Raw genomic sequence first — 72,089 nt, forward strand, 5'->3', positions numbered from 1 at the left:
CATTTTGAGTTTTGCTGTGCAATGCACAAGGCAACTCATGGGTCATAATTTCCTATTTCTTGTTAGCTACAGGAATCACTTAGCATGAGCGCCTACAGACTCTGACATTTGCCTTACACGCTGGTATGATTTCCTTTTTGTTTAATTTTCCTTCAGATTTGATTGATTGTAAATATTCCGATTCTTCACCCTCACACAACAACCCACCACTATTTTTAGTTGATTTAACTGTGTCAATATCTGACTTCAAATTACCAGCAGTCCTCTTTCAGTAGTAAATAATCCTTAGCCATTCACTGCATGCTTTTCTTTTTACCTGGCCTTTGGGATGGTTCTGAGCTATATTTAATTGATATTTCTCTTCTTTCATGTGCTTTGGTAATAGTCCCAAAGTTTCCTATCACATAAGAATATACACTATTAGGAAGTATTTGCCAAGTTTTAATATTACCAATATTGAACCTCTTAATTGAAACTCTTAAAATTATTAAATAATTAAGAAAACTTTACTAACTTTATTATTTTTACATAAATAAATTTCCTCTGGAAACATATATAATCAATTTGTCAAAATTAATAACCAAAAGGATAATCCTATAATTAACCTTAATTCTATAATTAAACTTAATCCTTATATTTCAATGACAGTAAAATAGGAAATACGTTGTTATCTTCACTGTAGGGAAACTTATCCTTTTTTAAATCAAATATTTTAAGATAATTTTTACTACAATTTCAACAATTCAATCCCTAAATTAATGAGAATATAAAATTCTAAGGTTGAAAGAGAATTTCTAAAGATGTTACTATAGAAAATATTAATTTAGGAGGAAAAATCATGGTTTCAGTGAGTTAAAAAGATTTGTTCAATGTCATGAATCTAGTTAAGGGCCAGAGATGAAACACGAAATAGTTTATCAAGATTTCAGTTTGGGTATGTTTCTTAAATTATTACCTTAGTCTCCCCTAAAATATTTAAAAATACTGTGTCTTGTTATTAAAATCAACATCAGTGGTTTCAGTCAACCAGTAGATTTATTTATTTATTTATTTAAAAAATCTTATTTAAATCTCATAAAATACTTTCAGTAATGTGCAGGATTCTTAAGTAAACAGCCTAATGTATTTTCACAAACTGAACACACAGATCAAAACAACAGGATCTAGTTAGTATCAGAAGTCCCCTCATGCTTCCTCCAGTCATAATTCCTTCCCACCAACCCCACCAAGAGTAATCCTTATCCTGACTTCTAACTTTATACATTAGTTTTTCCTGTTCTTGTACTTCACATAAATGAAAGTATATGGTTGTGTACCCCTTTATGTTGGCCCCTTTCTGTTTGTAAGATCCATTCGTATGTCCTAATTGCTATATAGTAGTTCATAGTATAAATATATCAAAATTTACTTGCTCATTCAGTTTGTTACACTAATTTTGGGTAGATTATATTTTGGAGATATTATGAATAGTACTACACTAAACAATAATGTGCAGGATTCTTCATAAATATGTATAGGCATTTCTGTTGAGTATCTTTATGGGCTGAATTATTCCCCCCTTCTTCAAAATTCATGTGTTGAAGTTCTAACCTCAGAATGTAACTACTTAGAGATAGGGTCTTTAGAGAGGTGATTAGTTTAAAATTAGGCTATATGGGTGAGTCCTAATCCAATATAACTTGTGTCTTTATAAGAAGAGGCAATTTGGACATAGACACAGACAGAAGGAAAACAAAGTGAAGGCATGGAGAAGACAACCATCTAAAAGCCAAGCTAAGAATCCCAGACAGATTCTTCCTAATGGATCTCAGAAGAAATCAGCTCTACCAAAATGTCAACCTTGGACTTCTAGCCTCTATACTGAGAGAAAAAAATAAAATTTTCTGTCATTTAAGCCTAGTCTGTGATACTTTGTTCAGGGAGCCCTAAAAAAGGAATGGCTCAGCAAAGTGTGTGTATATGTATAACTTGAGCACCAAAGATTTCTAAATTACAGATTTATACTTCTTCTAGCCATGTATAAGCATTCCAGGTGCTCCCAAAACTTCTCTAACACTTTGCATTTTCTTTCATTTGTCTATTCTGGTTGGTATGAAGTAGTATCTCATTGTTGCATTTTGCATTCTCATGATTACTAATGTTGAGCACACTGACACATGTTTATCAGCCATTTGGATGTCATCTTTAATAGGAAGCCTCTCTTCATTACTGTGTACTTATCTCCGTACCTTAAATTTAAGGAACATTGACTCTAGCTTCTTTGCATGTCTAAACTGTAATCTTTTTTTTAAATTTATTTTTGGCTACATTGGGTCTTCTTTGCTGCGTGCGGGCTTTCTTTATTTGCAGCGAGCGGGGGTTACTCTTCATTGTGGTGCACAGGCTTCTCATTGCGGTTGCTACTCTTCAGTAGTTGTGGTGCGTAGTCTCAGTAGATGTGGCTTGCGGACTCTAGACTGCAGGCTCAGTAGTTGTGGCACACGGGCTTAGCCACTCCACAGTATGTGGGATCTTCCCGGACCAGGGATCAAACCCGTGTCTTCTGCATTGGCAGGCAGATTCTCAACCACTGTGCCACCAGGGAAGTGTCTGTAATCTCTTTATATCCATCCTGTTGTCAGCTGTACAGCCTACTCTTTGTCAAAGTCTCCCATGTAGGAAAGTCAAGAAAGTCTTAGTTAATTATGTTTGATTATGTTTTATCTTTAATATCAGCTCTTCACTGTTATATTTTCTCCGTAAACCAGAGTTACTATTAAAAATGCTTGTATTTTTTACTGATTCTACCATTCTTTATACTGTACATATGTATTTCACTGTCATTAAACTATTCATAATTCCTTGCATAAAATGTGTTTCTCCCTAGTGTAGCAGTCCATTAAGCCTTTCTTTGAATGATGGTCACTGATCTTCTCTTTCCAGTTACAGAAGATTTGCAGGATATTTTTTTAAATCCTGCTGTATTCAAACTTTTAAAGAATCTAATAATTATGATCTGAGCTAAGTAAAATAAATAGCTTCAAGGTTAGAGATAGCTGTGGTGTGAAACAAACGTTTTTCTTCAAGAGCTATTGGTTTAAATCTTTGTAAATAAGCAAATTTGAAGATTTTGATATGAATATAATGAGTTAAAAATAATGTGAAAAAGCAAAGATTCATCACTCATCATCTATTCAATAATTTATAATTAGTAGTAGTTCTAATTTACCGAGACCAATTTTTTTTTTCATCTCATCGCAAACATTTAAGAAGGGTACTCTTAAGGGCATCCTTTCAAAATCAGACAGCACACTGTAGACACAAAACACCTGGATAAAGCAAGAGGGGTCTAATTTCAAAGCAGTACATGTATTTTTAAAATTACATTTATGTACTCATAACATATAATTTATCATTATTATCCCAGTATTCAAAAACGTACCAGATGGTATCAAAGTACTGCTTGCCCTTTTCTGAACTCTGAAATGCATCCTAGGAGACTATCTAAATAGTTTATAAAATTTTACTTCCTTTTTCCATTTTGCTGTTTCTGCTAAGGAGTGTTTTGATTAACTTTATGATAAAAATTTGCTGCCTTTTATAAAATACCTAACTAACTTTTTTTTAAATGTTATCCTAATTGGAGGAATGTTTAGAAAGGCAGGAAATATATATATTTATTTTTAATGCACAGATGCTACTTCAAAAACAGAAACTTAAATTTGCTTATGGATATTTTAAAACACAAACAAATAATATTCCATGTATATGTAGCTTCAATTTTCTTGGCATCCTATCATGTCCTCTTAACTATTTCATTGTGTTGGTGACCATGTAACAAAGTTATTTTGATGAGCAAATTTAATGAAAACAAAACGTATGTCATGAGATTTGCAAATGTCCTTTGCAATATTTCTGTCAATATCTAATATTTTATGTAGATGTATAGGAAAAGGAGTTTTATCCGAGACTCCTTCACCCACACAATCTACCCCCTAATTCCTAGCTCTTTCTCATGGATGAGGAAAACCAAAAACTTATTGTCCAAATTCCAGGATCCTGAATAGAAATGCTGGGCTTTGAGGAATCAAAATAGTTTATGGTGGTCTCTCTTATGCTTCTTCCTTCTCTGCTGAAACAGCAGGTAACTTGTCATATGAAGTTCTGTAAAGTCCCTATAAGAACACCTTGAAGTAAATTGACGTTTTCTTTTGCAATTAAACATAATTCTTTAAGAATAGCTCTTGTTTTTCTATTAGGCTTTTGATAGGAACTGGTTGTTAACCATGAAGTAACAAGGATACTTTATTTTCTCTTTATTAACTGGATCATTTCCACAAAGTCATATATTTCAGTGAAAATAGCATTGCCCAGTTTTAAGGGGAAGTCGTATATTTTATATCAGACCTGAGTGGCTATGAAAACTCAAGTAAATTGCATGAGCAAGTTTCTCATATTTCCACAGCACCTATTTTTGACTCGTTTCCATTCCTCCCTGAATTGATTCTTATATCCTCATGAGAAGTTTGCTATGATGAGTTAGCAAAGGAAAAACAAAAACAAAAAAAACGCTGATATGTTAGTTTCCTATTGCTTAGTGGCATAAAACCACACAAATTTATTATCTTACAGTTCCAGAGGTCAGAAGTCCTAAGCGGTTTTCACTGGGCTAGAAATAAAGGCGTCATCAGGGCTGCATTCTTTCTGGAGGATCTAGCCAAGAATACGTTTCTTTGCCTTTTTCAGATGCTAGAGGTCTCCTGCATTACTTGGTATGGTCCCTTGCTCCATCTTCAAAACCAGAAGAGCAGCAAGGCATCTTAAAATCTTTTTCTGACTCTAATCCTCTTGCCTTAATCTTTCTCTTAAAAGGACCCTTGTGATTATATTGGACCTACCTGGACAATCCAGGATACTTTCCTTACCTCAAGGCCAGCTGATTAGCAAACATAATTCTACCTGCAACTTTAATTTTCTCTTGCCATGTAACATAACATATTCCAAGAATCCACATATTGGGTAGTGGACATATTTAACTATATTATATTATTGGGTATTTGAGCTGTTGATTTTTATCTAGTATAAAAATAATGCTGCAGTGGACATTTGTATGTGCAGTTTTTTTTTTTCCCATACTGTTTATTAGGCTAGATTTGTAGTGATGGAATTACTAGTTCAAACAACTTAAATTTTAAAATATTATTATGTTTTGATAACAATATTTTTACTTATCAAATAATTTTTGTTTATTTTAGAATATTTGGAAACTATAAAAGAAACACCAAGAAAATAAAAATGATCTAATGCTCAAAACAAAAAGGAAGTTAATATTGAACTCAAATACTTCTATTCTGAAGTGAGGGAACTAGTCTGGTAGCTTATATCAGGTTGATTATATTGGATCTGTTAAAACATGGAAAAGGAAACAGGATCTCAGGCCCATCCCAATCTTCTGGTGCCAGTAAGAAGATTGCCAAATGATGTAATCACTTTCAGGAGTGGTCCTTAAACATATTGGGAGAGAGTATCTTCCCAGTAAGCAGAATTTCAAGTGATATATTTGGTTGTCACTTTGTATGGATATAAATATAAATATAACCATATCTATAGCCATAAATATATATATAGAGACACTGGCTAATAATTTAACCATATGATCAAAGATGTGAAAATTGGAGAATTGTTAACAAGTTGGTCAGAGGAAGAAATATGTGGATGAATCTTTAAAAAATGGCAGTGAGAGGGCCTCCCTGGTGGCGCAGTGGTTGAGAGTCCGCCTGCTGATGCAGGGGACACGGGTTCGTGCCCCGGTCCGGGAAGATCCCACGTGCTGCGGGGCGGCTGGGCCCGTGAGCCATGGCCACTGAGCCTGTGCGTCCGGAGCCCGTGCTGCGCAGCGGGAGAGGCCACAACAGTGAGAGGCCCAAGTACCATAGAAAAAAAAAATGGCAGTGAGAATGCTTGTGACTAAAGCAAATTTATAAATTATTGTATTTTATGCAGAAGATGCCATTATTAATTATATAATCAATCAATCAGCCGTATTTTTTCCAGACATGTCAGTACTTTCTCAATGGACTAATTTACAAAGTGGCCATGGTAGCAGAGTTGGAATTTACGACTTTAACAGCATAGATTATATCTCACCAAGTCTGATTAGTATAATGCATGACTAAATGCCCAACCTATGTACAGTGAAGGCTAATATTGAACTCTGAAATAATTCTATTCTATAGTGAAGGAACTAGTCTGGTAACTTATATCAGGTCGATCTGTTGGATCCTTTAAAACACAAAAAAGACAGCAGAATCTCAGGCTCACCCCTGACCTACCGATCCAACATCTGCATTATAATAAACTCCCGGTGTAATATGTACTTTTAAGTTGGAGAAGCAGTGATCCAGAGGATGGATAATCTCTACTTGTAAGAAAATGAAATAATTGATACTTTTGAGTAAAATGGCATTTTACCATATAAATGATATGCATTATCTACCCTTAGGAACATATTGAGGACGTAAAACAAAAACAAACAAGAACACTTTTAAAAGTACATAAAATGTCTAAGGTACCAATTTGAGGGATTTATATGATGATGATGAAGATGATGATGACAAGGATGATGATCATGTTAATAATGAGATGTTTTCAAAATTCAATACAAATGCAAATCATCTGGAGAGTTTGTTAGAATTTAGAAGGCTGGGATAGGAACTGAAGTTCATAATTTTTAAGAAGCTTCCAAGTAATATTGCCGTTGCTAATCCAAAGACCTTACTTTGAATAGCAAGGATAATGATATAATAAAGATGCTACTGCTGCTGATGATTTCACTTATGAAAACATGGAAATCTAACTTTCCATAGTGGATAAAAATTTTTATGCTTTATTAAGATATTTCTTATGATTCAAACAACTGTTTTCTTCTGATTCAAAAAGTAACTCATAATAATATATTTAAAATTGTTATCAAAGATTTTTAAAAACCATTTATGGAAATGTCACTATAATCAGCATACATTAAACTCATGTCAGAAAATCAACATTGTAACTGGGTTTATTCACAGAAACAATGATGAGCTTATCCTCACATTAATTAAGGACAATGGCCTATATAATTCAATATTGACAAGGATTAACCAAGCAAAAATAGGAAAAGGGCAAACCTATAAATTTGGCCTCAAATAAATGCTGTTACAACATTGAACATTTTTAGCTTTGATATTTCACCCCAATGATGTGGAATTTTTATCCTAATTTTCCTGTCTCGTGCTTCTGGAACTGAGGGGCAATAAGTTGTCATATTATTTTGTTTGTTTTACTGTAAATAACTCCTTACTCGGGGTGTCTTCTGTGAAAACAGTCCACTAGTAAGGACCAGAGTATCAGAGGCTGTTTAGAAAATTGTATCTCTGAGTGATGCTTCTTAACTTTTTAAAAGCCGAACTAAAAATATAATGGCCATGACAGTCTGGGCCCTGAATGACAGCAGAGTTTCAATGAACCCATGAATATACCATCTCAATGGGTTTATTCCAAACTAGAGTAAGTAATTCTCAGGCATTATTGCACTACAAAGACAAATATCAGAGAGATATTTCTTCAATCGAGTCACTTAATTAACCAATTAAAAATTAAACAATTTAATACTAAATCAAAATCCACATATATTTCTATATGTCAAAAATCAGTTGGTTCATAGTATTTATCTAAGAACCAGAAGAGAGCAAAGACTTAAAGAATACTTTCTGATCATTCTTTTTAAAGAGAAGATATACAGAAATAAACAAATAGTGATATCAGTTACTTTTAAACTCACAATGATTGTAAGAATTTGGAGAAATAAGAAACAACTTTGGCCAAAACCATTAGAGAAAGAGATAAAATTCAATTGAGCTATTAATAAAAATAGATTTTTCTGGGTAAACAATGAGGGGTGTGTATTTGTGTGTGTGTGTGTGTGTGTGTGTGTGTGTGTGTGTATACTTCAAACAACTTCTGGTCAAATATTCAGAAATTGTAGTATTTCTCTTCATTTTATTTGCATTAAAACCTAGTATATTTTGTGTTTGGGGATAAATGCTGGGCATATAATGATTAATAAGTTCTGATCCCAACTACCAGGAATGGACAACTAATTTAGGCACAATCATTTATAATGGATTATGGGAAGAAAAATGTTATAATGGAGGCATGAATAAGATACAGTTAAGTTGAGAGTCAACATGTGTATTAAACGTGAAGGAGTTCAGTTTGGTACATATTAATGTATAAAATTTTGGCTGAAAAGAAATGTTAATACAAAAATATTGGGGATAAAGTAGGCAAGATTTGTTGAGAACAGATTCTAGAGGATTTTTTAGAGTTTGTTTTGCTTTTCCTTTTCTCATGCTTCCTTTTTGTTTTATCTCCCCTTTTTGTATAACAAAGGCTATGCAAATTTTTTTAAGGAGGTGGGTTTGGCTTTTTTTTATTGTGGTAAAAAACACATAACATAAAATTTACCATCTTAACCAGTTTTAAGTGTACAGTTTGGTAATGCTTACTATATTCACATTGTTGTGAAACAGATCTCCAGATCTTTTTTGCCTTGTATCACTGAAACTTAATATTTACTGAACAGAAACTCCCCTTTCACTCCTTTCCATAGCCCCTGGCAACCACAGTTTCTACTCTTTGTTTCTATGAGTTTGACTATTTTAGGTATTTCATGTACATGGAATCATGCAGTGTTTGTTCTTCTGTGACTGACTTATTTGTCTTTAATGTAATATCCTCCAAGTTCATCCATATTGTCACATATGACAGGATGTCCTTTTTTCAAGGCTGAGTAATATTTCATTATATGTATATTCCACATTTTCATTTATTTATTTATTTAAACATATTTATTAGAGTATAATTCCTTTACAGTGTTGTGTTAGTTTCTGCAGTATAACAAAGTGAATCAGCTATATGGATACATATATCCCCATATACCCTCCCTCTAGCATCTTCCCCCCACCCTCCCTAACCTGTCCCTCTAGGTGGTCACAAAGCACCAAGCTGATCTCCCTGTGCTATGTGGCTGCTTCCCACTAGCTATCTGTTTTACATTTGGTAGTGTATATATGTCCATGCCACTCTCTCACTTCATCCCGGTTTACCTTTCCCACTCCCTGTGTCCTCAAGTCCATTCCCCATGTCTGCATCTTTATTCCTGTCCTGCCACTAGGTTCATCAGAACCATTTTTTTTTTTTAGGATCCATAAATATGTGTTAGCATATGGTATTTGTTTTTCTCTTTCTGACTTACTTCACTTTGTATGACAGACTCTAGGTCCAGCTACCTCACTACAAATAACTCAATTTCATTTCTTTTTATGGCTGAGTAATATTCCATTGTATATATGTGCCACATCTTCTTTATCCATTCATCTATCGATGGACACTTAGGTTGCTTCCATGTCCTGGCTATCGTAAATAGTGCTGCAATGAACATTGCAGTACATGTTTCTTTTGGAACTGTGGTTTTCTCAGGGTATGTGCCCAGTAGTGGGAGTGCTGGGTCATATGGTAGTTCTCTTTTTAGTTTTTTAAGGAACCTCCATACTGTTCTCCATAGTGGCTGTATCAATTTACATTCCCACCAACAGTGCAAGAGGGTTCCCTTTTCTCCACACCCTCTCCAGTATTTATTGTTTGTAGATTTTTTTATGATGGCCATTTAAGCTCACTAATTCTTTCTTTGGCCTTTTAGGGTCTACTGATAAGTCTATCAAAGCCAGTCTTCATTGGTGTGACAATGTCTTTGATTTCTAGGACTTCCTTTTCACACTTACTTAGAGTTTCCATTTCTCTGCTTACATTATTCATTTATTCTTATCTGGTATCTATTTTTTCCATTATACCTCTTTAATATATTTATCACAATTAGTTTTAAGTTTTTTATCTGCTAATTCCAAAATCCATATCATTATCTGAGTCTGACTCTGATGATTGTGTTGTCTCTTCAGACTATGTTTTTCTTGCCTTTTGGCATTACTTTTTTGTTGTTGAATGTCCTGTATGTTACATCTGGTAATAGATACTGAAGTAAACAGGATTTCAGTGCAAGGATTCATTTTAATATGGCTAGGTATTGGTCTGTGTTTAGTGTTATCTACAGCTCTAGGTGCCTGTAGTGTCCTATTCTTGTCTCCCTTCTTGACTTTAGGCTTCCTTAAGAACTCTTCCTTAGAGAGAGTCTGTGTCTTGAAACTATTATAACATGGTACTCTTGTTGGTATGGAAGTAAGGTATAAGTGAGGAGGAAGGTTTTATAATCCTCCAATTAAAATCTCCATCTTTTAGTGGGCCTTTGACCCTTAGAAATGTTTTTCAAGAGATATAGCTGTTTTCCTCCAGTCCCTTACTGTCTCCCCTGGTGGCTGTATTTTCCCATCAAATGCTGATCTCTGCTGGCTGCATTTTTTTCCTTATGTGAGACAGAAAGTTTAGAGGGGGCTGAAGTGGGAGGAATTTTCTTCCCTTAGGATAAGGATCTGGAAAAGCCTTCTGCCCTGGAGAAAAGGCCTTTGTTATGGAGAATGCTGTGGGCATATTTCACAATGAATTCTCTCTTCCTTTCCCCTGCCGAGCCAAGAGGGAATACCTATCACATCTCCATGGAATCTTGGTGGAGTTCCTAGAAGGAAAGTCCACAGAAGTGTGGGGACCCTGCTCAGACTGCAGCTCCCAGGAATTTCTTACTCTATGACTAGTCCACACTCAGCCTCCAGCAGTTCATCAAAATTAGCATTTAAATTCTCCTACAGTTTGTGTCTTCAGAAGTTTCTGTTCCAGTAAGTATATCTTGGCTGTGTCTCTCCGGATGTGCCTATCTCTCCAGATTTCTAGTCAACAGTTTTCCCTGCAACCTCAGTTCTCTGAAGCATCCAAGATTGATGTCTTCCAAGAACTTTTCAGGCTAAAGCCCAAACCAGAAATCCTTATTTTTTCTTTAAAATTTAAGTATAAAAAGATTGGTAATAAAAAAAAAATAATAATGTATTTAAAATTTTTTTCCTGTATTTATCTTTGAGTAGATTTAGAGTATACAGTTTTATACAAACAAACAGAAATCTTGGTAAAATGTTCTAGAAAACACAACATGAACCAATAGTCATGAGATTTCCAAATAAGTCACTCAAATGCACAGAACTACTCCAGAGTTGTTTTTGGAAACTTCTTAAAACTAATCAGCTATACAATCCATATAACCTACCTCAACCTTTAATTAAATAGTGTTTAATACTATCTGCTTCATGTCTGTACTAATTTATAACATCCTTGAAGATGAGATCTGTCAGTACATTTCGTGTATCACTTAGGACATCCAAAATATTACTGAACACATCATATGCTCCATAAAATGTTGTCAAAATAGATTCGGAGATAATAAACACAAGTATTGTTTGTTGAGTGTTGGAGAAAGCACATGTATCCTCTTTATATTGCCTTTGAACCCTTGTCTTAAACATGTAGTTGATTATATTGCAATTATTTGGATGCTGTTCATTAAAACATCACAGTTTTAACTATATCTAAGAGTCTCAGAGGGGTCTATATATAATACATTTCAGTGATGCTTTTCTTTATAACCATATGCTTGTTGTATATTGACATCATCAGTCATACTTGAATATTGATTTGCTGTATGTTTTCTGTGTAAGAGAGTGTGTCATTCATTAATTTCTTCATTTGATTACGTATATCTTTGAAGGTAATAATTTTATATGCTGAGTTAATGATTGCGATTTATTTGTATTTGTATGCAGAGCTAATTGGTTTGTACAACACAGGCTATAGAATATAAACACAAAAGATCTGCTGACTTGTTAAGTATAATAAAAGACAGTATCTATTATCAGGTACTTGTGACACTTTCAGCTTTGATATTTTCTCTTTTTTTTTTTTTTTTTTTTTTTTGCGGTACGCGGGCCTCTCACTGCTGTGGCCTCTCCCGTTGCGGAGCACAGGCTCCCGACGCGCAGTCTCAGTGGCCACGGCTCACGGGCCCAGCCGCTCCGCAGCATGTGGACCGGGGCACGAACCCATGTCCCCTGCATCGGCAGGTGGACTCTCAACCACTGCGCCCAGGGAAGCCCGATATTTTCTCTTTTGAAAAAGAAGAGAATACATTTAATTTCTTCTTCAAAAATATTTGTTTATTCTGATTACCAAAAGTAACTAATTAATTATGAATATTTGAAATCATTCTTTAAGCTTGGAAAGTGAAAGTATTATCAGTTGCACATTACAGTATACAGATCTATGTCCATGCAAATGGACATTTTTATAAATGAATCATAATAAAACAACATTTGGTATGATTAATGTACAGTTTTTAAAGAAATGAAGAAAGAACTAAAAAGAAGACCATCTGCTAGTTCAATAAATATTTGTTGAGCATTTATTATATACAAGATATTAGATTAGATGCTATGGAAATTTATAGTGATAAACCAGTCATGTACCATACAGCAGGGAAAGAAGAGGGAAGGAAACTAGTCTTGACTGACTACCTAATAAAATAGGAAGTATTCTGTCAAACACTTTACATAAATGATTTGTTTTCTGTTTTTGTTTACATGTAAACAAAATGGTTCAAGTAAATAAACATTCTCATAGTTGGTAGTTGATAAATATTTGCTGACTAAGTGGATTTTAAGGAAGAAAACACTTTTATCAAATACTGGAAATAGAGTTCTAGCTCTGTCTACAGGAGGGAAAATTTGCTTCCAGAAGATGTGTGAATTCTAGGAAAACATAAGAGGGGATCTGACACTTTAAACAAGCCCTAAGTGATAGGTAGGATTTACATGTCTTGATGGAGAGAAAGCCATTCTAGTAATAAGTGGACATGTGATTACTTTATGGTGATTAGTTAGATTTGCCTGAAAGGTAAGGCCCTTGGAACATTGGGTAATATTGATAAACAAGTAAGTTTTTGTCAGGATATTGAAACACTTGATTCAGCCTGAGGATTTCAATTCTAGGTTGTAGGAAAATGAAACCCCTGGAGACTTAGAGATAAGATGAGCCATGAACACATGAACACAAATGTGTTTTTCAGGATATTGAATCTGACAGTATGTAAGAAATGAACTAAGTCAGAAAGTGACTGAAGCTGATGAGATGAGTTAAAAAGCTATTAAAATATCCCAGGTAGGGCTTCCCTGGTGGCGCAGTGGTTGAGAGTCCGCCTGCCGATGCAGGGGACATGGGTTTGTGCCCCGGTCTGGAAAGATCCCACATGCCACGGAGCAGCTGGGCCCGTGAGCCATGACCGCTGAGCCTGCGCATCTGGAGCCTGTGCTCCGCAACGGGAGAGGCCACAACAGTGAGAGGCCTGTGTACCACACACACACACACAAAAATATATATATATATATATATATATATATATATATATATATATATATATATCCCAGGTAATAGGTAATAATGACCTGAACTCTGATACCAGCATAGGAATGGAGAGGTAGGCCAAGGTAAGATAAATTATCCAACAATATATCTCATACTCCAGTCACATTTCCATCTATCCTGCTAAAATGCATGTCAGCTCTCTTTCACACATCCTTGTGTGAAAGCAAATTTGAAGTTAATAACACCCCAACTTTCTATCACTGTTTCTTTTTTCATTTCATTATGTGGAAATTATCTTCATTTCTCCATTTTCCTACATGTTAGCAGTTGTAAAACATAATTGAATAACATTTTACAGCAACCTAAGTATATGCCACAAGCCAAAGCAAACAGCACAGTTTGTAGTGATAGTGATAAAATGTAGTCTAATTTTAAATCTCCTAATACTGTGGATAAGGGAGCCTAAATGTATCCAAAAGTTTCATGGGAACACCTGTCATTTCTAAATTCATTTTGCTTTATATATTTAATGAGATTTATCAGTACAGCTAATTTACTTTTCTTTCCTAATGTTCTTATTTAAAATATCTGGGGTTAGCATCATAAAACTTCCTTGAAAGATAATACCTTGACTTAAACATGCTAAGGGGTTATCATGAACATATAACACAGACAAAGCAAATGTCAAACTCAATTTGGCAAATAGATAGAGCGCATTACCCAGATACAAGAGGAATATTGTCAGACTGCACCGCTTATTAAAAATTGTCATGAGAAGATGTGTTGACTCTAACTTGATTAATGCCAATGATATATTTGTCCCATCACAGTTTCTGGATTCTTTAAGATTTCCAATACAGGCTCTAAAGGTGACAAAAAAAGAGGAAGGAACTTGAAAAGTGATCTCCCTATGAGTATTTTTGAAGTGATTCAATAATATTTAGAAATATACTAAAATGTGGATGCCAAGCCTCTTCAAGATGTCTCATCTACCCTCATTCAGCTTTTTTAATCCTATACCCTAACTTCTGGTGATGGGTGTAGTGGAGAGGTGTTGGAGAGGAAAAGAGGAATCATAAAGTTCACACATTTTGCATTTTATGTTTCCAATTTTTAAAAATATTTTGCAACATTTTTTAGAAATGTCTCATCTTAAGAGGGTGGTTGAAATGCTTCAGTTGCATTCAGGGATAAAACAGCATAATTTTTTTAAAATATCAGTATATCTTGAATTTTTGAACCACTGAGATAATACTCAGTTGAATAATTCCATGAACAAGAACTGAATTAGGAAGGTTCTGACTCTTTTACTTCTTTATAAAACAACAATATTTTCCAGGCTTCTCATTCTATTTACATAGCCAAGAAAGAAAATGATGTTTTCTATATGCATGTGTATATTAAAACAAGATATACTGTACAGGAATGTTATTGAAGAGATCTCTACTTCAACCTAAATGGCCTCTGAGCATCTTAATAACTATGACAATAAGTATATAAAAGTACTGTGAAGTAAAGCATTATGCAGAAATATATAAATGTTTTGGTGAATTATATTTTTTCAAAGACAAAGAGGCTGTGTGAGACATATGTCCTGTTAAAACAAAATTTAAAATATCATATTTAAATTACATTAAATATTAAGTGAAATCATCTATCCAAAAGAAGGCCAGATTTTTGGAGTATTTCTTTGCATCTACATGACTGAATTCTTTTGAAAGCTTATAATGACTATATTTACTGCACTTCCTAGAACATGTTTACCAAGCTTTTTGTTTATTTCGTTGAACAGAAACCTCTGTATCTATTCAACAATAATTCAAGGAGATTTTACATTTCATTTTTTTTATTTCCAAATTTTTTCTACCCAGTTAAGCCCCAAAATTAACTCCTGAACTCCTAATAATTTTATTTATAGGTGGAGGTAATAAAGTCAAATGGCTACAAAAGCCAGGTGATAATAAGATGAAGGAGGTAAAGGTATTGTAGAGAAATTAGAGCATAGACACAAAAAGGATAAATCCTAAACTCATGTCCAATTGACTGTTGCCATATTATAATTCAGGACTAGTGTTACTGGATATACTGTTTGCTTGTTGTTTTCCCCAACAGAATCCAGAAATCCAAATCCTTACAAGTTAAATCTCAAGAGTTTAATTGTTTTTTTAGTCCAAACAAAACCTGTTGTGTCACTGTTGTCTTCTCTTGCATAGGCAGCCAGTTCCCCTAGAATATATAGTGAGTCACTAAAATTGCTGGGTATAAAATTCATGATTAATTAAGTAATAAGTGTTACTAGATATCCAAAATGACAGATACTCCTATTAAAGTGTGGTACCAAGGTGATTTAATTATTATTAGGAAGGCTCCATACTTTAAAAAATCATTATCAATGAGGTTATTAAAGTATTAAATCAGATTTTTCTTATCTGAAGGGTATTAAGGAATTTGGATTAAAAAAAAAAAAGGGACTTCCCTGGTGGCACAGTGGTAAGAATCTGCCTGCCAATGCAGGGGACATGGGAGTGAGCTCTGGTCCAGGAGGATCCCACATGCCACGGAGCAACTAAACCTGTGTGCCACAACTACTGAGCCTGAGCTCTAGAGCTCACAAGTCACAACTACTGAGCCCACGTGCCACAACTACTGAAACCTGCACGCCTAGAGTCTGTCTTGGCAACAAGACAAGCCACCACAGTGAGAAACCCACGCACCGCAACGAAGAGTAACCCCTGCTCACTGCAACTAGAGAAAACCCACACGCAGCAATGAAGACCCAACGCAGCCAAAAATAAAATAAAATAAAATAAATTAAAAAAAAAAAAAAAGCAGAGGAAGAATGTTGTGAGCACAAGGCAAAGCTATAAAGATTCAGTCCTGCCATGGCGGTAATGATGATGTGAGACTTTAGGTACTTGTGGAAAAGGGGAAAGGGAGCAAGGCTTTGCCAGGGCTCTTAGGTGGGGGACAACTGCTGGTGTTTTTATTTTGCTTCACTTTTCCTTATTTGAGTTTCACAAATATCCATCAGCTAAGCATTGTATAGCCATCATGTGTCTGACTAGATGTTAAGGACTAAAACTATAAAAGTGAACTAGCAAGGATATAACTTAGTGTTTTTTAGAGAAGCTAGGCACTAAACAAGTAATTAACACCATGGTAGGTATTGAGAAAAGAGACCTGTTGGGTTCTATCACCCTCCCCACTATGTACTGTGAATTATTATTTGCTTTGTAGTGTGTGGTTCAATATTATTCTTGGAAACCTGTTTTATATATATATATATATATATATATATATATATATAGTATATATATATATATATATATATATACTGTTATATATATATATATATATACTATTTTTATGTGTATGCAAACTTTTCTAGTTAAAATTAAATGAAGTATAGGCATTTCCACTCATAATTCTGAAAATAATACTGCTCAGAAAGACCCAGGAATCATTTAAATTCAGTTCAATGAGACCTGAAGAGAAGTCTTTACAAATTCTGGAAAACTTAATATTGTTGAAAGAGTCATATATGAATCATAAAGTATTCGCTTGGAAGCTAATGAGACTTTTTTCAAGTTATTTGGAGGGAAAGTAAGATAAGCCCCTGCCTGGTTCTGTTGTGAGTGTAGTCCTCAGCCTTTAAAACATGTTATCAGATTGCTTCTCCTTTACTTTCATTTATAAGTGCTTGAACAAAAGAGTGCACCACAAGAGTCTTTGGGGAATGTTTGATTTATTTGAGTTAATCTATGCCCCCAAGAAGAGGGTCAGCTAGGGAAGAGGTGGGGCAGGCAGTTAGTTCAGTTTGATTCTCTTTTCTAATACCTTACAGACCTTGCCATGGTCTAAAAGGAGCCACTGCTTCTTAAAAGAGTTCTTTGCTGTTCTAAAATGTTTACTTCCACCAGGAACTTGACGGATGCTTAGAACTTCTGCACATTATATTATTACCTTTGCTCATCCAGTCTAAATCCCTACAACCCAGGCTTGATGATGTTGAGTTGGAGCTTTCTGCTCTCCTTATAAAACGTGAGCAGCTCAGTATGATTTTCCAAAACACTCTGCTGTGCTCTGCTCTTTACTGCTCTGCCTCATTGGAGACTTTGTATCCCAGTTTGAGTTGCTTTAAATGATCACTGCTAAGGATGCCCAAGAAGAAGAATTTGCACATCCTTAGGTCTCTCAGTTTGGAGGCATACATTGTTCTTTAGGGAAACAAACAAAACAAACAAATACTGAAGAGATTCCCAACGTGAAGCAAGGAGTGTGTTTTCAGTTACAGTTACTAGTTATCTTGGTCATTATTAGTTACTAGTAATAAGTAACTAATAATTAATGGCATTAATCAAGGCGTGTGTTTGCAGTTACAATTACTAGTTATCTTGGTTAAATTCTCTAATTCATCTGAATCTTACTTTTCTTCAATGTAAAATTAAAACAATAAAATATGTTGGATTGTTGAAGTTGATGCCATTTTAAAATGTGTGAAAATATTTTTACAAAAATACTGAATACATATCAGGGAATATTGAAATATTGCTATGAATTTTCATCACCTCATTTACTATCTGATAATGAGGGCTTTGGCATTGAGCAATTGAAGAGTCCAGCTGAATACATACCCCAATAAAAAAGGTAGTAGGCATTCCAAAAGCAATCACAAGGATACTGGGATTAAATGTAATTTGCTTTCCTACATCACAGATTCAGTCCTGTGTTTACGGGATCTGACACAAGTTAGTTTAGTGTGAAAATTTCGGTGACTTTTCTTCTTTTTTTTTTTTTTTTTTTTTCTGTACGCGGGCCTCTCACTGCTGTGGCCTCTCCTGTTGCGGAGCACAGGCTCCAGACACACAGGCTCAGCGGCCATGGCTCATGGGCCCAGCCGCTCCGGGGCATGTGGGATCTTCCCGGACCAGGGCACGAACCCATGTCCCCTGCATCAGCAGGCGGACTCTCAACCACTGCGCCACAGGAAAGCCCAGTGACTTTTCTTCTTAACTTTGACTCATAGGGCATTGAGAAGTATAATTCCGATGGCATTTATAAGAAGCCCTATAGACACTATCATTTAAAATGATAGCATTGCTATTCTGCCTGAATTTTAAAATGTCAACCCACATTTTTTTCCTCAGTATACATTCAAGACCACTTGCTGCTCTTTAAAAAATAGACTGGAGCTAGAAATATTGGCAGATCTGGGTAACATATCCAACAGCAGAGCACCTCTTAGGTAATATACATTCACTTGATTGGCACCTGTTCTCTGATGACATTGTGGAGACCTTCAGGCTTTCAGATCTGCACTGCAGAGAAGCAGTCAGGGCTTCCCCAACATAAAAAACCTCTGTTGTCTCACTGTACCTTGCTTCTTCTTCAGTGCAGACTGAGACCTCACTAGGAAGTGTCTTTACAACTTCAAAGTGCATGATTCCATTCTTACACATAGCTAACCATTTCTGAATTAATTATTGATACTTTGTCAGAGGGATATTTTTCCTCAGTGGTTTATACGGAGCAGTTCTATCCTAAATAGCATAACCATGCTCTGCTATAGACCCCAACAGGGGGGAATGTTAGAAGTATTTCATTTTCTACTGTGGTGTCAAATCTAGCTTTGTCAATTCAACATTTTAGAAAGTGGTACAGCTTCAATTATCAGAGTACAAACAAAAACTAAAAAAAAAAAAAGAAAAGAAAAGGAATCACTATATAATATATGAGAATTGTTTGACTGTTTTGTGGGCTTTTTTGTGAAGTATTCTTTCACTGTTTTATCTGCACCCAGTCCAGGACTCAGTGCTGTGGTAGATCCAAGAAAAAGAGAGAGACAGGAAAAAAAACAGAAAGAAAGCAAGCAAGCAAGCAGATTTTGGCTTAGAAAAAGTTTATCATTTAGTAAAGAATCCACATTGTAAACATATAAAACAACTTGAGAAAAATCTATTAACAGATTCGGATTTTTTTTTCCTGATGTTGATTCTTTTATTTTCCTTTTGCATCACTCAAAACTAGGCTTTTTGAATTATCGTTCTTGAGGGTAGAGTAAAAGTAAAACAAGGAACAAAAAAGTGACATCTAGGAAATAATTGTAGAAATAACAGAGATAAGCTAAGTGTAGACAAGTGCTTCTGGTATAAATTTAATACCTTGTTAATGTACTTTTCAAAGGCTGAGCTACTGTTATGGTGCAATTATGGTCATTCACTATCTAGGGGTGTGTGTGTGTGTGTTTATGTATGTGTGTGCATATGTGTGTACATTAACCTTCAACAATAAGAAATATCTTCACAGCACTGAGTAATAGTCTTTGAATAACTGGTGTTTTCCTTCCCTTGGATGTGTCCAGCAGTTCAGAATAAATCCAAAATTTCAGCTGCTTGAGTACCCCAAATATGAGTTCTTCAGCAGAGAGTATCTGCATATAGAGCAAGCTCACTGCTCTCTAATTTTCAGTGACCTACACCTCCTCCTTTCTCTTTTATTTCTGATGTAGGATCTGACTAACAAATTTTATTATTGAGAAAAGGAATAAGCAATTAACTAACCATAGAGACAGTTGTCCAAATGCTATGGGAAATGATAATCATCATCTTTTGTGGCACTTAAAAGAGTAATTGTTTGGATAAGTGCAACCCTGAAGTGTGGAGGCTTTGCAGAAGCCAGTGTAAATAACCAGGGCCACAGACCAGACAGGGACCAAGCCTAAATCCATGTTCATTTTGAGTATTTTTAGCTAGGCTGCCCTCGATGAGTGTTCTGAAACTCACCTTCAGTGGCCTTGGGCAACTTCTAGTTATCCAATTGGCTGAATGGAATTTAAATAACTGGCTAAACAAAATAAGGGTTTTTAGTATTTTGAAAGTCTATATGGGGGGACCTTCAAGTTGGCAGAGGAGTAAGACGAGACGTGGAGATCACCTTCCTCCCCACAAATACATCAAAAATACATGTACGTGTGGAACAACTCCTACAGAACGCCTACTGAACGCTGGCAGAAGACCTCAGACTTCCCAAAAGGCAAGAAAATCCCCACGTACCTGGATAGGGCAAAAGAAAAAAAGAAACAACAGAGACAAAAGAATAGGGATGGGACCTGGGCCTCTGGGAGGGAGCTGAGAAGGAGGAAAAGTTTCCACACACTAGGAAGCCGCTTCACTGGCAGAGATGGGGGACTGGCAGAGGGGGGAAACTACTGAGCCACAGAGGAGAGCACAGCAACAAGGGTGCAGAGGGCAAAGCGGAGAGATTCCCGCACAGAGGATCGGTGTCGACCAGCACTCACCAGCCTGAGAGGCTTGTCTGCTCACCTGCCTGGGTGGGTGGGGGCTGGGAACTGAGGTTCGGGCTTCGGAGATCAGATCCCAGGGAGAGGACTGGGGTTGGCTGCGTGAACACAGCCTGAAGGGGGCTAGTGCGCCACAGCTAGCTGGGAGGGAGTCTGGGAAAAAGTCTGGAGCTGCAGAAGAGGCAAGAGACCATTGTTTTAGGGTGTGCAAGGAGAGGGGATTCAGAGCTCAGCCTAAACGAGCTCCAGAGATGGGCACAAGCCACGGCTATCAGTGCAGACACCAGAGACGGGCATGAAACGCTAAGGCTGCTGCTGCAGTTACCAAGAAGCCTGTGTGCAAGCACAGGTCACTCTCCACACCTCCCTTCCCAGGATCCTGTGCAGCCCGACATTACCAGTGTCCCGTGATCCAGGGACAACTTCCCTGGAAGGACACATGGCACGCCTCAGGCTGTTGCAATGTCATGTTGGCTTCTGCTGCCACAGGCTTGCCCCGCATCCGTACCCCTCCCTCCCCCCGGCCTGAGTGAGCCAGAGCCCCCTAATCAGCTGTTACTTTTAACCCTGTCCTGTCTGGGCAGGGAACAGATGCCTTCAGGCGACCTACATGCAGATGCGGGTCCAAATCCAAAGCTGAACCCCGGGAGCTGTGCGAACAAAGAAGAGAAAGGGAAATTTCTCCCAGCAGCCTCAGGAGCAGCGGATTAAATCTCTACAGTCAACTTGATGTACCCTGCAACTGTGGAATACCTGAATAGACAACAAATCATCCCAAAATTGAGGCAGTGGACTTTGAGAGCAACTGTAGAATTGGGGTTTGCTTTCTGCAACTAATTTGTTTCTGGTTTTATGTTTATCTTAGTTCAGTATTTAGAGCTTATTAACACTGGTAGATTTGTTTATTGATTTGGTTGCTCTCTTCCATTTCTTTATATATATATATATATTTTTTCCTTTTTCACTTTTTGTGAGTGTGTATGTGTATGCTTCTTTGTGTGATTTTGTCTGTATAACTTTGCTTTTACCATTTGTCCTAGGGTTCTGCCTGTCCATTTTTTTTAATATAGTTTTTAGCACTTTTTATCAATGGTGGATTGGTTTTTTGGTTTGGTTATTCTCTTCTTTCTTTCTTTCTTTTTTGTTTTTTTCTTATTTTTATTACTTTTTTATTTTTTAATTTTTAATATTTTTAAATTTTTTTTATTTTAAGAACATTTTAATTTAATTTTTCTTTCTTTCTTTCTTTTTTCTCTTTCTGCCATTTCTTCTGAGCCATCTGACATGACAGGGTCTTGGTACTCTGGCTGGGTTTCAGGCCTGAACCTCTGAGGTGGAAGAGCCAAGATCAGGACATTTGTCCACCAGAGACCTCCCAGCCCCATGTAATATCAAATGGCGAAAGCTCTCCCAGAGATCTCCATCTCAACGCTAAGACCAAGCTCCACCTAACAACCAGCAAGCTACAGTGCTGGACACCCTATGCCAAACAAATGGCAAGACAGGAACACAACCCCACCCATTAGGAGAGAGCCTGCCTGAAATCATAATAAGTTCACAGAGACCCCAAAACACACCACTGGACTTCGTCCTGCCCCAAAGAAAGACAAGATCCAGCCTCATCTACCAGAACACAGGAAAAAAGTCCCCTCCACCAGGAAGCCACACAACCCGCTTAACCAATTTTACCCACTGGGGGCAGACACCAAAAACAATGGGAAATGAGAACCTGCAGGCTGCAAAAAGGAGACAGTAAGTTAAGCAAAATGGGGAGACAGAAACATGAAGCAGATGAAGGAGCAAGGTAAAAACACACCAGACCAAACAAATGAAGAGGAAATAGGCACTCTACCTGAAAAAGAATTCAGAGTAATGATGGTAAAGATTATACCAAATCTTGGAAATAGAATGGAGAAAATACAAGAAACATTTAACAAGGACCTAGAAGAACTAAAGAGCAAACAAACAATGATGAAACACACAATAAATGAAATTAAAAATTCTCTAGAGGGAATCAATAGCAGAATAACTGAGGCAGAAGAATAGATAAGTGACCTGGAAGATAAAATAGTGGAAATAACTCTCAAAGAGCAGAATAAAGAAAAAAGAATGAAAGGGATTGAGGACAGTCCCAGAGACCTCTGGGACAACATTAAATGACCCAACATTTGAATTATAAGGGTCTCAGAAGAAGAGTAAAAAAAGGAGCTAAGAAAATATTTGAAGAGATTATAGTTGAAAACTTCCCTATGGGAAAGGAAATAGCCAATCAAGTCCCGAAAGCATAGAGTCCCATACAGGATAAATCCAAGGAGAAATAAGCCAAGAAATATATTAATCCAGCTATCAAAAATTAAATACAAAGCAAAAATATTGAAAGCAGCAAGGGAAAAGTAACAAATAAGATACAAGGGAATCCCCATAAGGTTAACAGCTAATCTTTCAGCAGAAACTCTACAAGCCAAAAGGGAGTGGCAGGATATAGTTACAATGATGAAAGGTAAAAACCTACAACCAAGATTACTCAACCCAGCAAGGATCTCATTCAGACTCGACGTAGAAATTAAAAACTTTACAGACAAGCACAAGCTAGGAGAATTCAGCACCACCAAACCAGCTTTACAACAAATGCTAAAGGAACTTCTCTAAGCAGGAAACACAAGAGAAGGAAAAGACCTACAATAACAAACCCAAAACAATTAAGAAAATGGTAATAGGAACATACATATGGATAATTACCTTAAATGTAAATGAATTAAATGATCCAACCAAAAGACATAGACTGTCTGAATGGATACATAAACAAGACATATATATGCTGTCTACAAGAAACACAGTTCAGACCTAGAGACACATACAGACTGAAATTGTGGAGATGGAAAAAGATATTCCATGCAAATGGAAATCAAAAGAAAGCTGGAGTACCAATTCTAATATCAGACAAAATAGACTTTAAAATAAAGACTATTACAAGAGACAAAGAAGAACACTACATAATGATCAAGGGATCAATCCAAGAAGAAGATATAAAAATTGTAAATATTTATGCACCCAACATATGAGCACCTCAATACCTAAGGCAAATGCTAACCGCCATAAAAGGGGAAATTGACAGTAACACAATCATAGTAGGGGACTTTAACTCTCCACTCTCACCAATGGACAGATCATCCAAAATGGAAATAAATAAGGAAACACAAGCTTTAAATGATACATTAAACAAGATGGACTTAATTGATATTTATAGGACATTCCATCCAAAAACCACAGAATACACTTTCTTCTCAAGTGCTCATGGAACATTCTCCAGGATAGATCATATCTTGGCTCACAAATCAAGCCTTGGTAAATTTAAGAAAATTGAAATCATATCAAGTATCTTTTCTGACCACAATGCTATGACATCAATTACAGGAAAAAATCTGTACAAAATAAAAACACATGGAGGCTAAACAGTACACTACTTAATGACCAAGAGATCACTGAAGAAATCAAAGAGGAAATCAAAAAATACCTAGAAACAAATGACAATGAAAACATGACAATGAAAAATCCATGGGATGCAGCAAAAGCAGTTCTAAAAGGGAAGTTGAGACCAATACAATCCTACCTCAAGAAACAAAAGATCTCAAATAAACAAGCTAAACTTACACCTAAAGCTATTAGAGAAAGAAGAAGAAAAAAACCCAAAGTTAGCAAAAGGAAAGAAATCATAAAAATCAGATCAGAAATAATTGAAAAAGAAGTGAAGGAAAGGATAGCAAAGATCAATAAAACTAAAAGCTAGTTCTTTGAGAAGATAAACAAAATTGATAAACCATTAGCTAGACTCATCAAGAAAAAAAGGGAGAAGACTCAAATCAACAGAAGTAGAAATGGAAAAGGATCAGCAACAACTTAATCTGCAGAAATACAAAGGATCATGAGAGATTCCTACAAGCAGCTATATGCCAATAAAATGGACAACCTGGAAGAAATGGACAAATTCTTAGAAAAGCTCAACCCTCTGAGACTGAACCAGGAAGAAATAGAAAATATAAACAGACCAATCACAAGCACTGAAATTGAGACTGTGATTAAAAATCTTCCAACAAACAAAAGCTCAGGACCAGATGGCTTCACAGGTGAATTCTAACATTGAGAGAAGAGTTAACACCTATCCTTTTCAAACTCTTCCAAAATATATCAGACGGAGGAAAACTCCCAAACTCATTCTACAAGGCCACCATCTCACTCATACCAAAACCAGACAAAGATGTCACACAAATAGAAAACTACAGGCCAATTTCACTGATGAACATAGATGCAAAAATCCTCAATAAGATACTATCAAACAGAATCCAACAGTACATTAACAGGATCATACACCATGATCAAATGGGGTTTATTCCAGGAATGCAAGGATTCTTCAATATCTGCAAATCAGTCAATGGGTTTGATTTGTTAGTAACCATATTAACAAATTGAAGGATTAAAACCATAATATCATCTCAATAGATGCAGAAAAAGCTTTCAACAAAATTCAACACCTATTTATGATAAAAACTCTCTAGAAAGTAGGCATAGAGGGAACTTTCCTCAACATAATAAAGGCCATATATGACAAAACCACAGCCAACACCATTCTCAATGGTGAAATACTGAAACCATTTCCACTAAGATAAGGAACAATACAAGGTTGCCCACTCTCAACACTATTATCCAACACAGTTTTGGAAGTTTTAGCCACAGCAATCAGAGAAGAAAATAAATAAAAGGCATCCACATTCGAAAAGAAGAAGTAAAACTGTCACTGTTTGCAGATGACATGACAGTATACAAAAAGAATCCTAAAGCTGCTACCAGAAAACTAGTAGAGCTAATCAATGAATTTGGTAAAGTAGCAGGATAAAAAATTAATGCACAGAACCTTTTGCATTCCTATACAGTAATGATGAAAAATCTGAAAGAGAAATGAAGGAAACATTCCACTTACCATTGTAACAAAAAGAATAAAATACTTAGGAATAAACCTACCTAAGGAGACAAGAGACCTGTATGCAGAAATCTATAAGACCCTGATGAAAGAAATTAAAGATGGTACAGATGGAGAGATATACCATGTTCTTGGATTGGAAGAATCAACATTGTGAAAACGACTGTACTACCCAAAGCAGTCTATAGATTCAATGCAATCCCTATCAAAGTACCAATGGCATTTATCACAGAACTAGAACAAAATATTTCACAATTTGTATGGAAACACAAAGTCACCGAATAGCCAAAGCAATCTTGAGAAAGAAAAACGGAGCTGGAAGAATCAGGGTCTCTGACTTCAGACTATACTACAAAGCTACAGTAATCAAAACAGTATGGTACTGGCACAAAAACAAATACAGATCAATGGAACAGGATAGAAAGCCCAGAGATAAACCCACGCACATGTAGTCACCTTATCTCTGATAATGGAGGCAAGACTATACAATGGAGAAAAGACAACCTCTTCAATAAGTGGTGGTGGGAAAACTAGACAGGTACATGTAAAGGAATGAAATTAGAACTCTCCCTAACACCATATACAAAAATAAACTCAAAATGGATTAAAGACCTAAATGTAAGACCAGACACTGTAAAACTCTTAGAGGAAAATATAGGCAGACACGCTATGACATAAATCACAGCAAGATCCTTTTTGACCCACATCCTTGAGAAATGGAAATAAAAACTAAAATAAACAAATGGGGCCTAATGAAACTTCAAAGCTTTTGCACAGCAAAGGAAACCATAAACAAGACGAAAAGACAACCCTCTGAATGGGGGGAAATATTTGGAAACAAGCAACTGTTAAAGGATTAATCTCCAAAATATACAAGCAACTCATGCAGCTCAATATCAAAAAAACAAACAACTGAATCCAAAAATGGGCAGAAGACTAAATAGACATTTCTCCAAAGAAGATATACAGATTGCCAACAAACACATGAAAGGATGCTCAACATCACTAATCATTAGACAAATGCAAATCAAAACTACAATGAGTTATTTCCTCACACTGGTCAGAGTGGCCATCACCAAAAATCTGCAAACAATAAATGCTGGAGAGGGTGTGGAGTAAATGGAACCCTCCTACACTGTTGGTGGGAATGTAAATTGATACAGCCACTATGGAGAACAGTATGCAGGGTCCTTTAAAAACTAAAAATAGAACTACTGTACCACCCAGCACTCTCGCTACTGGGCATATACCCTGAGAAAACCTTAATTCAAAATAGTCATGTACCACAATATTCATTGCAGCTCTATTTACAGTAGCCAGGACATGGAAGCAACCTAATTGTCCTTTGACAGATGAATAGATAAAGAAGATTGGCACATATATACAATGGAATATTACTTAGCCACAAAAAGAAATGAAATTGAGTTATTTATAGTGAGATGGATGGACCTAGAGTGTGCCATACAGAGTGAAGTAAGTCAGAAAGAGAAAAACAAATACCTTATGCTAACACATGTATATGGATCCAGAAAAAAAAAAAGGTTCTGAAGAACCTAGGGGTAGGACAGGAAGAAAGATGCAGACATAGAGAATGGATATGAGGATAGGGGAGTAGGAAGGGTAAGCTGGGATGAAGTGAGAGAATGGCATGGACATATATACACTATCAAATGTAAAAAAGATAGCTAGTGAGAAGCAGCCACATAGCACAGGGAGATCAGCTCCGTGCTTTGTGTCCATCTAGAGGGGTAGGATAGGGAGCGTGGGAGGGAGACTCCAGAGGAGGAGATATAGGGATATATGTATATGTATGGCTGATTTACTTTGTTATAAAGCAGAAACTAACACACCATTGTAAAACATTTATACTCCAATAAAGGTGTTAAAAAATAAAAAAGTAAAAGAAAGTCTATACAAATAAAGTAGTCCATTCCCAGCATGAGTTAACCCATTATTTTCCTTTCCTGTTGTTGCAATCTTTTGTTTATAGAAATTATCCTTTATTTCTTATACCCTTTCCTCTGTGACTCAGATGGGTACAGATCAAGCAGTGTACGAATGCAGTGAAGATGAGTGGGATTTGTATCTATTTGTCTTACTATTATTTCTTAATCATAATGATTGATTTACCACTTGAATAGGAAAATGGGATTGGAGACTGATAGTTTGGAGCTACAGAAAGAGCTAATAAAGGTGATTACAAGAGATGGAAATATCTCCATTGGGTTATAATGGTAAAAGAAGTCTAGGTTGGTAAGAATATGTGAATGAGATAATGTGGTATGGTAGTGTTGGGCTGCACCCCACAGTCTTGCAATCCATGCAACTGCCCAGTCTTGAGACCAAAGAAAGAACCCAAAGTCAGCGACAGAGACATCAACAATTTATTGGACAGGGAATCTTAGAAGTCAGCGGCAAATATCTTGGAGCTACACCTCATCATGTGTGGCAGATTGCAGGCAGGACACAGTAGCAATCTTCACTACACAAGGGAGGAAGAGGCTGTCAGTTACAGAGGACATGACATCAGAAGGCTCCTTGGTTGCAAGGGGAACTGCTAGAACAGGTCTCCCACAACTCTTTGGGTTAGCAACTGTTGCAAGGGCTGCTGTTTCCAGTTGATGACCAAATATACTGGAGCCATTTTGGTCTGAGGGCTAGAACAATCTTTAGCTGTGGGTCTGGCCTATCACACAAGTAGTTACTGATTAAGCTTTCAGCTTAGAAAGGGGAGCAATCATTCACTTAAAGTAAGGCTGAGGCAGGGCCTGGTCAGGCAGGGGATGTACAGAGAGCAAGAGAGCAGCCATCTTATAATGACTGATCAGGCTTGGACTAGAAGAAAAGGAACAGGTCTGAAAGACAGAAACCTTGAATTCCAGTCCTGGATATTTTGCACCTAGGAATTAAGTGACCTTAGGCAAAACATTCGACTTCTCGGAGACTTGCTTTCTCTTGGTTACTAACATGTGCCCAACTAATCTCAATGATGATTTATAACAATCAGATGAGATCATGAGTGCAGTGTAGTTATTTCTTCTCTGTCTATATGTATACATGCTCTCTTTATAAATAAGGTTGGAATTGCTTTGAGTAGGTAAGAATAAGGAATTTTTGCAGAGATAGATATGACTTTTTTTTTAAGTAATACAGTTTCCTTCCCTTGAATCATGTGGGTAAAAGAAGCTCTGACTCTTTTAAATCCAAGAAAAGTACTGTGGTCCTAGTGTTTAATTTCTCATGGCTTCAGCCTAAGTAGTTACTAGAGAAGGAAAGTTCCTTGAAACATTAGAATGTAAATTAGAAGATAAGACGTGGATATAATTTAATTTAACTAAATGTTTATGAAAGTTTGCTCTTAAAATTTAGTTTGAAAATTCACATGGACTTTTTTCTCCCCTCTTCCTAGAATACCCTTATTTAACATTGTTCACGTGATCGAGTCAACTTCCCACTGTGTATGTAGGCCATATTTCAAAGCAAGACTACAGCTTTCTGAGGCAGCTCTAGGCAAAGTTTAAAAGTACATGAATTCTTTTGGGGAGACTCTTCTGTCACCCATTCCTTCCAGGCACCTATGCTCTGTGTCATTCCCATAGAATTATAGTTTTAGCTTGTTATCTCCTTGTGTTTTCAGGTATCACTCTAAGATTCTTCATAGTTTAATAAATAATTATTGGAGATCGACAATTTACTGTGAGAGACCCCAATGAATTCCCAAAGGTGAAATCTGAAGCTCTGTTATAGTAGTTAGAAAAATATTTTAGGAGCAGAAAGCCCTCTCATATAAAAAAATCTCCAAACTGTATCACATATATCCTAAGCCTTCCATTTGCTAGCTCATCCTGACAGCTAGCTTGTCATTTCTTATAAACAACAAGGTATTCCATCAAGGAAATGAATATTCTTGAGATGGTTCCTTCATATAACAATAGATATTTACTGCTGACATTGATATAAATGATAAAGGAATGTTGGTGTTTAAGAACTATTATTTATTATTTAACGCAAATTGCATTTAATGTCAGACTAATATCACACACAGAAAATGCATTTCAGTTGAGATTTAATCTTATTATTTATAACACCTAGCATTTATTCTTGCCTAGTTGCTTATTTGTATAATATGGCTTCTTCCTGCCCTAAGCAAACATGAAACTTATGTACAGAAACTAAATATCCTGATTGGATTCATGTAACGATTTTTGTCCAACAAATTCCAAAGGACCTTATCCACATTAAAGATGCCCTGACTACCAATAGAAACCACTCTCAGTAGAAAGTCAGCTGGCTGCTCCCCTTTAAAGTGGGGTAGAGCTCTGTCTGTGACCTTGAATTCCAAACTGAGAAGATAATTATTTCAATTAATTTGCTCCTTTCCTTTTTATTCTTTCGTGGTAACTGGATGCATGAGGTGGTAGAGACTGCTTTACTTACTTGACAAAAGCTGTTTCTCTTTCATGACTTAAATATGTACTTAGGATGTTCCATCAAATAACATTTCCTCAGGCTGTGATGCATATTGTAATATATTTTTGAAAAGCTTATTTAAAAATCACATCATGGTTTCTAATTTATCATATGTTTCTGGCTAAAGAAAACCTTTGGGTGCTGACTTCTTTTGAAAATGAACACAGTTTCTCTTATAATTTCTGACAATTCATGAACTATGTAAAATTTTTATGTTATCTTTAGAGATGGAAATCTGGTTGGAGCAAGGGAGTAGAGGTTTTATCTCGAAGCTATGTTTACATGGAAAAGCACATTATTTTTGCTTAGAACATATATACAGCTCACTTTAAAAATAACAACATTATCTAAAGATATCTTTATTATCACTTTTCAAAAGACTACTCATGAAGCATATTATTTTATTAGAGGTAGTTCTGGCGAAAATGATCAAAACTGGGGGACACATAACTAGAGTTTTCTCTCGGTCACCCATCCCCAACTACTAATGGTTATGATTTCACTGAAACCTGTTTTGCATATCTAACTGATAACATGTCTAACACAAATTGTAGTTCAGATCATTCTACACTCATCCACCATGGCTTAGCAGGTAGGAGACTTGACTCAGAAGGTATGTTGAGAAAGATCTCTTTTGAGAGAAAAGAAGTTGCTATTTTTTAAAAATATATTTGTATATGTATGTGTATTAAGTTCTTACTCTTCATTTAATAGTTCATTATGTGACACATGTGGGCATGATATAATTATATTTTTAGTTATCTGAACTATTAAGAGTGTTTTTAATTATCCAACAAATAGCATAAGGAGATAGTTCACAGAATCTGCATATTTAAAATGGACACTATAGAGGAAAGTCAGTAAAGCCAATTTTGGGTTACTTTAAATAATATATGTAATTTAATGAAATAACAATTTGACTTGAAATTAGTATTGATTTTAGAATGATAATACAGGTGATGCTGGGCCTTCTGAATAAATTTTGCAAAGTTCTTTTCTCTTCCATTGAGTTCTTCTTTTCTAGTAAACTAATCCTTTGGCATACATTTGATTCTCACAGTTCCAGATTCCATATTTGTAAATTAGTCCATTTGCTAAAATTTATTTGTAACCTCAACATCAGTACTTTTGAGGTCTTTTGAAAACATGCACATATGTAGTGTTGCAAAAATTTGAGTTGCCTCCACAAGTCTGAGGTCAAATGAGGCAAAGCTCTGCCTTCTTGTGTCAACTCTCATACTACAAATAGTGTCTTTTCTGCAGTCTATTTAGTGCTACGTTGTTCTTATTTTTGTGCATTATGTTGGTGATTTTTCACTGTTTACAATGCCTTTACAAGTGTAATGCTGAAATGCTGTCTAGTTTTCCAAAGCTCAATAAGGCTGTGACATGCCTTAGAGTAATTACACATGTAAGATAAGCTTCCCTCAGGCAGGAGCTATAGTGCTATTGGCTATGAGTTCAATGTTAATGGACCAACAATGCATTAAAATGTCTTTAAACAGAAACACATAGGAATTAAGGTTTTGTATTGATCAGTTGACTTTGTGACCTAACAAGTACCTAACCCTATATTTTTCCTGGGGCAATGATTCAGTATTCACTAATTCAGAGTTCCAGGCAACTTCGTAAACCATAACTATGCGAATAATGAGAATCAACTGTCTATGGCTTAAGCTTCTAAGCACCAGTGACTTATGTTGGCATTAGGTTGCTTTAAGCAGTGCCCTGCACAAGGCCTTTTGTAAGAGCATATTTGGCTTAATCTACCAAGGCATGTACATTTTCTATTTTTCGAGAGAGAATATATAAAAGGACTTAGTCCATTTTATCTTTCACACCTCTTTACATTGATCTTCTTTTGTCTTTAAATGTTTCATCACAGGCCAGATTGTAGATATATAGTAGAAGAATGGCCTTAATCCTATAAGAAATAATTATAGTTTTACCTGGTAGAATAGCTTTTCTATTTCTGGGTTGAACTGATCATCACCTGGGATGTTCTTGCTTCTGTTTCATGATATACTTTGAATGGTCATATCTGCATGGGGATTTTCTGCTTTATTTGAGGAATTTTTTATCAGATCAAAGTTATAATGAAATAAAAGGATTTTTCACCACATGGTCAACGTGATGATTATATTTATTGCTTTTTCTGTTGTTGTTGTTTTTGTTTTTTGTTTTTCCTTCCCTGCATGGTACTACCCATAGCAAAAGTCTCTCCTATGGCTAACTTTTACCATGAAAAAGGAATGAAATATACCATCAAAAATCATGCATTTCACATAAGACTTAGCAATGAAGAGCTTATGAAATACAAACCTTAGAAACTCTTTGTTAGTTTTGCTTTGGTGAATGAATTGAACCACCATCAGAGAGAAAAATTTTGTTATTGCTACAAATGATTCATAACTTTAGATCTGAAGGCAGATTTGTGTTTGTGTGGCTACATGCGCAGTCAGATTTTATGCTTCCTTTATTGGTACCCACAGATTGGTTTGCAATTTACTGCTACCTTTGCTCTCTTGTGTTAGATATCTGGAGAGAGGAAATAAGGAGCTGGAGTCATGATCTCTTCTCTAAGATTTTAGAACCAGTTTACTTATCCAATATCCTTTTGTTTGACTATAGCACCTATAAAACTCTGAAAAAAGAAAGATTATAAAAAAACTGCCTATATGGCCTCAACCTAAGCAGTATGTACATAGTAACATCTATGTAGCTAGTAACCCAATCATTCTAACAATCATAGGACATATTCTGGTGAAACAGAAAGTTGTTAGAGTTCTCTGAACTGGCTAAGGTCTCTTTGAATGGATACTGTTTTCTCAGTTGTTTCTAGATAAAAATTTAATGAGTTATAATTATTTATATTTCCAAATTCAGTAGTGCACTGAGCTATATTGTGTGATTTTAAAGATACTTTTTAAGGATTAGAGGTTAGGATTATATGTTTTAAAATTTTGATTTGTGAATACAAAACACTAGGGCAGAGTAGGACTGAGGTGGGAGTCCAATAGCATCTTTTTTTTTTTTTTTTAATGATTTCTTATGGATACCTCCCCAGAATGCCAATATATACAGTAGAAATGCTGACAGTTTTAAAAATTTTTATTGTAATTCTACCTATAACCATTTTAAAAGTAAATATTCTGCTTTCTAGTTGTCTTTGGCATTCACGGAGCACAGTGAAATAGACTCTTTTGTTGACTTCCTTTTAGGGGCAAATATGCATAGTCATCACAATTGACAATTATGTCCAAATCTTACCAATATGTTCACGTAGTTAGGATAAGAGTTTATGAAAAAGAGGACATATGGAGAGTGTATGAAAAGCTACAGATGTTTTAAACAAAAATTGCTATTATTTGAACTTATGTAGTACAGTATTTTACAAATTTAACATCTCTGCTTTTCTGTCTTTCAAACACATATACTGTGGGCTGTGATGAACCTGATGTAGATCCTTTGGCAGAAGCTCTCAGCGAGTAAGATTACACGTTCCTTAACAATAAGACGCGACTGCAAAATCACAAGGGGACCTGGCAAGTCAAATCCCAGCTGCAGGGTCTGTGAGTGAACACTTTTAATCTTCTACTCAAGACTTCAGCCTTTCACACCAGCAAATTTGCAGAGGGCTTTTTGTTCCCTGCTCTAAACTTTTGTTTGACACGTGAATAAAATTCAGTGTTATCATGTTCTGTAAGCCCCAATGTTTACATAGCTCCTGGCTACTTCTTTATCATAAGGTTCTATTAATCTAAATTTTCTTCTTTCTGCAAAGTGTCTTCCTTATTATTCCTTATAGCCTTTGTACCTGCTCTCTCCTCTGTCAAGAAATTCTGCAGATATTTTCACAACTTTCTTACTTCATTTGACACCTCCCAGAAAGCCTTATTCTGACCACCTGTTATTACCTCTCAATACCTTTATAGTATTTTATGTTGTTTATTCATAGCACTTTTCACTATCTGAAAAATATCATTTATCTCTTTATTTGTTTTGATCACTAGACTATCTCTTACAAATAGGGACCTATTTTTTTTTATTGCTTTTTTTTCCCCCACTCTATCCCAAGCACCAAAATTGTCCCTATTACAACGTAGTAGGCACACAATAAATATTTGTTGAATAGATTAAACAATTTCATTGCTGTATTTTATTTTTATCCTTTCTCTTCATTTTCATCAGCATCAGGTAAGATAAAGACATTAAAAACTAAGATAAGCAAAGATAGTTAAAATTTAAAAGGCAGCATGTATGCACAGTGTTTAGGCAACAGACCTCTGAGAGCATAAGAGAGCCTTGCCAGGTTCATATCCTGGCCCTTATGCTTGCTAACTGTGCAAATGTGGGCAAATTACTCAATCTCTCTGTACCTCAGTTTCTTTATCTATAAAATAGGGTAATCATAGGACATGTATCTATCCCCCTGAATTATTTTAAAAATTAAGTGGATTAATTTAGATAAAGCTTTTGGACAAGTACCCTAGTGTATAAGCATGTATTTAGTATTGGCTACAATTGTTAGCATCTGGGTCAAAATATTCAGTAAAGGAAAAAGACCTCATTTGTATACACTATGGGATATGGGGTGATATAGATTGGAAGGAGTTTGATCAAAACATATAATTAGTTCTTTGCATTTGGTAGTCAGTGAGCTAACAAACGCAATAAATTTTATTCCAAATCTTCCAAATGTCTTTTCTTATTGAGATGAAACAGTAACTCTAAAATGTCAAAATCTGTCTGCATAAGTTTAGCATTTTTCAATTCACCTGCACAAATTAGTCATTTATAATACTTTAGGGGAAGTTTCCCCCTACTTCAGATTTGTAAGCTAGGATAAATGTAACACATTTGGAAGTAGGAGACAGATGGGAGGAGAAAGTTCACAACTTGTTACCCCTTTTTTGTCAATAAGCAAATGCCAATCAGTATCTCTAGGTCAGGCCTACTTCCCAGCAAAACATAGACATGATACACAGGCAGACACACAGTTATGTTTCCTGTGTGTGGCTGATATTGCTAACAATCATGGCTCATCCCCTCTGGAGGGCTAAGTTGGCTTTAGGGTCCTTCCTGGAACAGCATTCCAACAAATCAGAACTGATGTAAGCTCTCCAAGACCATGGATTTCTACTATATTTCCTGAATTAATAAACAATGACTTTTTAATCTTCTGGCTTGATAACATTGTCAAAGCTGTAGGTCATTGTTTAACCTAGCAGTAATTAAATTTTTCTCTGTCTCTGTTTCTCTCTGTTTCTCTGTATCTCTTCTCCCCACTCCATAGCTATCTATATTTTTCTATCTCTATTTCTCTCTGTCTCCATATTCTTCATTTCTATTTCCTTTTTTCATTTCTTGGAAAAGTCTGAAAATCAATAAAGTGATACTAATATTTTAAATGCTAGAAACTGTAGAGATAGAATGCTAAGAATTTCTAAAAGGAATAAGAGCAATTAGTTTTTCTTTCTTGAGCTTTAAAAATGTTAACTCTGTAAGAAATTATTTCTGCTAAAATTTCAACTAAGAAATATAATTAAATAATATCTTTGTTCACTAGTTAAAATAAGAAGAGCTCTAGTTCCAAGTTAAGATGATAAGATATTTTAAATGGTATTTTTAAAGTTTAAAAAAATTGAACACAGGAGTTTCCAAATTAGAACATTTTTATATAATAGCCATAATAAATATATGAATCTTTGAAAATTTAAAGTGAGTTAGTGATTTTGATTTAAAGACTATTGTTTGTCTTTTCACCCATTTAATTGTATAAAATTAAAACGAATACAGTATTCTAGGTTGTGAAAGACTATACTCAATTGATTCAGACTATACTCGGTATAATAATTACAGAAAGATGAATATTCATATTAGTAAATTAATATGGTATGGTAGTTTATTTAGAGAATTGTTATACCTAAGATTGTAAATTTAAATGTAATATGTATTGTTTTATTTACTATATCAATAAGTCAAGTAAGCTTAAATTTACATGTTTAAGGTCTAATTTTATTATCTATTTATATAAATATAAATGTATTTGTATATGTCCAGCCATATACATAAAGTTATATTAATATTAGTTAAAAAGCTTATAAATAGTAAAAATGAAATTAAAAAAATGACAAAATATCTTAAAACGCTTAACACAATTAGCTGCATATTAGTGGGTTTATTTATAAGGAAAAATGTATTAATATAATTTTTTTCTCTAAATTTTTATGTGGATGTTTACAAAATTGGAAAAAAAAATTTGGATTTTCCTTCTGTGAGACAGCCAAGTTATTCTGTATCCAGACCACATAAATTCTTCTTCTTATCACAATATTTTGTTAACTCCCTCTACTTCTGACAGTCTTTTATATCATTTTAACATTTCTCTATTTTTGAAAAAAGTTAAATTCCTAATAATGTTTTCTTATAATTTGGTTTTTAAATATTGCCTATAACTATCTCCTCACCTTGAAAAATTATGATTTACTTTCAAGTATTTTCTCCCCTCTCAATCCTTGATATTTCCTTTCTCATACTCAGTCCTCAAATTCAGCAAACTGGCAAGACATTCTTTATGTCTTAAACTATCTTTGAGTTTCCTAGAAAGGCTGTTAGATAATCCCATTGTTTTGTCTTTTAAAAGAAAGAAAAACAAAAATATTAAAGTTGATCTTGGCATTCTGTGTTAATTATCTAAAAGCTATTATAAAAAAATTTTACTTATCAAACTTAGGATAAATGAAAAAAATCTAACATATCAAAAGGAAGGTTCTTTTATAGATTTACTATGTAACCTACGTAATATTATGTATTATATCTCAAAGGCTGTATGCCTTTCTGTCTACCATTTGATTTTGTTTCTAGGTTTCAACAACTTGTCAATCAGGAAGAGACAGGTAGCTGTCCCTACATGCTTTTGGTCCTGGTGGTTGGCCAGGGTCCTTGCTGTTCATAAATACTCTTATTTCTATTGCAGTAATGAACTGTATACTTAATGTGCATTATGCAGCAGGAAAGGGTTTCATACTCCTTTATTCTGATAACACTTGTTCACAAAATACATCAGCACTAATTATTCTAGGCCTGATGGCCCTGGCTCCTTCTCCATTTTGCAGTCCTTAGACATCAAGTAGCTACCACTGGTTATTTCATGCAGACATTGACACTGAAAAAGACCCATGAACTTGAAAGTGCTTTTTCAGTCACTGTGATAGACTTTCTCCAATGCAAATACTGTATTCATTTAATTCTTCAGTCTCCCTTTTTTTTTTTTTTTTTTTTGTGGTATGCGGGCCTCTCACTGTTGTGGCCTCTCCCGTTGCGGAGCACAGGCTCCGGACGCGCAGGCTCAGCGGCCATGGCTCACGGGCCCAGACGCTCCGCGGCATGTGGGGTCTTCCCGGAACCGGGGCACGAACCCGTGTCCCCTGCATCGGCAGGCGGACGCTCAACCACTGCGCCACCAGGGAAGCCCCAGTCTACCTTTTAAACAATTGTTAAAAGTTGCTTGGAAATTGTAGTGTGAAATATGAATAAACATTTTTTTCCTGTAAAAAGCTTAATGCTTTCTATATACTATTTCCAACCACACCAAACCCTCTACAAGACACCTATCAAGCAAGTGAATAAAAGTGAAATTTGGCTTTTTATTTATTAGTTGCACGGAAACCTACAACATTTTTTAAAAAATTGATTACAATTGTTTTTAAACCTTTGTACTAGGATGAACTACTGCTCATTCAGTCACTAGAGATTTAAAGGTCAGAGCTGCTGTTTGTATTCAGCTCCTAAGAGCTAAAACATTTCACTCTTCTTTCTGTAATTTTAGCTGTTGTAATTATGTGTTCCTGCTGAGTAAAGGGCAGAGTGGAGTTTTCAACAGATTAGGTACCCATCGTTACTAGTACAGCAGTCTAACTGAAGGGTGTTTTTGTTTGCTTTATTTTATTACTTATCTGTTTATTTATTTAGTGTGTGTATGTGTGTGCGCATGTGTGTGTGTGTGCTTTTCCTGAGGGATCATTCAGTACTTCAGCATATCTATGTTTGTTACTAATTATTTTCCCCGTTTAGTTCCCTTCTCCTTTCCCATTCCATTAACTCAGTTACAAATTTTAACACATGCAATATATTTGGCTATTATTTCATCAATGAAAAATTCCACTGTGTGGTTTAACTTTCAAAGATACAGGGAAGTTAAAGGTATTTGTTTTATTTTTCGGTTTTTGTTTTCTGTGTTTTTTTTTTTTTTGCAGAAAATCATACTGAGAAATCTACTAGATCTAGATGGGAGAGATTTGTCTTAAGGTCTGGAAGATTTTGCCAATCTGAGGAAGCACATAACATCAAAGAAAAGCCCAATTTGAGTGAACTATGTGGTGTAATAAGAAAATCATAAATGCAAACGCTTGTAAACACTGCATCTAAGACAAGGCTACAGTAAAGCCTTTGGCTTGTTTTAGACACCATCAGTTTGCAAACTGCACTCGTGTATTTTACACTGCTATCCCACTTTCTCCCTTGATTTCCTTTTGTGGCAGTCTTCTTTATGCACTCAGTTATGTTGGTTGATTGTGATAGGCTTTGAACTCATTGCTATACCATATCCAGGTTCTTAAATTCTTCATCTTCCAAGAGGAAGATACAAAGTAATCAGCAAACCTTATAAAAGATGAAAGAAAGGTATCATCTATTTAAAATAGCCCAAGGGGACAATTTAAAAAAAAGAATTAAATCTGTCTTTAGGTACTGCCAGCTTCAAATCCTGAATTTTCCCCCCTAAGCACATACTATCTATTTTTGGCTGTTTCAAAGGCCCTCATACTGTAGGGGCTCTAATATATGCAAATGAAACTTCATGAAAATACTACTTTGCCTTTTCCCTGATGTACCATAGGATGACAGCCCCAGATGGATATATGAGTTGTGCACAGAGTTTATAAGTTGTCTATTTTGAACCTGAAATATATTTGCCAACTGAGGGGGAAAAAAGAAAAGTTCAATAAAGTGCTTAGATCTCCAGGCTAGCTCATCAGAGCAAAAAGTAACTGGAGATGAATTTGCTCTGTTATTTCACTTTGGTGCCTCCTAAAGCTAACAGCATCAGAAAATACCTTGAAATCTTACTCAAGTAAAGGTTTCTGAACCACCATTCCCTTCCTCTCACTCAAATTCTAATGTGGTATATCTAGAGAATGGTTTGGTATAACGTGGATTTTAAAAATAACTTCCAAAGATACTTAGTATTTTAATGTGACATATATTGTACATAAGAAAGAATGTATACTATTATGTATAAAGTTAAAAGCAGGATAAAATGAACATCCTTGCACTAACCACTTGGTTTAAGAATGAAAGCATTATTATTTTCTTGGAAATTCCATATACAACTGTCCTGATCCTGTGTTTTCCCTTCATACCCCATAAATTAACACCAGCCTGAATTTTATAATCTTTCTCTTGTTTTTCTTGATATTATTACCAAACGTATATGTATCCATTTTGATAAGTGGATAGATATGAATTTTTGCCTTTTTTGAAAATTACGCAAATGGAAAAATACTTCAAGTGCTTATGTATTTTTTTAATTTATTTTTACATCTTTATTGCAGTATAATGGCTTTACAATGGTGTGTTAGTTTCTGCTTCATAACAAAGTGAATCAGTTACACATATACATATGTTCCAAAATCTCTTCCCTCTTGCGTCTCCCTCCCTCCCACCCTCCCTATCCCACCCCTCCAGGAGGTCACAAAGCACCGAGATGATCTCCCTGTGCTATGCGGCTGCTTCCCACTAGCTATCTACCTTACGCTTGGTAGTGTATATACGTCAATGACCCTCTCTCACACTGTCACAGCTTACCTTTCCCCCTCCCCATATCCTCAAGTCCATTCTCTAGTAGGTCTGTGTCTTTATTCCTGTCTTACCCGTAGGTTCTTCATGACATTTTTTTCCCCCTTAACTTCCATATATATGTGTTAGCATACGGTATTTGTCTTTCTCTTTCTGACTTACCCCACTGTGTATAACAGACTCGAGGTCCATCCACCTCATTACAAATAGCTCAATTTCGTTTCTTTTTATGGCTGAGTAATATTCCATTGTATATATGTGCCACATCTTCTTTATCCATTCATCAGATGATGGGCACTTAGGTTGTTTCCATGTCCTGGCTATTGTAAATAGAGCTGCAATGAATATTTTGATACATGACTCTTTTTGAATTATGGTTTTCTCCGGGTATATGCCCAGTAGTGGGATTGCTGGGTCATATGGTAGTTCTATTTGTAGTTTTTTAAGGAACCTCCATACTGTTCTCCACAGTGGCTGTATCAATTTACATTCCCACCAACAGTGCAAGAGGGTTCCCTTTTCTCCACACCCTCTCCAGCATTTATTGTTTCTAGATTTTTTGATGATGGCCATTATGACTGGTGTGAGATAATATCTCATTGTAGTTTTGATTTGCATTTCTCTAATGATTAATGATGTTGAGCATTCTTTCATGTGTTTGTTGGCAGTCTGTATATCTTCTTTGGAGAAATGTCTATTTAGGTCTTCTGCCCATTTTTGGATTGGGTTGTTTGTTTTTTTCTTATTGAGCTGCATGAGCTGCTTATAAATTTTGGAGAATAATCCTTTGTCAGTTGCTTCATTTGAAAATATTTTCTCCCATTCTGAGGGTTGTCTTTTGGTCTTGTTTATGGTTTCCTTTGCTGTGCAAAAGCTTTGAAGTTTCATTAGGTCCCATTTGTTTATTTTTGTTTTTATTTCCATTTCCCTAGGAGGTGGGTCAAAAAAGATCTTGCTGTGCTTTATGTCATAGAGTGTTCTGCCTATGTTTTCCTCTAAGAGTTTGATAGTGTCTGGCCTTATATTTAGGTCTTTAATCCATTTTGAGCTTATTTTTGTGTATGGTGTTAGGGAGTGATCTAAGCTTATACTTTTACATGTACCTGTCCAGTTTTCCCAGCACCACTTATTGAAGAGGCTGTCCTTTGTCCACTGTACATTCCTGCCTACTTTCTCAAAGATAAGGTGACCATATGTGCGTGGGTTTATCTCTGGGTTTCTATCCTGTTCGATTGATCTATCTTTCTGTTTTTGTGCCAGTACCATACTGTCTTGATTACTGTAGCTTTGTACTATAGTCTGAAGTCAGGGAGCCTGATTCCTCCAGCTCCTTTTTTGTTCTCAAGATTGCTTTGGCTATTCAGGGTCTTTTGTGTTTCCATACAAATTGGGAAATTTTTTGTTCTAGTTCTGTGAAAAATGCCAGTGGTAGTTTGATAGGGATTGCATTGAATCTGTAGATTGCTTTGGGTAGTAGAGTCATTTTCACAATGTTGATTCTTCCAATTAAAGAACATGGTATATCTCTCCATCTATTTGTATCATCTTTAATTTCTTTCATCAGTGTCTTATAATTTTCTGCATACACGTCTTTTGTCTCCTTAGGTAGGTTTATTCCTAGAAATTTTATTCTTTTTGTTACAGTGGTAAATGGGGGTGTTTTCTTGATTTCACTTTCAGAATTGCCATCATTAGTGTATAGGAATGGCAGAGATTTCTGGGCATTAATTTTGTATCCTGCTACTTTACCAAATTCATTGATTAGCTCTAGTAGTTTTCTGGTAGCATCTTTAGGATTCTCTATGTATAGTATCATGTCATCTGCAAACAGTGACAGCTTTATTTCTTCTTTTCCGATTTGGATTCCTTTTATCTCGTTTTCTTCTCTGACTGCTGTGGCTAAAACTTCCAAAACTATGTTGAATAAGAGTGGTGAGAGTGGACAACCTTGTCTTGTTCCTGATCTTAGTGAAAATGCTTTCAGTTTTTCACCATTGGGATGATGTTGGCTGTGGGTTTGTCATATGTGGCCTTTATTATGTTGAGGAAAGTTCCCTCTATGCATACTTTCTGCAGGGTTTTTATCATAAATGGGTGTTGAATTTTGTTGAAAGCTTTCTCTGCATTTACTGAGATAATCATATGGTTTTTCTCCTTCAATTTGTGAATGTGGTGTATCACGTTGATTGATTTGCATATATTGAAGAATCCTTGCATTCCTGGAATAAACCCCACTTGATCATGGTGTATGATCTGTTTAATGTGCTGTTGGATTCTGTTTGCTAGTATTTTGTTGAGGATTTTTGCATCTATGTTCATCAGTGATATTGGCCTGTAGTTTTCTTTCTTTGTGACATCCTTGTCTGGTTTTGGTATCAGGGTGATGGTGGCCTTGTAGAATGAGTTTGGGAGTGTTCCTCCCTCTGCTATATTTTGGAAGAGTTTGAGAAGGATAGGTGTTAGCCCTTCTCTAAATGTTTGATAGAATTCGCCTGTGAAGCCATCTGGTCCTGGGCTTTTGTTTGTTGGAAGATTTTTAATCACAGTTTCCATTCCAGTGCTTCTGATTGTTCTGTTCATATTTTCTGTTTCTTCCTGATTCAGTCTTGGCAGGTTGTGCATTACTAAGAATTTGTCCATTTCTTCCAGGTTGTCCATTTTATTGGCATAGAGTTGCTTGTAGTAATCTCTCATGATCTTTTGTATTTCTGCAGTGTCAGTTGTTACTTCTCCTTTTTCATTTCTAATTCTATTGATTTGAGTCTTCTCCCTATTTTTCTTGATGAGTCTGGCTAATGGTTTATCAATTTTGTTTATCTTCTCAAAGAACCAGGTTTTAGTTTTATTGATCTTTGCTATTGTTTCCTTCATTTCTTTTTCATTTATTTCTGATTTGATTTTTATGATTTCTTTCCTTCTGCTAACTTTGGGGATTTTTTGTTCCTCTTTCTCTAGTTGCTTTAGGTGCAAGGTTAGGTTGTTTGTTCGAGATGTTTCCTGTTTCTTAAGGTAGGATTGTATTGCTATAAACTTCCCTCTTAGAACTGCTTTTGCTGCATCCCATAGATTTTGGTCATTGTGTCTCCATTGTCATTTGTTTCTAGTTATTTTTTTATTTCCTCTTTGATTTCTTCAGTGATCACTTCATTATTCAGTAGTGTATTTTTTAGCCTCCATGTGTTTGTGTTTTTTACAGATCTTTTCTTTTAATTGATATCTAGTCTCATAGCGTTGTGGTCGGAAAAGATACTTGATACAATTTCAATTTTCTGAAATTTACCAAGGCTTGATTTGTGGCCCAAGATATGATCTATCCTGGAGAATGTTCCATGAGTACTTGAGAAAAATGTCTATTTTGTTGTTTTTGGATGGAATGTCCTATAAATATCAATTAAGTGCATCTTGTTTAATGTATCAGTTAAAGCTTGTGTTTCCTTATTTATTTTAATTTTGGATGATCTGTCCATTGGTGAAAGTGGGGTGTTAAAGTCCCCTACTATGAGTGTGTTACTGTCGATTTCTCCTTTTATGGCTCTTAGTATTTGCCTTATGTATTGAGGTGCTCCTATGTTGGGTGCATAAATATTTATAATTGTTATATCTTCTACTTGGATCGATCCCTTGATCATTATGTAATGTCCTTCTTTGTCTCTTCTAATAGTCTTTATTAAAGTCTATTTTGTCTGATATGAGAATTGCTACTCCAGCTTTCTTTTGGTTTACATTTGCGTGAAATATCTTTTTCCGTCCCCTTACTTTCAGTCTGTATGTGTCTCTAGGTCTGAAGTGGGTCTCTTGTAGACGGCAAATATATGGGTCTTGTTTTTGAATCCATTCAGCCAATCTGTGTCTTTTGGTGGGAGCATTTAGTCCATTTACTTGTAAGGTAATTATCGATATGTATGTTCCTATTCCCATTTTCTTAGTTGTTTTGGGTTTGTTATTGTAGGTCTTTTCCTTCTCTTGTGTTTCTTGCCGAGAGAAGTTCCTTTAGCAGTTGTTGTAAAGCTGGTTTGGTGGTGCAGAACTCTCTCAGCTTTTGCTTGTCTGTAAAGGTTTTAATTTCTCCATCAAATCTGAATGAGATCCTTGCTGGGTAGAGTAATCTTTGTTGCAGGTTTTCCTCCTTCATCACTTTATGTCCTGCCAGTCCCTTCTGGCTTGCAGAGTTTCTGCTGAAAGATCAGCTGTTAACCTTATGGGGATTCCCTAGTGTGTTATTAGTTGTTTTTCCCTTGCTGCTTTTAATATGTTCTCTTTGTATTTAATTTTTGACAGTTTGATTAATATGTGTCTTGGCATATTTCTCCTTGGATTTATCCTGTATGGAACTCTCTGTGCATCCTGGACTTGATTAACTATTTCCTTTCCCATATTAGGGAAGTTTTCATCTATAATCTCTTCAAATATTTTCTCAGTCCCTTTGTTTTTCTCTTCTTCTTCTGGAACCCCTATAATTCGAATATTGGTGTGTTTAATGTTGTTCCAGAGGTCTCTGAGACTGTCCTCAAGTCTTTTCATTCTTTTTTCTTTATTCTGCTCTGCAGTAGTTATTTCCACTATTTTATCTTCCAGGTCACTTATCCGTTCTTCTGCCTCAGTTATTCTGCTATTGATCCCATCTGGAGTATTTTTAATTTCATTTATTGTGTTGTTCATCGTTTGTTTCATCTTTATTTCTTCTCGGTCCTTGTTAAATATTTCTTGCATTTTGTCCGTTCTATTTCCAAGATTCTGGATCATCTTTACTATCATTATTCTGAATTCTTTTTCAGGTAGACTGCCTATTTCATCTTCATTTTTTAGGTCTGGTGGGTTTTCATCTTGCTCCTTCATCTGCTGTGTGTTTTTGTTTCTTCTCATTCTGCTTATCTTACTGTGTTTGGGGTCTCCTTTTTGCAGGCTGCAGGTTCGTAGTTCCCACTGTTTTTGATGTCTGTCCCCAGTGGCTAAGGTTGGTTCATTGGGTTGTGTAGGCTTCCTGGTAGAGGGGACTCGTGCCTGTGTTCTGATGGATGAGCCTGGATCTTGTCTTTCTGGTGGGCAGGTCCATGTCTGGTGATGTGTTTTGGGGTGTCTATGGACTTATTATGATTTTAGGCCTCTCTGCTAATGGATGGGGTTTTGTTCCTGTCTTTTTTGTGTGTGTGTGTGTTTTTTTTTTTTTTTTTTTTTTTGTGTGTGTGTTCCTGTCTTGCTAGTTGTTTGGCATAGGATGTCCAGCACTGTAGCTTGCTGGTTGTTGAGTGAAGCTGGGTGCTGGTGTTGAGATGGCGTCCTCTGGGAGATTTTTGCCGTTTGATATTATGTGGAACTGGGAGGTCTCCTGTGGACCAGTGTCCTGAAGTTGGCTCTCCCACCTCAGAGGCACAGCACTGACTCCTGGCTGCAGCACCAAGAGCCTTTCATCCACACGGCTCAGAATAAAAGGGAGAAAAAATAGAAAGAAAGAATTAGTAGAAGTAGAAAGAACGAAAGAAAGAACGATGGGAGGGAGGGAGGGAGTGAGGAAGGAAGGAAGGAACGAAAGAAGGAGGGAAGGAAGGAAAAAAGAAAGAAAGAAGATAAAGTAAAATAAAGTAAGATAAAATATAATAAAGTTATTAAAATAAAAAAATAGTTATTAAGAGAAAATAAAGAAAAAAAATTTAAAAAACCAAAAACAAAAAAACGGATGGATAGAACCCTTGGACAAATGGTGGAAGCAAAGCTATACAGACAAAATCTCACACAGAAACATACACATACACACTCACAAAAAGAGGAAAAGGGAAAAAAATTATAAATCTTGCTCTCAAAGTCCACCTCCTCAATTTGGGATGATTCCTTGTCTATTCCTGTATTCCACAGATGCAGGGTACATCAAGTTGATTGTGGAGCTTTAATCCGCTGTTTCTGAGGCTGCTGGGAGAGATTTCCCTTTCTCTTCTTTGTTCGCAGAGCTCCCGGGGTTCAGCTTTGCATCTGGCCCCGCCTCTGCGTGTAGGTCGCCGGAGGGCATCTGTTCTTAGCTCAGACAGGACGGGGTTAAAGGAGCCGCTGCTTCGGGGGCTCTGGCTCACTCAGGCCGGGGGTAGGGAGGAGCACGGTGTGTGGGGTGAGCCTGCGGTGGCAGAGGCCGGCGTGAGGTTGCACCAGCCTGAGGCGCGCCGTACGTTCTCCCGGGGGAGTTGTCCCTGGATCCCGGGACCCTGGCAGTGACGGGCTGCACAGGCTCCCTGGGAGGGGGGTGTGGATAGTGACCTGTGCTTGCACACAGGCCCCTTGGTGGCGGCAGCAGCAGCCTTAGCGTCTCATGCCCGTCTCTGGGGTCCGCGCTTTTAGCCGCGGCTCGCGCCCGTCTCTGGAGCTCCTTTAAGCAGCGCTCTTAATCCCCTCTCCTCGCGCACCAGGAAACAAAGAGGGAAGAAAAAGACTCTTGCCTCTTCGGCAGGTCCAGACTTTTCTCCGGACTCCCTCCCGGCTAACCGTGGTGGACTTACCCCCTGCAGGCTGTGTTCACGCCGCTAACCCCAGTCCTCTCCTGGAGCTCCGACCGAAGCCCGAGCCTCAACTCCCAGCCCTGCCCACCCCGGCGAGTGAGCAGACAAGCCTCTTGGGCTGGTGAGTACTGGTTAGCACTGATCCTCTGTGCGGGAATCTCCCCGCTTTGCCCTCTGCACCCGTGTTGCTGTGCTCTCCTCCGCGGCTCTGAAGCTATCCCCCTCCGTCACCCACAGTCTCTGCCCGCGAAGGGGCTTCCTAGTGTGTGGAAACCTTTCCTCCTTCACAGCTCTCTCCCACTGGTGCAGGTTCCATCCCTATTCTTTTGTCTCTGTGTTTTCTTTTTTCTTTTGCCCTACCCAGGTACGTGGGAGGTTTCTTTCCTTTTGGGAGGTCTGAGGTCTTCTGCCAGTGTTCAGTAGGTGTTTTGTAGGAGTTGTTCCACTTGTAGATGTATTTCTGGTGTATCTGTGGGGAGGAAGGTGATCTCTGCATCTTACTCTTCCGCCATCTTCCTGGAAGCTATCTCAAGTGCTTTTTTATAACTTGATTCCTACAGACAACATTGTGTTTTTGAGGTGTAGCAACACTTATGAGTTGCAGTTTACTCATGTTCAATGCCCTAAAGTATTTCCCTCCATGTATCAAAATGTATTCACTCTATTCTATTACTAACAGCCATTTGGGTACACTGGATTTGAATCCAGAACCCATTGCTAAACTTTTCTCAAATCTTAATCTGTCAGTATAGGTTATTTTTATAGTCAATTTTATCAACAATTAATGGCAGCTTTATTTTTTTTAATTTTTATTTTTCAATTGTTTTTCATTGAATTTTTTTCCCTTACTGTAATTGTTTAATCCAGGTTTTCTAGAAAGCAGAGGCAGAGGTAATAAATATAGGCTAATGCTTTATGGAAGGGGGGTGCAATCCTAAAAGTGAAAATGAGAAGTGAGGCAGGAAAGTAATTACATGATAGTATGCTACTTAGCTGTTAACAAAATTAAAACAAACAAACAAGAAAACATCAGACTGCTGTGGCATATAAGAAATCTCAGGAGAGACTACAGGTAACCTCTGATTCTTAGAACACTGTCAGCAGAAGGAAGGTGGCAACATTTATCTACCATCTCTATGCCTTCTGTTATCTGTCACGTTGTCCCACAGGGCATTGACTGCCAAACTTTTGAGTTATGTTACCAGACATCTCCTGGAAGCCTTGGGGAAACCAGATTCTCTACCCTGCACTCTTCTCTTTCATGTGAATGAAGGTCGAGCAAGGGGAGCTAGAACTTCCAGGGATCCTGCTGCTAGAACTTGCAGTTTAATCCTGGGTGTGAAAACCCCTATAGTTTCTGTCATGCAGGCACAAGGAAAGTCTGGAAAAGACAGTGGCAGTCAATGGAGTTAAGAGACAAGACAATGACAGTGATCCATTGAGAAAGTAGTGAGGGTGGGAAAGTGGGGATGGGAAGAAGAGGAGACCAAATGATTTCCATGAAAATTTTTGTGAAACATATCGCTAGTACAATTTTAAAATTTTTTTATTTTATATTGGAGTATAGTTAATTTACGACATTGTGTTAATTTCAGGTGTACGGAAAAGTTATTTAGTTATACATATATCTATTCCTTTTCAGATTCTTGGCCCACATAGGTTATTACAGAGTATTGAGTAGAGTTCCCTTTGTTATACAGTAGGTCCTTGTTGATTATTTTATATATAGTAGTGTATATGTCAATCCCAAACTCCTAATTTATCCCTTCCTCCACCTTTCCCCTTTGGTAACTATAAATTTGTTTTTTAAGTCTATGAGTCTGTTTCTGTTTTGTAAAAATGTTCATTTGTGTCATTTTTTAGATTCCACATATAAGTGATATCATATAACATTTGTCTTTCTCTGTCTTACTTCACTTAGTATGGTACAGTTTTGAAACAGGAAGCATGGTGGTTCCAGATATTCTTTTATTTTCTTTGACCTTTGGAAAGGGTTTGAACCTCTGCTGTATGTGTTTTATTTGTTTGTTTTTGCCTTCCTTTAAGCTAAGGAAATTTCCATTTATTTTTATTTGGTATAGCTTTTGAAATCATGAAAGAATGTTGAATCATATCAAATATATTCTTTAATCTATTTAGATAATTACATGATTTTTCTCCTTTTAACAAATGTGATGTATTTGAAAAGCAGTATCTTTTTTGTTTGTTATTTTTTCCTTTAGATTAATGAATTTTATTTACTAACATTCTATTGAAAATTGTTCAGCCTTTCCTTCATGTTTTGCAGCACTTTAACTGGTTAGGCTGGCTTTACTGATGGGCTCTAGATCATCATTCCTCAGGTGTTTGAGTTCTAAGTTTTCTTGACTTTGTTGGGCTCAGCCCATCATAACTGTTCCTTTAAGTAAATCTGATCCATTTACATTCTGCAAGTTTACTGTTTCCAATAGAGAACTATATCACAACAGCTCCAGCCTCCAGGACCATGACTGGTCCCTTTGACTTGATTATAAACCAATGGAATGCACAGAAAGTGGCACAAAAAGCAGACACTTCATTTATTTAAATAAAAGAATAAACAAATGTTTGATGTGAAAAGAAATATAAAAGTATATTTGAGCATACTCAAAGGAGTGAGGAAAGAATTACCTAAGTATCAGAGGAAAGCTCTAATTTGATATTTCTTTAAAGAAATGGGAAGCTGGCTTTTGTGTTGAAAATGCAAGGATAAAGTAGTAGCTGAAGATGCTGCCTATGGCGTAATTCTAAGGTTGGTAAAAGTTTACCATTAAGAGTTGTAAGCATGCAAATTGGAATCACTGTCCATTTCTCATATTACTTTTCCCTTATATTCTGTCACTATATGTCTTTATGTAGTAGGCACGCTAGGTATAGTAAGACACAGGTGTCAGTATTGGGAAAGAAAGAAATCGGAGGGAAAGAAACCAAATCAGACAGAAGGAGACCTCTTTGATACTGGGTAGTAGGATCAAACCCTTTTTCACACAAAGAATGGCCTTTTTCACACAAAGAATCCATGAACAAAGAAAGGCAAAGATGGGCTTGGTTATAAATACTTTTCATTCACTCCTACTGTATTTTTTTCTTCATTATGTATGTCTGTGTGTAAGTATGTTTGTGTTAATGATGTAAACTAACAACTTTCTTATCATCAACTAAAGGTATAATTTGAAAAACTGTTAACTGGCATATCTAAACATCGAAGAATTCAACTCATTGCCATCAGGTGTTAGAAACATTTACCTTCAGTTTAACTGTGATCAAGTAAAAAATGCGTCAGGGAATACGCTGCTGTCATGATTTGACTCTCTTTCTAGAATGGAAAAAAACATTCAAGAGAAAAATGTAAAGTGGAAATGTTAATACATAAAACCATCAGTGAATAAAAAAGTCATCTGGCAAAAACTGCCACTGAATGATAAGGCAGGAAGAAGGAGGAGAAATACAAAATCAGCTTTGTCAGATTACCTTAATATTAACAGAGAGCTATTAGAAAGAAACCATTTAAAATCATATCATAGAGTATATCGACCAGTTTTGCAACCTCTTCTATTTGGTATAGGTAAATCTTTTAAAACTCAATGGAAATTTCTCTTTTTGTCTTCTATATTTGGCTTTTATATAAGAGAATTTGGATTATTTATATTGTACTGACATCTGGTGGACCTTGGCCTTGATACAGCTAGAAAAAAGCAATGATTGGAAACATCCATCAAGATCCATTGAACAAATCTCTGGCAGTCTTCAAGTTACACACTAAATCAAATAAGGGTAAGAACATTATTTTAGGTTCTATCAACATCCACGCACTTCATTTAAAGGGAAATATTGAACAGCTCTTGGCCACACAGGGAAGCTGCTTTAATACCATGCACTTTAATAATGTCTGTCTTTGTGAAGGCCAAAAGTTATGGCATTTAGGAGATTATCATAAAAAAACTGATATCTTATTTCTTGAATCCCTGGAACTTTTCGTGATAATATCTCTTATGCTCTAGAATACTTGGAATACACACACAAACACACACACACACACACACACACACACACACACACACACGGAACTATGTATATGTAACTATTGCCAAACTACTTGAAAGCAATTCACATATGTCAAAAATGAAGGGATATTTACAAGGTTCAGAATGAACTGTCTTTGATCCACTTTAGTTATGTTCACTTGACAAAGCTTAGCTTGGATTCATGGGTTCTATCCCCTTTGAAATAGTGTGAAAATGTAACCAGAGAAAATGGGGCATTGAGGATAAGAGAACATTTTTAGTTAGTCAAAACCGACATGAGGAAATGGCTTTCCTGCAAACAAAAATTTTCACCCTGTTTTTCTTTTAGACTCCTGAGACCTACCTAGCATATCCATTAGAACTAGATGAGATAAAATTAGGGAAATTCATTCCAAAAGCTTAGTTATGTTTAAGAAAGCCTTTTATTTTTTTATTCTATTTCACTCTGAAGGATTTCTTCTGCTGTTTACAAGTCATAGAGGAATTTTTACATGGTAATGAAGAGTAAAAGTATAATCATGTTATATGCTTTTTCAATGCTATTAGTATTCCATTAAAATTGAATTACTAGTCCAAGATACTGCTAGTCAAAATTATGCATGAGAAACCTGTCCGTGCATTTTATTCTGACTCTGATTCACTGGTCTCATATACTCGCTTATGTGGTATGGAGTTAATAACCTCACTGTACACTAAATTCCTGAACACCCATTGTACTCAGAACAAGAGAATAATTATGATTAACTCCATCCCAGAAAATGCAAAATTACTGAGTTGAGAAGTTGTTTAGCAAGGTATATATCACAAAATTGACAAGTTAATACATATTGCAGTATCTTTTAATCTTAAGAATTCCAAATAATTTTGAAAATGAAATTTCTGGGTACTTATCTAGCAGGTCTTTAACAGGACACAGATATAATTCACAATGATGAGAAAAAGGAAATCAATATTTCCATGTCCACAGAAGATTTATGGGGGAAATAGTTAATTTAATTGAGTGAACATTCTAAAGTGGAGATTAAGCCAATGAAATTATCTCTGTTATGTGTTATAAGTTAAGTATTTATGTATACAAACATATATATTAATACATGAGTTATTTGTGAATGTCAGTGTAGGATAGCACATACATAAACCCTTCATTTGGAAATTACTTGGTTAATTTCATTAATGGCAAATGCCACTTTGGGCTAAATAATGAACTTTGAGACTATAGATTGACTGCATTAATCAGGAAATTGCAAATTTGCTCCATCATTATATTTTGTGTAACTACAACTTCGTGTGTTAATACGCTGATACAACTCTACAGTTTTCTTTTATCTCATAATATCAGTTCAAAACTACAGTGCTATTTGTCTTTCCCAAACTGGCCATTTTTATTGTTTTATTGCTTTCCATTCTGATGCTTCTAGATATAATTGTGACAGTTCTTTTCCTTCTCACTTATATTATTCAATTTTTATGTAAAAATCTATTATTATACTTTTTTCCTGCATTTTATGTTCAAATATAAAACGTTGAGATGTTATGAACAATGTTGGTCTTAGGAAAATAGAATGTAGTGAATGGCTACAATCACTTTCAAAACCTATCCGGGGGCACGGAATGTGATATAGATAAAAGGCACTCGTAGCTATAATTGCTTAACTCTTCTTAAAGACACAAATAAACTATATATATATATATATATATATATATATATACACACACACACACACACACACACACACACAATTTTGTCAGATGGTTGTGGTTATTAAGACTGAAGACACAAGTTCATAGTAGTATATATGAAGAAGAAAAATCATCATTTATTCCTTCAGTAAGTATCAGTGTATTAGGGGAAAAAAACTGAGTGCTAACTGCATTGTTGTCCCTCTGAATAGTCATATTTATTACCCAAGTTACAGTAAGTAGTTACACTAAGTCAAAGCATCCCTTATCTAAAAAAATTTATTTTTATACAATTTTTTTAACATCTTTATTGGAGTATAATTGCTTTACAATGCTGTGTTAGTTTCTGCTTTATAACAAAGTGAATCAGTTATATATATACATATGTTCCCATATCTCTTCCCTCTTGCATCTCTCTCCCTCCCACCCTCCCTATCCCACCCCTCTAGGCGGTCACAAAACACCAAGCTGATCTCCCTATGCTATGCGGCTGTTTCCCACTAGCTATCTATTTTATGTTTGATAGTGTATATATGTCCATGCCACTCTCTCACTTTGTCACAGCTTACCCTTCCCCCTCCCCGTATCCTCAAGTCCATTCTCTAGTAGGTCTGTGTCTTTATTCCCGTCTTGCCCCTAGGTTCTTCATGACTTTTTTTTTTCTTAGATTCCATATATATGTGTTAGCGTACGGTATTTGTTTTTCTTTTTCTGACTTACTTCACTCTGTATGACAGACTCTAGGTCCATCTACCTCACTACAAATAACTCAATTTCATTTCTTTTTATGGCTGAGTAATATTCCATTGTATATATGTGCCACATCTTCTTTATCCATTCATCTGTTGATGGACACTTAGGATGCTTCCATGTCCTGGCTATTGTAAATAGAGCTACAATGAACATTTTGATACATGACTCTTTTTGAATTGTGGTTTTCTCAGGGTATATGCCCAGTAGTAGGATTGCTGGGTCATATGGTAGTTCTATTTTTAGTTTTTTAAGGAACCTCCATACTGTTCTCCATAGTGGCTGAACCAATTCACATTCCCACCAGCAGGGCAAGAGGGTTCCCTTTTCTCCACACCCTCTCCAGCATTTATTGTTTCTAGATTTTTTGATGATGGCCATTCTGACTGGTGTGAGATGATATCTCATTGTAGTATTTTTTTTTTTTTTTTTTTGGCGGTACATGGGCATCTCACTGTTGTGGCCTCTCCCATTGCAGAGCACAGGCTCCGGACGCGCAGGCTCAGCGGCCATGGCTCATGGGCCCAGCTGCTCCACAGCATGTGGGATCTTCCTGGACTGGGGCACGAACCCGTGTCCCCTGCATTGGCAGGTGGACTCTCAACCACTGAACCACCAGTGAAGCCGTCTCATTGTAGTTTTGCTTTGCATTTCTGTAATGATTAATGATGTTGGGCATTTTTTCATGTGTTTGTTGGCAATCTGTATATCTTCTTTGGACAAATGTCTATTTAGGTCTTCTGCCCATTTTTGGATTGGGTTATTTGATTTTTTGATATTGAGCTGCATGAGCTGCTTGTAAATTTTGGAGATTAATCCTTTGTCAGTTACTTCATTTGCAAATATTTTCTCCCATTCTGAGGGTTGTCTTTTGGTCTTATTTATGGTTTCCTTTGCCATGTAAAAGCTTTGACGTTTCATTAGGTCCCATTTGTTTTTTTTTGTTTGTTTTTATTTCCGTTTCTCTCGGAGGTGGGTCAAAAAGGATCTTGCTGTGATTTATGTCATGGAGTGTTCTGCCTATGTTTTCCTCTAAGAGTTTGATAGTGTCTGGCCTTACATTTAGGTCTTTAATCCATTTTGAGTTTATTTTTGTGTATGGTGTTAGGAAATGTTCTAGTTTCATACTTTTACATGTACCTGTCCAGTTTTCCCAGCGTCACTTATTGAGGAGGCTGTCTTTTCTCCACTGTATATTCTTGCCTCCTTTATCAAAGTATTTTTATACAATTTTAAAGGTTACTTTCCATTTAATTATTACAAAGCATTGGCTGAGCCTATATTACACCCAATAGTTTGTACCACCCACTCCCCCACCCCTATGTTGCCCCTCCCTCACTTCCCGTTGGTAACTGCTAGTTTGTTCTCTCTATATATGAGTCTGCTTCTTTTATGTTATATTCTCTAGTTTGTTGTATTTTTTAGATGCCACATTTAAGCATCAAAGCATCCATTTTAACTGGCATCAATGACTCTATCCTTACAAACTATCTAAAATCTATGTGAATTGGACAAAGAGTCTTTACTATAAAGGGATATCTATTGCTGAAAGAAATATTTTTCAGAGGCTCATAGTACATAAAGTTCTATTTTACAGTTGAACAATTTGAAAGTTAATGAAATGAGTTGTCTCATGGCAACAGAGTGATAGTGATACAGTTAGTGATAGAGTGAATTGAACATGTTTGGAATATCTTGAATGTCCCTTCATTTTATTAATCAGCAATTAAACATGCATATCTGGAGGCAAGTATCATCATCATTACAAGAAATTCACTGAAAAAAATGGGGTCAGGTGCAACAATGAACAAACAGTTTAACAAAGCAAACAAGTGGCAATAATTGGATTGTTCCTTGTTGCACTAAGAATTCAAGGAGCCTTATATCCCTGCCAATTTTTAAAGTAAGAATTGATAGATGAGAGACATATTTCACCTTCACAGGCAGAAGCAGGTTAAGACAGGGCACCAATAGGAGGCAAGTGAAAGGAAGATTTGAAAGCTCAAATTATAATCACTAGTTTTGATCACACTCCAATCACAGTGGGCGTAAATTAAGCTGTGTGAAAATTGAAAATGTAAAGAATATAATATTTATCGTAAAATTGCCAAGATTTTTTTCAGTCATGCTTTGTGTAAAAGCATTTACAGTATGGTACATCAATATTAATAAATCCAGAAGATAAGTAAGTTTCCCCAAACTGCATCTAATACAATGTTTGACCACCTTAGCTAGAACATGATGTCACAATACCATCACCCAGTGAACAATCCAGGTAGCTATCCAGCCACTTTATCCAACTAATGGCTAAACAAGATAAGCCAGGTTGCAAGGATATGTTGTTCAGTGTGAATTACCCAGATTTCCTTTACTAGCAAAGAGATATTTTTCCTTCCACCAGTTAGCTAGAGCCTGTTTCCTAAAAGAAAAAAATGTATGAAGTAATCAGTTCAGACTACTGTCACTTGACCTTTGTGTACTCATATATGTCCACTTTGTGTTAGTACATGGTCTGAATTTTCTAATAATGGGCCTAAATCCATTATAATGAGGATAGCCAACTGCCTGAGGTGTTGAGGTGGAAGAATGCAGTGAGAGGCATCAGGACTATCTGTAAAATCCATTTATAAACCTTGCAGCTGTGTTTATGTGACTGTCTGATCACTGAGATTGGACATTGAAATAAGTAACTATGAATAACTAATTTAAAGCCAAGATCAGATATTGAAATCAAACATTTGCATTTATTATTTTAGATCATACAAATAAAAGATGTTTTCCACCATAGGCAAGGTAAAACATACTCTTACATTTTTCTAAACGTTCAAGTCCAGTGCAAGAGTTTGTGTAATTGACAGGAGAAATATATTCAAAATAACCCAGGTTTAAATCATACCTTTATCTTTGACATCTTGGACAATTAATATAACTTTTCTGAAACTTGGTTTTCTCTTTTGGAGAGTATCCCTTGACCTACCTTCTAGGTTTTGCCAGTAATCAAATATGGTAATAGTATTAGTTTTCTGTTGTTGCATTACAAGTTACCACAAACTTAGTGGCTTAAAGCAACACACACATATATTAACTCACAGTTTCTGTGGGTCAGGAATCCAGGCATTACTAAGCTGGATCCTCTGCTTCAGGGTCTTTCACAAGACTACAAAGTGTCACTCAAGGCTGTGATCTCATTTGAGGCTTCAAATGGGCAAGGATCCACATCCAAGCTGATGTGGTTATTTGCAGGATTCACTTCCTTGCAGATTGTTGAACTGAGGGCCCCAGTTCCTTGCCACTTGTTGATTGGAAGCCACTCTCAATTTCTTGACAGATGGGCCTCTCTACATGGCAGCTTGCTTTATCAAAGCCAGCAAGGAAGAGAGTATGTTAGCAAGACAGAAGTTACAACTCTGGTAGCCTAATCACAGAAGTAACATCCCATCACCTTTACTCTAACATATTGATTAGAAGCAAGTTTCTAGGCAAGCCAGCATGGGAGGCTGGGATCACTGCGGCTATCTTAGTGTCTGTTTACCACAGGAATCTAGGAAAAAGTACTAAGCTTTTAGGAACTTGAAATATAAAATTTAAAAATTGTATTTCTGAGAAGTAAAATTGTCTTTACTCAAGCAAAACAGCTCTAAATACCCAAATTTCTGGTAGATCCACTAATATAATTACTTCTTTATTAATATGCACAGTTTGACCTTCATAATCAAGTAGTTCAATATGTTGGACTTGAGGTCAAATAAATATGGGTTGAACCTTTGACTCTATCACTTACTGAAGGTGTAGTCCCTGGCAAGTTACTAAACTCTCAGTTTTAGCCTTGTCATCTGTAATATTTCACTCTGGGTATTTTCATTATTAAATAAGACTTGTTAAGCATTGACCACTATTTTAAAATGTTGTATTATATTTTTAGAAATAGTGATATTATAGTTAGTTACTACTGTTGCTATTACTTTACATACTTGTCACCATAGACTAAGATTTATGATAGCAAAACAAACAAAGGAAAAAACGACCAAAACTCAAATCATTTGCATTTCCCCCACTTCTAAACTTTGATTCCCTTTCTGCTTTCATGTTTAATAACACTTTGACATTTAATATGAAGGTGAAGAATAATATAATACATTTTATATTTTTGATATTTGCATGGGTAATGAGTATGGAAGTAACTTTTTCTGTTAGAGGAACCTATCACAGGCCATTTTATTATAGGTCAAAACTGCTGAGTGCAGACTAGAATGAGTTCCTCTGCTCCCACCCAACCCTCACTATCCTTCAAGGCTGGACCAAAGCCTGACCTCCTTCTTTAGATAGTCATCAACACTTCAGCCCTCAGTGACCTCCTTTCTTTATGAATTTTTTTTAAGTGTACTCAAGCCTATTCTATACACTTTAATATCTAAATATGTAATATATCTTTCTTCTACAGATAAAGGGCCAACTATTTAAAGGTATATCCATGCCTATTTTACATTTATAGTTTTCAACACCACTTAGCACAGTGATAATAAAACTAAGTACTAAACAAGTACTTACAGACTGTACTACTAAAATGTCTAAATGTAGCAAGTAGTTAAAAACAAATCAAAATTCAAACTTGGCTTACTAGGAGTTAATTGAGTGATCTATTGGGAAAGTCCAGAGTTTGGGCAGACTTCAGGGTTTAATTGGTCCAGAAGATTCAATGATACTACCAAAGGCTTAGTTTTGCTTTAACAGCATTTCTAGTAAGAATTCTAAAATTCACATTTATATATATATATATAAAATTATATAATTATATATAATTTAATTTATATAATTTCCTTGGAATTGGCATTAAGATCTAAACTTGGCACTGTCAATAGAACTTTCTGTAATTACGTAAATGTTCTGTATCTGTGCTCTTCAGTAGGACAGTTACTAAGCTACTAGCCATGTGTAAATTGTGCCTAGTATCTTTTATTTTTATTTAATTTTAATCAACTTAAATCTAAATAGCCACTGTAGCTAATGGCTAGTATAGTGCATAGCACAGGTCTAAAGCATATAGGCTACTTGGGAGAAGGGTAAATATTCAGATAAAACTCAGAGACTATTTAGGAAGGATTATGGGGAAAATGGATAATGGATAGATAAACAATAATATTCAGTAAATTGACTGAAAATGGGTCATTTTAAACAACTCGAAAATTAATTCATGATCATTTGGAAGGAACTAAGATATCAATTACCTGTAGCCTCAATATTCTGTAACTAATGCTTCCAAAAGTAGAGTGATTATAAACATATACAAATCATCTTTATTTCCATGTAAAAACCTGTATCTTACCACTTACCCAGTCAAATATAAATTAACCAAAACATAATTACTTAACCCCTGTCATTGTAGTTAAGCAATTCTGGCATAGTAAACTACAGAAAATATTATTAATTATTTGGCAAATTTAAGAAATGAAATCAGGTTCCCACATGTCAGCTTTCTGGTTTTACCTATGTTCACCAAATGAGCTTGATAAATGTGAAATTGTCCTTTTGCTTTGTGCTATAGTTTAAAAGTTCTGGTAATTACATGCTTCTTGAGGAGAAAAACCATTTTGGTTTGTGTTCATATGTTCAATTTTTTTCTGCTGAATTTATTAGAAAATAAATGAGGTATAAATTTGCCTTCTTGACAGTGACTATGAAAAGTAACTGAATTATTTGGTTTAGAAGTACTAATGATTAAAAATGTCAACTTCAATGTTGCATTAATGTAGTATTTAAATTGAACTCTTTATAAAATTTAATCATGGCATCATGTGGATTGGCAAGTTTAGGAGCAAAGGGGTCACTTGGAATTTAAACTGATATGTGTTTGGCAGGACGCACAATGCTTTTCCAATGTATGTTGAATTCTCCTTTAAACTCCAAGCTGACACATATTCTACATGTCTGAAAACTGAGCTTGAATCCCACAGTTTTTTGGAAATAAGAACTGTTTTAGTTCTGCATCTTATAGTGACTATAAGGCACACCTGGGAAGAAGACAGTGACACACAGCCTAACACTGGATTTCTCCGTCGATGAATTGAATCACTGCCCTAGAGCCTCTGGGTGCAGCTTCTACCTCAACACTCAGCTTCTTGCACTCCAAAGGCAGTTGTGCAACAGGGTTTTACTCGCTAGACATCATGATCAGAAATACAAGTAGATAACAGAGAACATAGCTTGTAGAGCTGAATCAACCAACACATTTTCTGGTTATATGAGATTGAAAAGATTTCAAAGTTAAGATTACATCCAGATAAACCCTACCAACCAGTTTCCCACAAACAAAATAGTAATAGCTAGTGCAAGAGGTGACTTAAGTTTGCTGTTTAGGTCCATTCTTTTTTTTTTTTTTTTTTTTTAAAGAAGATGTTGCGGGTAGGAGTTTATTAATTAATTTATTTATTTTTGCTGTGTTGGGTTTTCATTTCTGTGCAAGGGCTTTCTCTAGTCGTGGCAAGTGGGGGCCACTTTTCATTGTGGTGTGCGGGCCTCTCAGTATTGTGGCCTCTCTTGTTGCGGAGCACAGGCTCCAGACGCGCAGGCTCAGTAGTTGTGGCTCACGGGCCTAGTTGCTCCGTGGCATGTGGGATCCTCCCAGACCAGGGCTCGAACCCGTGTGCAGGCAGATTCTCAACCCCTGCGCCACCAGGGAAGCCCTAGGTCCATTCTTTAAAAATCAATTTTGAAATGTATTAAAAGATCTGGTGAAAGTATTTCCAGCTGTTAAGACAAAAGATGTCATAGTGACAGTCTTCTGGCACCTTAGAGACAGGCAGTAGGTGTTTATTAGAAAAAAATAATTTTATTTTATTAAGGATTCAACCTCTGCTCCTTTATAAGGGTGACCTTTAATAGTTCTTAATGGTATGATATAGCTCATACTGTACTAAGAGTTGATTACTTCCATTACTGTGCTCATCACTATGGAGAATAAAAGGAAGTAAAAGCCAGGGTCCCTGACCTCTAGTTGCTTATTGTATTATTGGTGAATTAAGACACTTCATCATTTATTACTTTTTTTAAATGTTCCCTGCATTTTCTTCAGCCTTTTAAAACATTCTCTATTTTCTCATCTTACTCAACAAGCAGTGTAGAAAGAGCTGTGTCAGAATGCCTCAACTGTGTTTTCAAATCCAGTACTTACCAGTCTCTGTAAGCATAAGAGGACTACTATGTTAGGTGAACAAAGGGTGCAAATATTTTAAGAATTCCTAAATGGAGGAGAACATTGAGATTTAGGATGGTATGAAAATCTCAGTGTTTATGGAGTTGTTGAGCAGAAGAAAGGGAGGAGTTCATATAGCAAATCCCTTATCATTTTGCAAGTGAGAAAACTAAGTTCAAATAGAGCAAATAATGGCTACGAATCACCCACTGAGTCAAAGCGCCCCAGGACTAGACACCCAATCCCCTGTCACTCATCCAATATTCATTTTAATGCATTAGATTGCTTCAAATGGCAGAAGTGGATTTTTAACCAGGTATAGACTGCGGCTGGTTTTTCAATTACTATATACCAAAGTAAACAAGGAGTTGGTCTCATATGTGAATATATTTCCCTCTGCCATTTTACTGAAAGTGACCTTTGCTAAACTGAACCAACTTCACTCTAACTTAGATGCCATCTTGTGACCACTAACATATTTCCTTATTCTAGTGGGTCAACTGAAGCATGGAGTGCAATCAAGTGTATAGTCTGAAGCTTTAACCTATGCCAGTTCACTGTTTCAACATGTTTAAACTAACTGGATTATAAGCTCAGTGAGGCAGTGGCTTGCATCACTTGCCCTCTTTATCTTTAAATCAAGCACAGTGCTGGCATATAATAGGTATTCACTAAATATGGGTTAAATATATAGTTTAATGAAATATCTGTCTCATCACCACAGTGATTTAAGATGAATTGCTTTGCCTTTGTGCTATTTTCTTTACTATTCAATGTCAATAGCTGGGATATGTCCCAAAGTTGGTATTCAGAATAAAAGTCTCTGGGATTTTCTCTTGGGCAGGATAAAAGCACAACATACCATATCTGGGATTAAATATGTAACAACTTACCTTCTATTACAAATGGAAAGTTTGAGTCAAAGAGATTATTTGAATTTACAGAAATTATGAAATTGATGGAGATAAAAGGAGAATTACATTTATATTATTTGCCTTCTCATGTCTTTACTTAGACTACATTAGCAACATTGATAAACATGCTGCAATGCCAAACCTGACCCAGGCTCCAGAGAGAAACCCTCAGTACATGTATATTAATTAATTGAAAATATAGCACAGCATTATTTACCATGATAATTTCAACATTTCTCAGACAAGTCTATTGCAAAAATAGATTTTGTTATTTCTCACTTTTACTTTCCTTCTTTTCATTCTTTTTATAACCACCAAATTCCTGGAAAATGTCTACCCCCTTGTTATCTTTTGAAAGTGTACATAGCTTCCAATTAAACCCAGTGGTTATTTTTCTTCCATTGGGCCTTTCCCATTCATTACAGCTGAAGCTTTTTCTTCCTACTTTCATACTGTAGAACTTACTGGCTCATTCTACACATTTCACATGTATTATTATCCTATATTATTAAGTAACTTTTCTATTTATATATGACATGTTTTCCTCAACAACCTGTAGGGCAATTACCCCAATTCTGCCTAAGCCTAAGGCAGGTGAAGTTATTGTTGATTATATCTAGTGTTAAATTTTTTAAGGCATGAAATTATGATTACATGGAATTATATTTTTATGCAAATAACTTAGATTCTCTTGAGAAGTCATTTACACTTATTTTATAAGACTCAAATGAGACAATACGATAGAGTGAGAAGTAAACTAGATCTAAAGTGAAGAAACCCGATTTTTAAAAATCTCTAATTATAGTTGTGGCTTGTACTTTGTTTGAACATCTGCTATTTATCTGAGAACACCCAGATAAAAGACAGTAGTGGGGCCAGGTAAAAATATATCATAAAATATGGTGTTTTAGGCTTACTATAGTAGAACATGTAAGAGATACCTAATGTTCTACTTAAAAACAGAGAACCAGAAGAATATCCCTGAACGAAGTCCTAAAAAGCACATAGAAATGAACTGGGAGAATAATGGGAGGTCAAAGCATTTTGGCTAAAGGTATATATATTACCAAGGGCTTGGTGGCATGAAAAACAAGGAAAATCTGCAGAGAACTGAATATGTTTTCATAACCAAATTGGGTGAGGGGTTGTGGGAAAGAAAGGGGGTGTAGTGAAATGAATCTGGAGTGGTTCACAGTACACTTGGGAAAAATAAAAAAGAAATATTATTTCATCTTATAGACTATGATGAGTCATTTAAGAATTTATATTCTATTTAAATATTCTAAAGTCTATTTAAACTATTCTAATACTGACACCAATACAGATGGGTAGGTTTAGGGATGATGCAGTTGAAAGTGATTGGGAAATATAAAGCAATGACTGGCTTCAAAATCCTCTCCAGAACTAAGAAGAGAAAATTTCCTCACCAACCTGTGGGACAAGTGCCTCTCTTACTCCTCTGCCTGGATCTTCCTTTGGAAAACCATTTTTTAAAGGACTTTTATCTCACTCTAAAAGGAAGATGATACCCAGACAGAAAGTTTATAAGCTCATCAAACTCTAGGTCTGTTTTGTCAGTTGTGAGGTTGGGAGTCTACATTAGATTTCTGATGCCTAGGAAGGCTTTGATTTGCAGAAGTTGTTTTATTCCTTTACAGATCTTGGACCATACTTTGAGAAATAAGTGCACTTATCACATTTATGACATTTTATTCGCAGTCCTTGTCAGTGATTAAGCACTCAATTGTTTCTCTGTAGGACTGTGATTTGCTTTGTGATAATCTCCTCTATAACATGCTTTCCAGAGGCCCATCATGAAGAAAAGAAAGAATAGTTGGTAAAATACACAATTTAATTTAATTTCTAATTATGTACCCTCCTGTCTGATTTCCAGATAACTTAAAAGGAGCTATGCTGAGGGCACAAGAATGAATAATTAGGGAGTCGTATATTCAAATTAGATTATATTGTCTCCAATATTTAATTTGTATTTCTCACAACGCCTAATACAATAATGGGCTCTTAATATCATTTTTCATAGACTATTTCACTGAATGCCTGTTATGTTCCAGTTGACTCAACAAGCCTACTTAGGCTCCACAACAACCTACATGGTAATACTCCTTATTTTATAGGAGAATAAGTCTTAGAGATCACTCAAATGATAAAAGTTTAACTGCAAAATCAAGACTTGGAAAAAATTTTTACTTAAATAGGAGACACATTTATGTAACATTCTTAAAATCAGAATAGCCAACCATAGGCCAGCAGGGTTAGATCCAAGGTGCTAGCAACACAGGCTACTTATACCTTACTTTTCCACTATCCTCTAGGACATTGTTTTTCTCTTCATGGTCAAAGATGGATCACCACCACCTTATCTGGGTCCACATTCAAACTAACAGGAAAGAGGAAGCAGAGGGCACACTCTTTCCCTTTGAGAAAACCATGTGGAAGTTGTAGACATCACTTCTACCCCACTGGCTAGGATTTAGCCACAGAACTATTCCTCAGTATGAAGAATGTTGGGAAATGTCATATTTAGCTGACAGTAGGAAAAACTAGATATTTGATGTTAACAAACAGCCTAAACTATGAATTTGTGGAGTAAGGATTTAACACTTTCCACCATTCCAAAGCTTATGCCTTAAATTAGGGGTCAGTAAACTATGGCCATGGGCCAAATCTGCCCAGGCTTCTGTTTTTATAAAGAAGGTTGGTTTGCAACTCAACCATAACCATTCTTTATGTATTATCTAGAGTTGCTTTTTTCCTTACAGAGGCATAGTTGACTAATTGCAACAGAGACTGTGTGATCCACTAAGCCTAAAATACTTACATCTGGCCGTTTATAGAAAAGTTTGCCATCCTGCTCTAAACTACTGGTTTAACCTTGTTTGTTTCCTTTAGTCCACCACCCTCACATATATCTAGTCTCCACCTTCTACTATGCTGTACTATGCATTGAGTAGAGGAGTTTTTTGACTTCTCTTGTACTAATGCAAAATTAGTACAAGGAGAAAGTAGTGCAAAATGATGAGTGAAAGCAAATAACTCAAAAGGGAGATTTTTAAAAGAACAAAGGAAAAGAGAGGATAAAAAAGAGAAGGAAGAAAGGAAGTAAAGATGAATAAAATAATGGAAATAAAGTGAAAACATAAAATATTGAAAGTGGAAGAGGCAGAACGAATAAAGAAAAATCTTTTGTGAGACCCACCTGCAAAACAACCCTTAAATCCAAACACCCTTTATTTAATAATTCCTATACAGACTTTGTAATCTTTCTTTTCTGAACTTACTTCTTTATCAAGAATGCAAGAGACCCTCTGCCCTTGGCCCCTCACCCCTTCATTCTGGCTCAACTTTTGTGTGCTCACTCCAAATTTTCCTTACTTACTCCACTCCAAACTACCACTTTATACTTACATCTTATTTGGAGCATTTAGGCTTTCTTTTTATTGCAGCATCACTACACCTTGGGGCTCTTTCTTACCCACATGTTTTAAGAATGGAAAGATTTGTTCTCCTTCTGACACTAATCAAATCCTTGTTTTATTGCACTTCACTTTATTGCACTTGGCAGATATTGCATTTTTTATAAATTGAAAGTTTGGGGCAACACTGCATCCTGCAAGTCTATCTGTGCCATTTCTCCAACAACATTTGCTCACTTTGTGTCTCTGTCTCACATTTTGGTAATTATCACAATATTTTAAACTTTTTCATTATGATTATAGTTGTTATGGTGACCTGTGATCAGTGATCTTTCATGTTACTATTGTAATTAACCTCACACCATGCCCATATAAGATGGCAAACTTAATGAATAAATGCTGTGTGTGTTCTGACTACTCTACCCACTGGTCCTTCTCTCATCTCTCTCCCTCTCCTCAGGCCTCACTATTCCCTGAGATACAACAATATTGAAATTAGGCCAGTTAATAGTCCTACAATAGCCTGTAGATGTTCAAGTGAAAGAAAGAGTCACGCATCTCTTACTTTAAATCAAAAGCTAGAAATGATTAAGCTTAGTGAGGAAGGAGTGTCAAAAACCAAGACAAGCCAAAAGCTAGGCCTCTTGTACCAAATAGTTAGCCAAGCTATGAATGCAAGGGAAAAGTTCCTGAGGGAAATTAGCATGCTGCTCCAATGAACACAAGAATGATAAGAAAGCAAAACAGCCTCACTGCTGACATGGAGAAACTTGTACTGGTCTGGATAGAAGATCAATATAGCCACAACATTCTCTTGCTGAAGCCTAATCCTGAACAAGTCCCTAACTCTCTTCAATTCTATGAAGGCTAAGAGAGGTGAGGAAGTTTCAGAAGAAAAGTTGAAGCTAGCAGAGGTTGGTTCATGAGGTTTAAGGAAAGAAGCCATCTCCATAACATCAAAGTGCAAGATATAGCTGCAAGTCCTGATGTAGGAGCTGCAGCAAGTTATCAGAAGATTTAGCTAAGATAATTCATGATGGTGGCTACACTAAACAACAAATTTTGAATGTAGACAAAACAGCTTTCTATTGGATGAAGATGCCATCTAGGACTTTCATAGCTAGAGAGGAGAAGTCAATGCCTGGATTCAAAGCTTCAAAAAACAGACTGACTCTCTTGTTAGGGGCTAATGCAACTGGTGACTTTTAAGTTGAAACCAGTGATTATTTACCATTCCAAAAATCCTAAGGTCCCTAAGAATTATGCTGAATCAATTCTGCCTGTGTTCTATAAATGGAACAACAAAGCCTGATGACAGCACATCTATTTGCAACATACTGAATATGTTAAGCCTGCTTACTGAATATGTTAAGCCTGCTGTTAAGATCTACTAATCAGAAAAAAATATTTCTTTCAAAATTTTATCAGTCATTGACAATGCATCTGTTCACCCAAGAACTCTGATGGAGATGTATGATGAATTAATGCTGTTTTCATGCCTGCTAACACAACATCCATTTTGCAACCCTTGGATCAAGGAGTCATTTTGGATTTCAAGTCTTTTTATTTAAGAAATACATTCCCTAAGGCTATAGCTTCCATAGATGGTGATTCTTCTGATGGATCTGGGTAAAGTAAATTAAAAACTTGGAAAGGATTTGCTATTCTAGATGCTATTAGGAACACTTGTGATTCATGGGAAGATGTCAAAGTATCAACATTGACAGGAGTTTGGAAGAAGTTGATTCTAATCCTCGTAAATGACTTTGAAGGGTTCAAGACTTCAGTGGAGGAAGTAACTGCAAATGCATGCAATGGAAATAGCAAGAGAACCAGAATTAGAAGTGGAAACTGAAGATGTGACTGATTTGCTGAAATCCCATGATAAAACTTGAATGGACAAGGAGTTGTTTCTTATGGATGAGCAAAGAAATTTGTTTCTTGAGATGGAATTTACCTTTGGTGAATATCCTGTGAAGATTGTTGAAATGACAACAAAGGGTTTAGAATATTACATAGACTTAGTTGATAAAGCAGTGACAGGGTTTGAGATGATTGACTCCAATTCTGAAAGAAGTTCTACAGTGGGTAAAATGTTATCAAACAGCATTGCATGCTGCAGAGAACTTGTTCATGAAGGGAAGAGTCAATTGATGTGGCCAACCTTATTGTTGTCTTATTTTAGGAGATTTCCAAAGCCACCCAAACTTTATCAGCCATCAACATATAGAGGCAGGACCAGCAAAAAATTATGACTTGCTGAAGGCTCATATCATGATTAGCATTTTTAAGAATGACGTGTTTTTAAATTAAGGTATGTACATTGTTTTTTTTTAGACATAATGCTATTTGCACTTTTAATAGATTACAGAATAGTGCCAACATAACTTTTATTTGCACTGGGAAACAAAAAAATTGTGTGACTCTCTTTATTGCAATATTCTCTTTATTGTGGTGGTCTGGAACTGAACCTGTGTATCTTCTAGGTATGCCTGTGTCAGGCATAGATCCGAGAGTACCAGGCAACTTGACTTTGAAGGTGAAAGCCAGGGATGAAGGCAAATGGGGGTTACATCGATCATCAATTCTATAAATAGACAGAAAATTACAGGTTGCATCATTTCTTGGATTCCTACCTCTTGAAGCAATAAACCACCAATGAAATATACTATTTGGAAAAAGAAGATAAATAACAGCAGCTCATTTCAGTCAAGAGAGGAAATGCTGAGTGTATTGATGATTGGAACTGAGTAATTTGGTGGAGTATTAGTATTGTGGGCAGTATTTTCAGTTGGAATTAAGTTCAGATTGAGTCTTCTTATTTAACAGATAGTGTAAGACTGATGGACTCTAAGAATTTAATAAGTAAAACTCATCCTTGCTCTCACTTTCTGCATGTGTTAGTAATTTAGAAAACAATGCATAATTTGAGCAGATCCTATATAAACAACTATTTGCATATTATGAGTAGTACAGCAGTAGGTGATCCATTTCAAACCCTAAATCATGATCAAGTATGCTTGGAAGTAAACAGTATTTTTGTTTTTACCAGATCTTCATTTTATGCCATTTCTTAGGACTTCTATTTAATTACATGTATATTTTGCACATGTGAATCAAGCAAGTCTGATTAAGTCTCCTGGATAATTACTTCCTTAACGCCATAAAAAAATCTTTAAGTATGAAACAGGCTTACATTTTTTTTTATTATGGTAAAATACACATAACAAAAAATTTACCATTTTAACCACTGTTAAGTGTATAGTTTAGTGGCATTAAATACATTCACATTGTTGTGCAACCATCCCCACCATGCATTTCCAGAACTTTTTTATCTTCACAAACTGAAACTTTATACACATCAAACAGTAACTGCTCATTCTCCATTCCCAGCTCCTGGTGACTAACATTCTACTTTCTGTTTTTATGAATTTGACAAATTTAGATACCTCATATAAGTAGAATCATACCTATTTATGTCCTTTTGTCTCTGGCTTATTTCATTTAGCATAATGTCTTCAAGATTCATCCATGTTGTAGCAAATATAAGATTTTTCTCTTTTTTTTAAGGCTGAATAATATTCCATCATGTATATATACCACAATTTATTTATCCATTCATCTGTTAGTGGACATTTAAATAACTTCCACCTTTGGATATTGCCAATGGTTTCTATGCACATGAATGTACAAATATCTGTTCAAGTCCTCACTTTCAATTATTTTAGGTATAAACCCAGAAGTAGAATTACTGGGTCATATGATAATTCTATATTTCATATTTTGAGGAACCATGATACTGTTTTCCACAGAGGGTGTACCATTTATGCTTCTACCAGCAATGCACAAGTATTCCAATTTCTCCATATCCTCACTGACACTTATCATTTATTGCTTTTTTGATAACCATCCTACTGATTGTAATGTGGTATCTGATTGTGTTTTTAGGATTGCATTTTTAATTGTATGAAGATATAAGATAAATGGTCTTTTCAAACTGAGAGTTCCTCTGTGGACTAACAGAAACATGAGTGTTGCAGACCACCTGATGAGGTACAGAAATAAGATATTATTCCTAAGGACCAGTTGTAACCTTGCAGGAGGTATTTCATCTGGTGGTCAAGAATTAGCTCTATAGTCTTCAGTTCCTTAAATACTACTTCAGCTGGTGTTGTGGATTTTAAGTCCATTTGTAGTGTTATATGGTGTTCAGAAGGTAGGGCAAGGGTTGATAAGTGAGAACTTCAGTTTCATAGATTTAGGCCTGGGAGAACATAAATAAGCCTAAATAATAGAGTTGTCCAGCAGAATAACAGCTGACAGGTTAAATAGGTAATACCTCCTCACCAGAATTATTCAAGGAGAATTCATGAAGAGAATTTAAGAAGAAATTTCTACATTGATTGGTGACTAGCCCCAATAAAATGCCAAAGCTTCTTTCACTTCTCAAATCCTGCATCTTACTTTGAACCATCTGTGTTGTATTCCAAAAGATGAGCCCTAACCTTAAAAAAAGTCTACCTTTATACCTGTGACACACATTTCAATGGTATAGCGTGCACATGTCTACATTATTTCTGTAAAATAGGAACAATGCTATGTGCACAACTCTATGCCCCTAAGAGAAAATCCTTACCAATTTACAGACCGATAAAATGAACACCAGTAAACTTCTGTTCTCCAGTGATGCCTGTGGAAGAATCTATTAAGTTTAAAACAATCATTTTAAAAATCATGAACAAGGTACCCTAACCTATATGAAATATAACATAGTATGTGTTCCTTACTAAAGTACTGCGCTGTAGAGTCCTTTGAAAGCATTGAACACTACACTGAATATAAGAAAAATTCCATTTTCAGAACATTCAAGTTGCTGTCTGAATTTGGCTCTGTAAATGGTGTTCCTTGGCTCAAGCTAAACACTCAGTCAGATGCAGGGGACATTAGAAATGTCCCCTGCATCTGATCTCACAGATTATGCCCAATACTATAAATTGTTGTTGAGTTATAATGTTCACTTACTCTGCTTTATTAGATAGGAAATGATCATCTTTGCTCAGGCTATAATTGCCTTTATCAAATTTGACCACTTGAAAACAATTGATGAGAGATCTCTTTTGCTTGTAGGGTGTGACAAATTTTATTCAGAAAGCCTATCTACTCCACCAGAGCAAAAATTTTATGGGAGGAATGGCTGCAGTTGACACACTCTAAGTTGCTTTCTCAGAACCACAAAAGCAGGTAATTATACACATGGGTTGAAATTGTCTCATGCTCATTTGCAGTTAGGCTAAAAATATCCATTTTTGTGTGCAAAATATGACCATACATGCCCTATGAGCATTTGTTCAATTTTTTAAACATGGTATTTCAGAATATAAGGGCAGATGTCATACATTATTTGTAATAGAAAAGTAAATACATTTTCTGTAATATGGCCAAATTATCTATTCAGAAGTTTGAATTATGTAGGTTTTAGCCCAAACAAATGAAAGACACTGTACACATTTCTTACAAATTTCCATTTTAAATAATGCTCTTTGTATTTTTTCCTAAGGCTGCTATAACAAATTACCAGAGACAAGGTGGCTTAAAAAACCCCAGAAACTTATTCTCTAACAATTTTGGAGGTCAGAAGTCTGAATCAATGTGTCAGTAGGGCTGCTCTCCCTCAAAGGCTCTAGAGGAAAACACTTTCTTGCCTCTTCCAACTTCCAGTGGCTCCAGATGTTCCTTGGCTTAGGGCTGCATAACTCCAGTCTCTGCATCCATCATCACATGGTTTGCTTCTCTGTGTCCCAAATCTCCCTGTACTTTTCTCTTATAAGGTTTTAGAAGGACACCTGTCACCTAAATCTAGTGAGATTTCATCTCAAGATCCTTAACTTACTTCCATCTGCAAAGTGCCTTTTTCAAGTAAGGTCAGATTCACAGGATCCAGGTATTAGAAAATGGACATATCTGTTTGTTTGTTAGTTTTAGTGGGAATGGAGGCACCAGTCAACTCCCAACACCATATTCTTCTGAAATGTTTTAAGAGTTGTTCCATGTTAGGGTTATTATCCATATAAAAGACGAACTTTAAAAAAAAATCAGTTATGTCAGTCTGATCTATAAGCTGTGAGGAATCAAATCAGATTTAAGATGAGGTTTATCAGTTAGGTGAAATGAAATAGTCAATGTGAGAGAATCATGAGGAGCTAAAGCATGCAAGGATACAAAGTGGAATTATTATGTCTTCACTTTGTTTGCGATAGTCCCTCTAGCTTGATAAGAAAATAAGAGGGGGAAATAATACTCTATTAACTATAACATTCAAATAACTGGCTTAGACAAATAAATTAGGTGAGGTGATAAACTTCATTTAAAATATGCACTATATGGAAGCATCATTGACTCTTCAATCCCTTAAAGTATTAATAATAGTTAGTGTCCATAAGCATTAATTCACATTGTCTGCATTAATTTTTCTCAAACAAAAATAAATGGCTTAACTCTCTTCAAAAATTATATTTAAATTGTCATTAAATTTCAACTCTTCTGTAATGATGCTATATTGCTTGCATAATGAAAAAATATGTTTTGAAAAAAATTTCAAATTATGCTGCCTTTTGTCAAATACATAGTTTCTTTTAGGTTAGATTCTTCTAAGAGACTCTAACTGCAGTGATTTGGAACATGTGTAAGTTGTTCTGTATACTATGGCAACTTGGAACTGCTTAATTCAGAATATTTTATTGCTCTTAATACAGGTAAATAAAGTTTAAAATTAAAGGGGTGGGCATTTTCAGTAATCAAGGGAAATTAATTTGTAATCTACACATTTGTATTAAAGTATAGACTATAGATAATAATATTATCTTGGTTAAATGGCTTACGTATAATGTAAAGTCCATCTCTAGAAGCCCTTATCTGTTTACTTAGTTGACCTTTATTTCTTAAATATTTTGACACTTTTTCCTCCTGTGTTTTCCTACCCAGAGTCTAAAAATTTGCCCATTCGTAGAGACTAACATCCTCATATGCTCCTCCATGTCTTTTGCTTACATTTAGCCTAACACTTTGAGTATATTTCACATTCTGAATGATTTGGTGACCACTATGTCCTGCTTCTATACTAGTCAACCCTACCTTCAGTGTGGGATGCAGGCAGGTATAACAATCCTCTCTCTCTCTCTCTCTCTCTCTCTCTCTCTCTCCCCCTCTCTCTCTTTCTCTCTTCCTGGAAGCAAATGCCCTTTATTCTACCTCTAGTACTCTAAACCTTTGAGGTCTGACAGAGAATTTGATGATTCTCCAAAATATTCACCATTATATATCATAGAAAAATTATTCTAATTGTAAAAAGGCAAAGTTACTAGAGAAAAAGACAATAGTAATGTTTGTGTATTTATGTGTCAGCGTGTAATTCACTTCCGTAGATTCAAAGGCCAAGTGCAGTCCTACAGGCTGATATAGGGATTGGTTGGATAATCACATTGCCTATTACCTCCAAATTTTTCTATAAAGTTCCATTTTGGAGGGAAAGTCCTTACTGAAAAGTGAATACAATTAATTAGAGATCATCTAATTCAACTTCTTTTGAAAGCTAAGTAAAAGCCTAAAAGATAAGAGGATATATAT

Source organism: Pseudorca crassidens, chromosome 5, assembly GCF_039906515.1.
Source record: "Pseudorca crassidens isolate mPseCra1 chromosome 5, mPseCra1.hap1, whole genome shotgun sequence".
In the NCBI taxonomy this organism is placed as follows: domain Eukaryota; kingdom Metazoa; phylum Chordata; class Mammalia; order Artiodactyla; family Delphinidae; genus Pseudorca; species Pseudorca crassidens.